This window comes from Strix aluco, chromosome 3 (genome assembly GCF_031877795.1).
Source record: "Strix aluco isolate bStrAlu1 chromosome 3, bStrAlu1.hap1, whole genome shotgun sequence".
Taxonomy (NCBI): domain Eukaryota; kingdom Metazoa; phylum Chordata; class Aves; order Strigiformes; family Strigidae; genus Strix; species Strix aluco.
In genome coordinates, this window is record NC_133933.1 from 39,558,759 (window position 1) to 39,623,321 (window position 64,563).

Here is a 64,563-nt window from a genome sequence, read left to right on the forward strand (position 1 = left end):
GCTCTGAAGTGCACCGCCTGTCACTGCCTGCCAGTGAATATTCAGGCAGTCTATCTCACATCTCAGAGCCTTTGATTCTATTTGCATACAAATGTCCTGGGAGATAAGGGGCAAAGGAGGGAGACAGAGGCAGGATTGTTTCTAGAGAGAATGGTGTGCCTTCTGCTTTCCCATGGAGAATCGGGAGCACTGCATCCCTCCCAAGCCACTGGCCTCGTTGTGCTCTGGGGATGAGCCCCACCACCAAGTCTGGGCACAGGTCACCAAGAAGGAGCTCTCAACTCAACCCTGTGAATGGCAGGGTTTATTTAGGTGTGAATTACTACTAATTGCTGGATGCACTACAGCAGAGCATAGAGGTTCCAGTTGAAATCATGCTTTGCAGACACAAACATACACATACAGAAGCTCATCCCTGCCACAGATCTTACAGTCTAAAAAGGAGCAGATGCTGATGCAAAAGGTCACAGCAGGAAAGAGACCAAGCTGAGTGCTTCAGCTATCAGGTAACACTTCTAGGGAGGGAAGAACACTGGGAGGAAGCAGGGTCTGTAAAAGAAAGCAGGTAAAGTACGCAGGAGACTTGAGCAAAGACATTCACTGGCACAAATCCCCAGCACCATACATTCTGGCAACCACCATACATTCTGGCAACCAGAAAGCATACAAAATACTCACAGAAATACAACTGGGTGATGCTGTTGTCCTTGGACACACAAGGATGAACAGATATTCAGTAAGATGAAGAAGTAACCAGTTCAAACTTCATCAGAGTAAATAATTTCCTTCACATCATCTGTAATTGGACTAAACCATCCCTAACACAAGAAGCTAGGGAAGCCAAGAATTTAGCAATCCTTACCAAAAGATTGGACACTGATGTGGATGAGAAGACAAAAAAAGTATAATAATGATAGCTAACAATGTTTTTGCAAAAGATGCGAAAATTCGTACTCCTGGTCCCAATCCCAACTTTAATGGGTAGGAACCAGAAAGTGATGTTAAGAGTGGAACAAATTATGCCACATCTGCCTACTGCAAAGTTCTTGCACCTTCCCTTGAAGCATCTGCCAAAGGCATCAGAGAAAGCATCAGAGCACCAGAGACAGGTTCCGGGACTAAATGGATTTTGGGGCTCATCCAGTTTGGTCATTTCAAGGCTCCAGTATTTCCAGGGTCAAGATGGCAATCTCTGTATTGACGTATACAAAGTCCTTGCAGACACCAGTGAAACGAAGCCATTTGAAGTAGCATTGCCAGTGTTTGTGATGGGTTGTGGATCTCATTATACTGTTCCTGTTTATCCTTAAAGCTCTAGATCCTGATGACAGATGATTAGGTGAGAAACATTTTCTACATGACAAGTTTCTAGTCCTCTTGATTGTGGGGAAAACTGAAAATTATGACACCAATGTAACATGTTTTCAACATGAGGGAAGTTTCTAGTACTCTTCACTGGGGGAAAAACTACAAAATGAGACTTGCAGGCAACTGTAAAGCTCAGAAACCAAGAGGCAAAGAGAGAAAATGCAGCATTTATTCTTTTACAAAAGCTCATGATTTTAAAGTTATCGCAAATTTTTGTGGTTCAGCTTGAAATGTCTGAAACCTTGAGGCTCAGAATACTGAATTTAAGGCAACATGAACTGCTTTAAGCTCCCTCATATCTCAGTTCTTGCTAGCTTCTCTCAGTCACAGGCTTTCTGCTCAGCAGCTCTTCAGAAGCCCTCCTCTACAGGGTCTGTCTCCCCCCAGGCTGCTGACTTTCTAGATTTCATCAGACATCCCATTCAAGTCACTGTTTTTCTTAAAGCTCCAGCTCTCAGACGCACTCAGTAAGCGGGTGAATCTTAACACTTATAAGGGAAACTTCCTCCTCTTCATAGCTGCCAGGAAAAGCTAGCAACGGAGTCTGACTGTAACCCGAAAGCCCACTATTGCAGACCTGAGAAAAACACCAGTATCTTCTTACACTGCTGAGACATTTATGATTTGAGAGATTTGGATCTTGGATTGTGTATCTGAACTCCTTCTGCTGGCAATGTTGTATCCCCACCCCTTGATTTTGAATGGGTCTCTCTTGCCTCCAGCCTGATGCTATGCTCTCCTAAATTTACACCACCACTTCCTAAAAAGGCTAAAAGGCTAAAAAGGGCTCCACAGTAGTATGGATTCTAGATGAAAAAGGAGATTGACGTTCAGGTCCTTCCCTCGAACACCAGAGCTCTGGCAGAGTTCAGTCCAGCACAGGCACTAGTGGCATATCCTTTAGTGTGGTCCTGGGCTTTGACCCAGCAAACGTGCCTGTCTCTCACCCTCCAGCTGAGCAATGTGTCCCTCTCCCTTGTCCCAAGGCACAGAATCCTCTGGTGCAAGGGAGAGAAAGCAGCTCTCCTCTTCTGCCTCCGCTCCATTCCTGGCTCCTCAGTCAGGTGAGCAGAGGTAACTAGGAGCTGGTAAAGGTCACAACCAGTTTCCCAGTGCTGTTGTAATTTGGCTCTTGTTTCTACAGCACAGCACCATGTTGAGGCTGGGCTTTCAGAGCCCCAAGGGCTTTCCAACTGAAGTTGGAAGGAGTTGGACCTGAGGGTTAGGGCGTTCACAATTTGCATGGGAAGCAAGTTAGTGCTCAAATCCAGGCTCTGACCCAGATTTAGCATATAATGTGAACATACCCACGTACTACAGTCTTGTCCTGGTGCCAATGTCTTATGGCAGCATCTTGAATGTACGCATCTCCTAACTTTGTGTAACCTGCTCAGCGAGGGGTTTCCAGTGTGTCCCTCATCCTGGTATGCAGGTGTGTGAGATTTGCGTCTGTGGCTGCTGCACACAGGCAGAGCTTTCCAGAGAAGGTGCGTTTTCCAGCTCTTTCCTGTGCCAGTATTGCCGCCACCTGGAGATGAGAGGAATGAAGGGCTCCCAGCCACTTCCCTACCTTCATCCCTCTGCTTTTTCTCAGCCACAAAGCACTCTCCTCTACTTCAGCTGGAGGGAGAGCTGGCAGCCTCCCAGCTCCTGTGATTACCATATCCCATGTGCGCAGCCTGTTGCAAGCCCTACTCTAAGAAGGACGGGGCCCTTACGCTTTTGGTAAAAACACAGCTCCTGGGCACTAAGGGAGGCTTTGGCAAAAGAAAGCAACCCCCACGCAGCACACTCTCAGTGCTGCACCTTCTGAGAGGAGGCAACTTGCCCTGGGCTTTCCTGTCCTTGTTAGTTTAGAATTTAAGTTGCAGATCTGCGCGAATGAATACAGGCTTGTGTATTCGGCAGAGCTGTGCACGTAAAGGAGAAGGGGTTTTCTGCACGTATTTTATGGCACTGTCTGGGTACGGAGATGGGAGAGAGCTTATACACTGCATGTGCACGTGCACATTTTCATGTTGTCTGCACGTGTGTGCATGCATATGTGCATTTCCATATTGTGTCTAATAGGCTCTTTGTTTCTCCAGAGAAGAAGGAAAAGGAAATCCGCATGTAATGAATCCATTTATTTTATGGAGCTCCCCTGGCGAGGGGCAGGGGAGCACGATTTATGCAAAAAAACAGGCAGCTGCTGCTGGGAGGGGGACATCAATCTGGTTTTGATTTTCATTCGTAAGTGGAGGTGGCCACACAAGCCAAGGCCTCGTAAACTCCCTGTAGAGGAGAGTGGCCCATTGGTGTGAGGCTGTCAGAGCCTATCTGGCCGTTAGTATCGAGCCGCTCTCCTCTGCATCTGACTAATTCCCGCCCTGTTGTTCTGCCTTCCTAGGATGTGTTTCCCCGTGCTGAGGCCTCCCATTAGAAGACAGAGGCAGAGCTGTACTGGGGCACAGACTGAAATCTTTGTACTGAAGGGCGAAAAGCCGTTTACAGAGCATCTGCAGTTCATGTCACAATCCAGTCTACTTTATACTATTAAAAAAACCCCAAAAGCAACATGACTTGTACGCTACAGTTCAGTTCCTCTCTGCCATTTATAAAAACACAGGGAGTGAGATGGGATGGAAAGACTCCTGGGCTGGAAGAAATGGCCTGGAAACTAGATACCACTCATCAGTCTTTTTTCCATCCCTGCCATTTTGCATAACTCAATGCATATTGTCAGGACTGTGAGAGCAAAGGGACAGTGGAGAGTTTCCCGGTGGGAAAGATGTCTTAACAGAGGCAGTGCTCTTGACAGAATTCTGTTTTATTATCTGATTCTTCATCAGATTAAGGGTCCGTGGAGTTTATTCATCAGTAGCATAAGAGAAAACTGCCCTTAGCACACTCTGACTCACACTATGACTGTCCCATATGACAAGGAAGTGACGTTTGGCTTTCTGATGATCTGCCCCCAGCTGTCTGTGCGAGGCATAGCTCATATGCAAAGAATCTAGCTCAAAATTTAACTCAGGTCTATGTTCTTCACCATCACCTCATGCATGCCCGATAGAGGTAGGCAAGTAAGTGGACAGACAGATATATCAATGTAGGAAACCAAGAATGAAAAGTGTACTCTTCTGAAAACTGTCCTCACCTGCTACCAGCAATTAATTACTGGACAAAGTTAATAAATTTTGTATTTTAGTTACTCTCTGTAACTCGGCTCCATACAGAGGACACAGATTCTCTAGTTCTCAACACAGAATGATATTTTTAGATCCCTCAGATACATGTTGTCCTTACAGAGAACAGAACAGCACTTGCCTGTTGACACTGAACTTTAAAAGATTTTTCCTTGGCAGAATTACGGCCCAGTGGTGGGTCAGTGAGAAGAATTTGGAAGAAGAGGTGTGGTTCATTTACCACTCCCTAAAATGACCAAACTACCTTGCAGGAGAAGGATTCATTTTGAGAGCTGCAAAAAGGAAGGTGGCTCATTCACAGGTAACACCTTTGTTGATTTTCCAGGTAGTCTTTAGTCTTTCCATGGCTTTCTAAGAACTTCCTTTGCCACCAGCTTGTAAGATAAGCATGTTTACACTATGCTGCCAGCAATACAGCTCCTGGCATCACATTGCTCTTGCATTACCAGACATTCTGAACCTCTTGTTCCCTAGTATCTGAAATTTAAAAAAAAAAAAAAAAAAAAAAAAAGCTGCTTTGAATGTATAAAGGCCAAGTATGCACTGATGTGAAATGCTGACTTTAAAGAAGCGGCCACAAGGAATGTTTTTTTCTGAAACCAGTGGGATCAGGGCCTCTTCCTGAAGCCAAAAGTGGTAGGTCAATTGGGCCATCAGTTTTCAGGCCAAGAGAAGGAGCTGCTTTTACAGGCCATGCTGGGAAAAGCTCCTGTAACAGAGGAGGAATGGATCAGATCACAGAGCTTGCCTAGCAGAAGCTTTCAACGATAGAGTTGGATCCATTTCACTATTTTATTTTGAAAGAGACCTAATTGCGCACTAAGTCTCGGAACTACTGGCCCTGTAGCAGAGACTAACAAAGATCAGCTGAAAGGCCTCAAATTTACAGTACCATGCCATTATCCATGCTTGCTCCTTGAGAACTCCCAGTTCAATAATTGTACTCTGTTTGAGAGACAAGACTGAGAACCAATGACCAAAACACTGTGCAAGCCAGGTGAGTAGCTAAAAGTAAACAGACCACCTTAATGCTCTCCTGTTTTACATTTTCCTTCCTTGTATATAAACATGGGTATCTTTAGTAGCATTGCAAAGGATATTGAGAATTAGAGAAATGTTAAACTGACCTACCTCTCCACCTCATGCATGTTTTCACTTCCACTTATCAAGTGCACGTTTCAAGTCATCTTATGAGCTGAACGTCTTATGAAATCTTGGTGAATGATACTGTATTTACCAAAATTTTCCAATGGTCCCTTCAGTTACAGGTTGTGCAACTCTTAATTTTAATGTGTTCACCTTCATACAGACCTACAGGGAAGAGAGGCACAACTGTGTCCCAGTTATGCTTAAGTCCCTGAGGAACTCAAAGACTAAGGCTCATCCCGCACTACAAAGCTCATCCAGCCAGAGGGCTGGTGACGTAACTGCGCTAGCAAAAACACTCATGTAGATGCATTTGAACTGATGCAGACCTATACTGTCCTCATTTTTGTCACTGGGTAAACAAGGAAATGGCCCTAGGCTGGGAAAAGAGGAGGCAGTAAACAATGTCCAGTCCAGCAGAAAGACTTCTAGACATGCAGACTATATTCCCACTAGGTGGCTCTGCCAATGTAGTGATGCTCTTGATCATTCAGTAATTACTCTTAGGTATTATTTCTCAAGCACAACCACATAGACCTCATCTAGGTACTCTGTATGTCATGAATGGCCAGCATGCAAAAGCTTATTTTTGCTATTCTCTTGGAGTTTAACTTCTGCTTCTAAAAATGTGTCATTTGATTGGTCACAAGAAAAACACATTGGAAAAATCACTTCATGACTTGCCAAGGTCATGCAGAACGTCTGTGGCAAAATAGAGAATTGAACCCAGGTGGCCTGCATCCTCAGCTAGTCAACTAAGAATATGCATCAGATGTTGCATCAGAAGCAGGACAGCCTGCAAGCACCCTGAGAAAATTTATGCCATCATCAACAATCCAGCAAACAGGAAGCAAAATAATCCTGGGAGAAAGAGCGAGCTGCCTTGACAGGTAGACACAAGGGCATGCTCACATAGGCTACTGCATGGCTAGAGATATGGCATGCCAAATATCCCACAACACAGCACTACATATGTTCATCATGCTATGATATGACACCTCCAAATAGACAGCTCTGAGGACAATGAGAGGAAATAGTTTCCTGCAGGATCTCTGAAGATCAAGAAAAGCCTTCATACAACTGGGGCAGGACTACACAGTGGAATTAGACAGCAGCTGTAAGCAGAGAAGGTTCCAGCCTGGCCTCAGGGCACCTGCAAAGGGCATAGTAAATTCTGCTACTCCTTATGCAAAGGGGATAGTAAATTCTGCTACTCCTTATGCAAAAGCTATAGGTCCAGTGCTGCCTGCTTGGAAAGGCTCTTAGCATACAATGAGGAAAGTTGAGAAAAAATTAAAGAGCCTAGTCTAGTTCAGCTGGTTGAGAACAAAGTCCCTTCTAGCAGCAAATAACTCAGCATGGCCCTGATATCTAGAAGGTGACTTCCATCGAAGAACCAGGAATTACACCTTTTCAGCCAGCTCTCTGCAGTTCCTACTGACTTGGCCTAATGAAAGTGACTCCTAATCAAGACTGGTTTAGTAAAGTTCCTACCAGATCAAAACTGACCTCAGCTGGCTTCTGTCATTTCCAAAAAACTCCTGCTGATTTGGCTGACTGTCCGAGCTCCAGGAAAATTCATGTAAGCCCTGCATTTGCAGAGGGTGAATTCTCCCTTTTTGGAACACAAAGGAGACAGGAGCAAAGTCAACAGGAACAAACAGAGTCAATTTGTCTGGATGGAAATGTTTGCCGCAAAGCCTGCTCTAGGGCTACTGACCCTGAGCAGGACACCAAGATATCCTGGGCAGAACAGCATCCTGGGCCTCAGTGACACAAGCTTCCCCAGCACCTCAGCCACTTTCTTTCTAGCTTTTTTTGACTGCTCCAGGCTGGACACCAGCACAACTTCATGCTGCAGCCACTTGCAGAGAGAACTATCCTTACAAAGAGTTATTTCATCTTGCAAGGGGACAATGTCCTGAAAAGGACACTCAGAAGCACCCTGTACTTTGGAGATGAGCCCAGCAGGATTTTCATGTGCATTCCTCATCCCTCTCAAGCCCTTGGCAGAACGGAGATTCAAAACAATTGCTTTGATTAGAGGCTTATGGCCACTTAAGCAGCTGACTTCCATGCATGGCCCACCTGGCAAGGCAGGCACACCTCCCCCAAACCCACACCGGGCCCATAACATTTACAGGCTGTGTGGGCTACTCTACTTCAGGGCCGAGGAGCCTGATGCATTCCCCTCCAGCCGCTTCGTCGGCAGCATCATGCTGACAGGTTCAAGCCGTGCAGAGAGGGTTGTTTTTATAACCAGCTCTCTTTTAACAAAACTTTCCCAAGCTTATTCCTCTACATTATAGTCAAGATCACCTGCTGCTTAGGGGGATTCAAATTCTTAAAGGAAAATTGAAAAAAAAACAGGAAAGATTGACACATAGTAGCATCCAAGAAAGAAGAAAGCACCTCAGCACTAACCAGTTACTCCAAATACTGAGCTCTGCCAACATCCCTCATTCCTGACTGGCAACTGCCCTCCTTTCTCTGATGTTCCCTGGTGTCACCACAACAAACTGCAGATGCTTCTCACACTGACCTGCAGCTCTCCTACTATCCCAGCCCTGGGACCACAATATGTTGCCCAGTAGTTGTCTTTGACCCTCGATCGATAGACCCCAATGCCACACTGACATGCTGGTCTACTCACAAGTTAATCACAACTCAGCTCTGTGATGCCATAACCCATTTCTGCTGGCACACCTTGGCCTTCACTTATGACACCCCAACTGTTCTTGTTCCAGACTCACAGTACAGCTCCTTCCATGCATGCACCTCAGTCCTGACTCACCACCTCCTTTAGCCCATACAGACAGAAACAAGCAGATGTGGAACACGAGTCGCTCTGCTGTACCAGTCCCAAGGTCTCTACAGTTCAGTATTTCACCTCTAGAAAAAGCTACCAGACAAGTCAGGGGAGGATGTAAAATCCACCTAGTAATCTGTCCACCATCTAAATTTGAACTGATACTAGTTTAAAAGCCTGATACATGATGTTTATTCTGGCTTTCAATTATGTGACTCTCCACATACTTGCCACTCACACACTGCCCAATCAAGTATATTCTCAGTAATATTGATAACACACTGAGTAGTGTTGCTCAGGTCTTCTCCTAAACTAAAAGAATTAAATTAGAGCACTTCGAGATGCCTGAGCAAGTGAGTTTTCTCCCAATCATGCATTATCTTCTGGCATTCTACAGGGAACTTAATTTGCCATGAGCTGCCTTTTCAGAAAGCTTAGCTGGGTCTCTCTGAACTTCCTCACAGTTCCTCTCTAGTCTTGACCAACCTAAATTTGGCTAGTGCTCACATACTAATATTAAAGCTCCCGCAGTGCAAATGAAAAAAACATGCTATAACAGGATTCTAAACAATGCCATTTGTTTTTTGTTTTAAAATTTTTGTGTTGGATTTCATGCTCTTGAATCCACAGCCCTGGACACCAAAGCCCCCTTCTTCCCCAAAAGGAGCTGCACAGGCAAGACAAGAAGTTTATTCACAGCGTGTTGGAGGATCAACTTCTGTGTTCCCTAGCTATTTTAGACTCTGAGGAATATTTAGTCCACAACTTCTTTGATTGAACTATCAATGAGCGCTGTGAAAGTCCATGCCTTTATGAGACAGGGATGTTCTCACCCACTAGGAACTGGACTACAAAAAAACAACTTATTTCACACATGTGCTGCCAAAGAGCTGTCAAATGGAAACAGCTTATTGTGAAATGTTTTTGTCATGAGAATGAATATTCACTCAAGAACAAAACAAAACCTATCAACCTCTCTGACTTCAAAAACAAAAAGCCCTCTGGCCAAGAGTTTCGAAGTTGTTCACCACCCTCAGTTGGCTTGAGATCCAGGATCCAACAAAGTTCAAGAGCTGCTGCCCAGTAAGGCAGGGAATGAGATCCCAAACAGGTGTGGACCAGGTGTGAAAAAGTAGAAGGTTAACACACCCCATCCATCACTGGACAGCACATCTGTAAAAACGGAAATAAATATTAACTCAAGTCAAAATCTTGTCTGGAGATGAGCAGAATTCTCCCCAGTGGCAACTAAAGAATATCATGTGGTGAGGACTGCAGCTGAGCTGATTTACTGCTAAACTGTGCTTGTATGGCTGCAGGAGGCTCTCATTCCCTCATTGTTGAATTGCTTCTTCTCAATACCAGAGACAAAGGGTCCTAGTGCTCTTCTGAATATCTCTCTGGTTCATTTTTCCAGTTGCAAAGCAAATGGTTTGAAGTTTCATTGTCTTGCCAGACTCATAAAAAGAAACTATCAAGCGCTAGCCAAATTCTGAAGAACAGCATGTTTTATGAAAACCCAATTAAACTCTGGCCATCAGTATCTCACTTTCATCTCTGCCGAGCACTCTCAGCTTTCTTGTTGCATGCCAAGCTCATTTTCCCGATTCACTCAGTGATATTACAGTTAACAGTTTTGCTTTGCTGTTTTGAGGGGGAACGAAGGCAGAGTCCTTCTTGTTTATATACTAGATCTGCAGGGTACCAGAAACAAGTATCTTTGGGGTCAGGAGGGGAGTTTATTTCCACATCTCAGATATCAAAATGGGAATCGCTTGTCATTATCACTCACACAAACAGACACTGAATGCCTTTCCCGGAAAGAACTGACAGAAATTAAATTAAAAGAGAAGAAGCACTGCACTGCAATACACTTCGGCAATTCTCATCAGTGGAATAGCTCTTTGAGCTGCACAACATGGCAGAGGCCCATGTAGACCCTACAGTCCAACATACCAGGAGAATTGGAAAGTGTCATAAAAGTACTCCCATGCCCTTCTTTCCCCAAGGGAAATTCCCTTTTTTCCTTATCTGTCTCTAAACAGATAAAGTATCCAGCCAGCTGTGACTCATATTAGGAAGCCATAAGAAATTGTGTTTTCACCTGACAGGCAAGGAGGCCAACAAACACTATTATTTTCCAGCAGCCTCCAAGTCTCTTCCAGGCCACTGATTAATGGAAGTAAAGAATTCACTAAAAAATGCAACAGATTGCAAAGCAGAAAGCACATACAGTTAGGGATGAAGAAAAAGTGATTTTAATAGACCAACAACCATCACTCCAGCCCATCTGATCTTTTTTCCAACATGCCAGTCGAGGAAGAAAGCTTGATGATGACTGAAACAAAACAAACTGAGATGTCCTACTGTCTTGTACTGTTATCACTCTTCTATTGTCTTCTGCTGACTTCTGTTTAGAAGACTGTCTAATAAGACTGTCTCCTATTGTCTACTACTCAGTGTAATTTTGCTGCTAAGTGATAAAAATACAGTGAGAAGGGCAGTCCCTGCTTTTATTTGTCATGATATTTGAGGCTTTTCATGCTGAACAATATCAGAAAATGCAAAAAAAAAAACCCAAAACTAGAGAGCAAACATGTTCCTTCCAGATTTGCAAAATGCAAAGATAAATCAGGGTTCAGATAACTGTGTTCTGCTGCTTTGACAAATCTGCTAGGACTCAGGGTGGTAGTAAGTGCAGGTGTGTACAAGAAGTGCCACGTTCTAAACTTCTAACCAACTGGAAAACAGCAACATCACAAAGAAATACCACTCTGAGAGCTACATCAACAGCACAGTTGCCGAAAGTGAGCGCTCTTCTCAGAAATACTCGGAGGAGTTAGATGACTGAAAGCCTCCAGAAATGAAGGGCTTTGAGGCGAATCCAGCTGATATATTTGTTATATGGTGCCAGCATAATTTCCCCGAATGGCTAGAGAAAAGGGGAAGCATGAAAAGGGTCAGTTGGGAATATATGTGCGTGTGGGGGAGGGGGGCAAAGAAAAGGCAAAACTAGCTGAGAACAGGCTCCATTTAAATTGCATACAGACCTCACACAAAGCACAGAGAATTGGTCAGTAGATTGAAGCCATCTGGCTGGAGGAGCCATAAGAGTAAAACCCTGCTGGAGATCTCTCCATCACGTCCCATCATGGTCCAACATCAGAGCACAGCATGGGCTTCCCCCACTCCAATCTCATGGAGCTAAATATGGGCAGAAGAGCAAGAAGACGACTGCAAAGTTCATTGTTATGACAGAGCCCCTACTCTTCTTGCAAAGTATAAACCCAGCTGGCACTCTCTCTTGCAAACTCTTTCGGTCTTGACTCTATGCCTTGTTACAAAAATTCCACTTCACTTAAAGTCTAGGTGTTTGATTCCTGGCTGGAATGGGCTGCAGAGCCTGCTCTGCACTCAGAGAGCCTCACGTAAATCTTGACCGGACTGATCAGAGGCTGAGCTTGTGGATCCTTCTGCATGCAGAGACAGGGATGTGAAGCTTACAGATGTCCACACCAAATACTCAATGAAGCAGTTTCTACAGCAACACATCAGTTTGCCAGAAGGAATGATTGGGCATCACTGGTTTTGCCTACGCTGCCCCAAGGCCTCTGGTAAACTCAGGGTTTGGTGGCAACAAGAGAGAAACTAAGTCAAGGTTATATGTGCTGCAGTCAACAGCACAAAACACGGATGCAGACAGCTGGCTTCAGGCTTTCGTGACTCCCCAGTGACAGACCACCCCAGGGCCCCCCCCATGTGAATGAACTGGAGGACTCCAGATCTCCTCCTGCTTATCCTTGCCATTTACAAGCACGTCTGCTGTTGAAGGCAAACTCAGCATTTGTTACAATGCAGACTGGAAACGTCTGAAGGCATAACATTTTTATTGTAAAAACATATAAACATATTCTAAAACATATAAAACATATCTTATTTTTATGTCCCAGATAAACCCTCTGACTTCATTTAATGGAAATTAACACTGCTTGTGTTTCAGCACACTGGTATCTGAACATTCAACAATGTGGTGGTCTTTATACCAACCAACCCTTACAAATTCAATGTTTTTCATTGTCTGTTTTTTTGAAGTCCCTCCTTCACCTGGGCTGGAAAAAAAGGCACTTAACATCTGGAAAAATTAAAGCTTTGGAAGTTTGCCGGTCTGATTGCCATGGTGTTATTACAGAGTTTTTGTTCCTTATGATTCTCCCATGCAGCCCAAATATTAATTGCCAAAGATCAAATCTCAGTGCAAATGGTTCGGTTGTTTTCTATCATTTTGACTTGCCCATATGGAACACTCCCAAAATGTCAAAAGTCATTAATGTTTTTTAAACTCTGAAAATCTCAGAACTTATCATTTCTATATCAGAAGTGATCTTCAGTGACAGTAAGGTTTCTCCCTCTAACAAATGCCATCACTGAGGTATTTCAGCTGGTGTCAGCAATGCCACAGAAAATGGGTATAAGAACAGTAGCAGTGAAAATATATAAGGAGAGGGGCAGGGGGAGAACCAGAACTGAAGTGCTCTTGAAAAAGGAAGTTGGATTAATTTTCCCACTGGATTTTTCTTGTTTACACTTAGCTTGAAATCTTGGAAGGAAACGTAATGAAATTACAACTTGGTTATTTTACTTTGAAAAATAACCATATCCACTGGGAAAATAAGAAAACCTTAAAAATATAAACAAGTTATTTTCAAGTGAGTCGCTCATTCTTCTACCAGAGTGCCATCTCTTCTTGCTCTCTTTGCAGCATTTTCTTCTTACCACCTCCAGCCACCTTTTCATCCCCCCTCACACTTCAAATTATTAATTTCTGTCGCAGTATCATTCTCCTCCACCCTCTAAAGTTTGTTTCAGAAGTTGGTTGTCACTTCTTGATGGACACCGGCATTTGGGGTAAGTTGTTGTGTGGAACAAGGCAGGCTTTTCCTGGTGATGAGCATGTGGCCACTCTCGACCAGGACACCTGATTCACACATGTGAGATGAACCCTGCAGGAGCCTCCAAGCCCTAACAGACTCATGACACTGGACAATCTTCAGACAGGTTTCTGTATCGCAGTGGTTGAGGAGGATGAACTGCATTTTTAGTGCAACGTGATTGTTTCTCTCTTCCCTTATTCAGACTTAAGAGGGGTTTTGTCAGTTTTGTTTTTTACAATCAGAAATTTAATTTGAATTATCCAGACCTTTTTTTATGTAACTATAAAATATTATTGTAATATGCTTTTTCTAAGAATGGACTACCCAACAGGATAAACCTGTGAATCTGTGTCTTTCTCGCCACAGCTGAGCATGCTCAGAACAGTTCTCAGGATCTGTAGCATTTAATATTACATAGCTAACAAGTCATTTTGAAGAGCTCATTAAATTTCCTCATTTAAAATCTTGGATCATCAATAGTTACTCTTGAACACATTTCTTCTGCTTTTGATCACCCAACATCAAATTACAAGCTATAATATAAATTCTAGACATTTCACAACCTACTTGTCACCAGATTCAGGTTTCCTAACTTTTCAAGAAGGGGGAAGGGACGCAGGCTGTTGGATCCAAAGTGAACACTGACCTGCACTGACCCCTTCTGGAAAGCACCAAAAATGTACCATTGGAAACAAACCTGTACTGGCCTGGGGGGTGCGTGTGGGAACTATGTGACCTAATAGCTTTTTCCATCTCGATTTCTATGACTTTTAATCATGTTTGGTTGGAACAGCCTCAGCCTTCATAAGCTATTTGCACGGGTAAGGCTCTGGAGCAGATATACATGTCATACATTAGCACCCAGTGGACCAGAAAAGGCCCAAAGGACCAGAAAAGTTTCTGTAGTTGGAAGCAGAAAATAGTAATGCATTATAGGAAATAAATAGCAAAGCTGACTCCATTTTTCAGACAAGAACAGAACCAAATTAGTATGAAAAGAAAAACGGAGCCTTACAGAGCATCTACAATGTCTAATCCCAAAGCAGTTCAAACAAGGGAATACCATTTCTTTGAGAACAGTCCCATAAACTCTGGAGGCCATAAACAATTAGGACATAAGTTTCTCATCTAAAATACGATACTTCCTTGCTCCTGACCAGACCCACACTTGGGAGCGCAGGTTTAATTTTAATTCAAAAGGAAAAGGACTCATTCTTCAATGGCTGGTAACATCCCATTCCGTTCCATGGAAACGTTCAGTTCTATCTAAACTGGACGACCCTTCGCAGTGCTGACAAATCACAGACCATGACTTACAGAAAGAAACTGACTTTCTTTTCTCTCTTGTGTACATGGACATGGTATTCAGGGCTGTTTTTCTTTTCCCCTGAATACAAGTGCTTGATGAAATAAACAGATTCAAAAATTATCTGCAAGAAATCAGAAATATGTCAAATTTCCAAACTTGGAAAGAGATGATGGGCTCCAACTCAAATTGGCACATGCTTTGTTTGTCTCCTTGGGACTTGATGGTCTGCATTGCACAGTTGTAGAAAATACTCAGAAGACAAAAGAAAACATCTCTGGAGAAGAGACAATTCGCTCAACCCAGAGACTGCAGATTTTTAAGAAAGCAACTCTTTTCCTTCTTTGCATTAAATTATGTGTCACTTAAATTCCTTTAGAGACAGCATTCGTTTGAAGGTGAGGTGAGCAAGCGGAGTACTTAATCTGAACTATCACCACGTTGCTGGCCTCTTTCTGTCCGACCAAAAGCCATAGTGCTGCTTAAGTAGCTGCATCAAAAGTCCTGTGACACAAAGAAACTCTTGACCAGCCCCTAACCCTCTGTCTACATATCTTTACCATGGTGAGCCAGCACTGTGCTTACCAACTGTTGGTTTCTACCCCATGAAAAAAGTCACCCCTTTAGTTTTCCCCATCACAAGAGGCAAGGAAGCCAGCAGAAGAAATGCATTTAATTTAAGCCATTGAATAAACTCTCCTGTTAGGTTGTTGCAGACAAACTCCTTCCACCAGGATAAAACTCTCTATATAAAAAGAAAAAAAACCCCACAAAACAAAAAAAACTCATAAAAATCTGACATCACTACACCACTGTGCCTAGCAATGTTCCTTCTCCTCATAAGGAAGTTACCCCTAGACTGGATGGCAGTAAATATTTTGTTTGGCTTTTGGACAAGCTAAAGATCACCCTGCTTCTACAAATCATTATATAGCATAATGCGACAAGAGAGGAAGAGATCTCTTCCGGCAAGCATTCTTACTCAATTTATTCTCTGAATAACTGGGATGGCCCTGTTTTCATTGCTTGGCATAGAGCACAAGAGTCTGGACAGAAGCCCTGCCTTCATTCCCACTTCTTTGGAAAGTCCCAGAGTTGAGTGCTTAGATCTGCCACAGAGAGAGATTTGCAAACTGGCTGCAACAAAGAAGCACATGTAACACACAAGAAGAAGGAGGTGGAAGATCAGAGACAGGAAGATCAAATTTTATTTTACATTAAATTTTACACTTATGTCACAACTCATATTTTACACCACATTTTAGCTAGAAACTCGGAAAAATGTACAGAACATCATATGAGCACTGTTGACCACTGATGGAATAGAAAGGCATGAATGTCTATCAGTGCATGTGACTTCCAAGGGATTTTTTCTCACTCCATTAATTGTGCTTCCTGGATTTTTTTAATGAGTTGAAATGACAAAGAGAAAGCAAACAAGCACTTGGGGAAACCCCATGAATGACCTTCGCTATCGAGTACAGTTCAACTCAACCTTAAGTACGCTGTTCATGAAGATACAGCATTATCATCTAAGACGAATGGTTTGTTGGTATCTAAAGTCCCAGTTATCCGACACACTTCCTCAGCTGCCACCTCTAGGCCACCTTTCACCTAAGGCAGGTAGAAGAAGCTAGGAGATGAGGCATGCTATGAAAGATGATGGGAAAAGTGATCTCTCAGCAGCCTACAAGCTGTCTGAGGCTTGCCAAAGGCAAGTGATATTAAAACAAAAATGGAAAGCATCTAAACTGGACCAACTGGTTACAACAGTCCTGGCAAAATACTGCTTCAAATCTTCACCTGCTGAATTACAAACCAGTGCAGGAACATGCACTGACCTCAGGATCCCTGGCAGATACAGATATGAAACTGGCAGATTTAAAACAGGATCCCTTCCCTGGACCCCACAGCTGGCCTGAAACACCCCCTAATGCAGGGGTCACCCTGGAGCTCATCCAGAGGACCCTCTCCACCACCTAGTTTAAGCTAAACCACCCCTTGCTCTTCCTCTCACTAAAGAGCCAGGCGGGACTCGGAAGCTGTGGCTGGAGTGTAGCTCAGCCCTCCACAACACAAAACCAGCACTACCTCTAGATTCATCTCCATCCCAAGCTAATACAAGCTCAAAAAAAAAAAAAAACCAAACCAAACCCAACAACTAAAAACCATACAACAAACAGGCAGACAAACAAACAGAAATAAGAAAAACCATCCCAGCGGGAAGATGCTGGGTAGGAGAATAACAGACTCCCGCCTCCTCCTTCCCCTCAGGTGACAGGGGCGGGGGAGAAACGCGCATCAAAATGGCGCCGGCAGAGCCCGCCTTCCCGCCGGCGGAAGCGGGAGTGACGGCAGCGCCGCGACGGCAAGATGGCGGCGCCCAGCCTGCTGCGCGGGGGGTTGAGGCGGTTGTTCACCGGGTTCTTCGGAAGCGGTTGGGCCTCGCCGCCGGTCCGAGCCCTCCGGGAGGGTGAGTCCAGGGGTGGCCCCGAGCTGCCCTGCAGCGCCCCACACCCCGCTGCCTCGCCGCGGTCGGGAGAGACGGTTGAGTTCACTGTATTTCACCTTCTCCCCTCAAAAATACTGTTTCTTCTAGTCCGAATAAATCTCAGTTTGTCCTTTTTTTTTTGTTTTGTTTTGTTTTGTTTTGTTTGCAGTCGTGGAGGTGACTGAAGGCAACACGACCACAGTAAGTTCCTGCACTCCTTTTCCTCAGTAGCTGCTCTTGCCGCTGCTTCTTTCTCCTTCAGGGTGTGTGTCCATGCCCGCCCCCCATCCTCCAAGGAAAAAAACAAAAGCAAAAGGGTCGCTTTTCTGCCTGAAAGACATCTCAGGATGTGAAGGCAAAACCAAGGTAGGAGTGTGTTGCGAGTGCAGGTAAGGAATGGAGGGTTTGGCTGCCGAAGGTTGGTATTGTGACCCTGTTGCTGGTGACGGGTGGCTCCAGTCAGCCACCTATGAGTACCAAACCCCTTGGCATACCGCTGGTAAAGTTGGAGGGCATGACTAGAGGCATTTGGGACCCAAAACACAAGAGGCAGTTCTTCAGATGGGTTCGTTTCTTAAAGTAGTGACACTTGGCATCGTCTCAAGTGTGGGCAGGCACAAAGGAGGTTTGCTCAGTGGCTTTGTCACTTCACCTTGGGCTGGCAACCTGATGTGGCATCGCAGGATTGCTCTGTACTGGTAGCATGAAATGCACATCGCTTGCCTTTGATCTGTGTTGTGTTTGTTAATGTGTGTGCCATAGTGACTGCAGTTAATACAAAACTTGCATCTGATAACACACTTGGTAAGAAAAAATTTTCAGTGAAAGAGGTATTGTCAAAGGAAGACCTTAAATACTAAAGGAAAACTGCTCCTGAAAATAAACCAGAAACTCTGAAGTAACTGATAAAAAAGAGCTTTTTCTTAGCTATGGTTTAAGACAGGAAGAAAAAGACCAAAGCAGTAGAATTAAAATTTTACTTAATTAACACCATGTGATCTGTTGCACTTTATCAAGAGAATTGTCATTGTTTAGAAGAAGCACTGACATTACTGGGAGAGGAAAGGAGATTGCATTATTCTGGTCACATTATGTATGCCAGTAGCAATCTATGTCTTAGCTGGAGACAAGTAACACAGTTATTTTGAAATGTGTAAATATGATGAGGAGAGGAGCAGGAATTATTTGGGAATAGCTAGAAGAGAGTGCCCAATGCTAACCTATATATACATAAATAATAAGGAAGGGGCAGACTTTTTTGCTTTCTAATGAAACAGACAAAACTTGGTTGTTCATGCCTTTGAAAGCCTTGAGTTTCCTTCTTGTCATGTTTAAAACCTGAATGGAGCAGGTTACTTATGTTAAATATATAATATCAAATAGAGTATGGCAGTTAGCAAGATCTCTAAGCCTGTCAACAAAAATAAATTTAAGGTGTGACAGTAGATGTGATGGAAAGTCTCTTTTTTTTTGTTTACAAGTGCCAGAGTACTAATGTTTGCCCAGAGACCTGAAGAGAAGAGCTTGCAAGCATGCCTTGAAGTTGTTTTAACCAAGGCAGGTGTGTGCACACCAACACAACACATGCAGTGGATTGCTGTACTTTGCACTCAGTCAGTTTCAAAGGGGATGTGAATTATAATCACAAAGTCCCGATGCATTAACTGAGACTTGAAGTAAAAAAGTTAGGCACTGCAGTAGCAGAGCCCTTTAGAAAAATAATTCTTCCTGGCCCTTTGTAGAAGCATAAGGAATATTTGGATATTTCTACTGATGATTGATCCTAGCATCAGTTTAGGATCTGTCAGTGCCCCTAGATGAGGCAGATCTTGTAACAAATGGCGTAAATTGACCAACCAAAGGGCCAATACATTTGTCAGCATATCCTCTGGTCACTCCATTTATCCTACCAACTCTGTGTCACTCTTTTCTGAATCCATCTATGTCTCATTGCTTTTATCAGTATCGAAGGAAATGTCTGACATGAACAAGATGAATGAATCCCAGAGAAATCTGGATTTCATCAGCATAATGAGATTGTAGAGCCCGTATATTCCCTCTTAATTCTCTAACAGAAGAATAATAGAGTGGGTTAACAATATGAAAGTAGTTGAGGAATAATGGCCAAAAACTGTACACAGAAATTTATCTCAAGAAAAAATTATTCTGACCTAGCATTCTGAATCTTAACTCATTTCCAAGATGGAATTACAGTCAAAGAATGGACTGAAGCCAGAATAGCAAGAATCAAGATCAGCTCCCCAGAAAACAACTTTACTGATGAATAGAAAATTAGATGCTGGCCTATATTTTGTATTTGTAGTTACTTTTTTTGTTTTTCTAAAACTGGCTGTTCTACTTGTTGGGGGAGGAATCTTACTTAAAAATTGACAATATTCTCTCTCTTTGAGGTACCAAGATGCTTGAACTACAAATAACATATCTGTTTCCATTTTGTCATCACTAGACAAGAAAGATGCAAATTAATGGCATAAAATAGTTCTGACAGTTCAGCTGGATGCCAGTTTCCCATGCATACTTGCAGAAAATGACATGCTTTTCTCTTCCCAGGTTTTCAGGTACAGAACCTGACAGTTCAATCTAAAACAGTCAGCTTTTTTCTTAAGAGTAACATTGCATTCCACACAGGCTTTCTTTTTAAATTCTCTGGTGCTTGCACTATTTGAGGCTGTCAGTTGGTGTTCAAAATTTGGTTTTAATCTTAATTTGGCCAGAGGAAACTTCTAAAGTATTTTGGAGAGAAAAAAATGGCTTAGTTTTATTGTCTTTTCTGTCTGTTCAGCTGCAATTTGAGATAGCTCTTGCTTCTGTTCATGTCCTAAAAAAAAGACAAACGCACATATAGACAGACTGCATATTCCTAACATATCTACATGTAGAAAACAAATTTCTCAAGCTCTTCCCACACACACCTTCTACATGTGTTTGCATGTTACTCTTGAGAAAACTTCAGTGTTAGATGTCACCATTTTGTAGTGAGATAGAAGAGATTATGAAATGATGTCGTAAAGGAATTGTTCAGGGTATTAAACTGGATAAAATATTGATGTATTTAAAAAAAAAAAAAAAAAAAACTAACACAAACCCACAGACATCTCCTAGAAGTCCTTTCTTAAATTTAACTTTTGCTCAGAATTTTCCATTAGTGATTTATAATCTAGCAAGCCCATGCATGTTTTTGTCTACAGTATACTTCTGCTATTCTGTGACATTATCATATTCCCAGAAAAAATGTGTTCTAAAGCTTTTGGCTAAAGAGCCACTACAATTTCAAGGCATGGCAGTTCAAAGGAGTGCTGCAATAAATGGAATTCAGGTGAATGAGAACTTCACACTGACTGTGAACTAGTTTATGTTTAGTAAAATATATATATAAGAATTTACCAAATGGTTCTCTATGCCCCTTGGATTTGTTCTTCTCCCCATAGTCTGTATATCCGAAGTGCTTACTATATCTATATATAAGCGAGTTGAATAATGTAGATACTGTTCCCCTTACATTCGCACAATACTGATCAACGTGTTGTGGACTTGATGAAAAGTATTCCCCAAGTCACAGGTGCAGGTAGAGGTCTAAACTATGCCTGATCATTATATCATTTGAATTGTTCCCTAGATTGAAGGGAGAATTATAGAGGATGCTGAAGCACCGACTCCTCCAAACCCCTCTGGCCAGTGTCCCATCTGTCGCTGGAACCTGAAGCATAAGTATGATTATGTGGTAAGTTTAATGAAGGAGAGTTCCCCCATCCTCATAGCTAGATAAATATTGCTTTCAGATCTACATACTGTACAACCTGCCTCTCATCTTTTGCTGGGTGTAGCAAAGATAGTTAACTCCATCTCTGCTTCTCTGGAGTGTAACAAGAGCTTCCTACATAGTAATTGTTTGCCCTGGGTGATGGTGTTCCTGGGAAAAAGAAGGATGAGCTCATATCAAATAGGAGGTTTGGACTTACACACATGGCCATCTGATCCGAGAAGGCTATATATCTCTTCCATGCCCAGCTGCTTTTCAGCATGGCACTTCCAGGAGAATCAAACTGGAATGCAACATTTAGTCAACTGATTCAGGCCTGTTCTAACTCCAGAGAGGCCAAAAGACTTGACTAGATCAATTATATGTCTTCAAGCACTACAATTTCTTATTGGGTCCACTAAGGTAATAACTGTTTTATATAACTTTTAAAACTTAGTGAATATGAAGGAGAGCATACATGTTTACATTCCTTGCAACGGAAGAAATAGGTTTGATTCAAGCTTTTTGCAGGAAATGCTAATGAGAAGTTTATTAACTAGTGAGAGGATTACTAACACTAAATGTAGAAGATGAGAGGGAAATCCTGTAATGCTTTAAAACAAAAGTACAATGGTCAAGAACACTTTAAGAAGCGTGAGATAGAAGATGCAGAATGTAAATTTACAATAGGTCATTCAAACACAGAGTTTACAGAAGGACTAAGCGTCCCCCTTGCAAGCTAGAAACCCACTATGTGGAATTAGAAAAGAAGAAAACCAGACAGGAACATGCTGTTACTAAGATAAGCTAACAGAAAACTCAGAATAAGTTAATGTCAATAGGATTAGGGTGAGAGAGATACAAATGCACCTGGAGGAAAATAAATCTTTGTGAGAACAAAGGTCTATTAATGAGAGGAAAAGGGGACTGAAAGCCATCTTGCCTGCAGAATGACTAAGCTGCTCACGTGCAGTCCTAGCGCACACACAAAAGAAAAATTATGTTTTAATATCTAGGTAGTAATGGCAATCTTGCAAATGTAAAACAACAGGAAAAAAAATGGTACAGAAATAACTTAAGCGTTGAATTAGGTACAAACCAGTAGGCCTGGATTGCATGTAGCCCCAAGATCTTAAGGGAGTTAGCTAACAAATATATTACTTCACTTGCAATGAAGCTTTACAAAAAACCTAAGGAATCACCAAATGGTTTGAAAATAGCAAGTAAAACACTAAGTAGTTGAGAGAGGAAGGAGAATGATGCTGATGATTACCACTTGGTAATTCAAATGTTGCAAATTCCAAGTAAAATAGCATCAACTAGGAGTAAAAACAAATAACCTGTTGGATATGACTGATTATGATTCATGAATTATGAAGAACATGAGTACAGCAATAGTGCCAGACAAAATACTTGCAATTATTGCAGGCAGGTGAAACAACAGATGTGAGATGTAAATGAAATACCAGTTTAAATATTTTCCAAAGCCGGTCTTGCAGAAATTAAGTTGTTTAGGATCTGAGTGTTGTCAGTGATTCTGACTCAGGCTGAATGCAATATTAAAACAGTGAAATAAGTTGAAGGCAGGGGAGTATTTAGTGTTCTCTGGTCTGGTTTCTCAACAATCTGGGAAAGCTAAAAATACAGTGAATTTGCAGATGATAATAAATTGGGAGAAATGGCAAACACCATTAAGGTATGGTAAGTACTACAAAACCAGATCACATCTGTTTTGTGTGGCCCATGTTTGAATGCAGTGATTTCTTGCAACTCTTTTCTTCATGGTTGCTGAATTGTGTTGTGATCAAAACAGACTAATCACACTGGAAAATACTTTCTTACAGTTAATATAGTTTTATGTGATGTTTAAATGCGAGGAGTCAACAGCATCATTAAACTGGGTAGTTCTACAGATTTCCAGAAAGCATGCCATGAGTTACAGATTAACAACTCCAGAGAAACTATAAACCGCTGCTCAGGGATGAAATGAGCCATGGGAGCAGATTAAATCTTGGAAATTAATATATAGACTCACTCTCTACTGCTGTCTGTGGTAGAAGACTCTGTTGCACATAGAAATAACAGGGCCATCGAGAACCAAAGAAGCAGTTTTAGACAGTGTGATGCTGTAGAGCCTGAGTTCCAGGATTAGAAGTAGACTGTTGGTCCCAACAGACAATGTAAAGCATGAATCTTAGGTGTGTTTGCAGAGTGAACTAAGGTTACGAGTTTTCTTCCACACTTCAGTTTGATTCTTAGATCCTGATTTCTACTGTTCAGTATGGAGGCAAGAGAAAACCAAATGTGAGGAGAGATCCTACAGCAAGAGTCGTAAGAATCATTGCTGAGATCGTTCCTAAGAAATTGTGGTCCTGAGAGACAAACTAGGAACATGTCCATCCTGACTGTCATGTAGCTTTTGAATGCATATGCATCTGGTGTATATATATCCAGTATTCCTGCTGTAGAGCAGAGGAGAACCTGGACCAAAAATTCAGAGGGCAGTATGAACTGGTATTTCGGAATTGCAGAAGTTTCTTACCTCAGTATTTAAAAGCATTCTTCTGTTGGGCTGATGAGAACTAGAAGAAATTTCAGTTCTGGAGTAGACCACCTCTTCTGCTTGAATAAGTCCCTTATATGTTTGAATACTTTGTAGCAGTCATGGATTTTCAGGCTTTTAAATGTTAAGGTGAATAAAATCTCCATTTTCTGCACAAAAGCGCACTCTGCTTTTTTTTTTTTTTCCCTGCAGCAGTGATGAGCAGCAGAATCTGGAAATGCTTACATCATAAAGTGCAGGCATTTAACTGTGTGGGTAATTAAACAGTGGCACAATTTACTCACTGGTGGTTAATTGTCCTAAAAGTCTGTAAATTGAGAACAGCTATTTTTGTTAAAGATATAGCCTAGTTCATACAGCATAACCTATAACCTATGCTTGGTAAGAGATCAGAATAGATGGATCACAGTGGTTCCTTTGAGATTGATAAGCTGAGATCAGTCAGTTGCACAGAAGGGAAAGTGTGAGCTTTTTTGCTTGGGACGCTTGTAATTGGACTGAATGAGGCACTGTGAAAAGGGAAGTGTTGAATTAGCCCCTGAGGGAGCTGAGTAATATGACCTCATAGGACTTTCCTTTTGTCATGTGCAACTAGCACAGTCTAAAGTAGCGGCATAATGAGTTACTTAAGCTGTCAGGGAACTGGGGGACCAATGTCTCCAAAGTTATTAATCAACTGAACAGGCATTGTGAGCACTAGCAGGTCATGATTCCAACCTGCCTCAGCTGTGTTGTGGAGGGCTGCAGTTGTCTTTGCCAGTTCAGTCCTTAGTCTATGCTAAGGCTCAGGATAACAGAGCCGAAGGTATAAATTCCCACAGTCTGTGGTCTGCGTGTGTCTGTCCATTGAAACAGAGACCTCAGTTGAGTTTTTTCGCATCCATTGGAGATAAAAAATTATTTTGGTCATTGTCAGGATGCAACTGGATTGAAACCTGTAATCCTGTTACGAAATGCCTGGAGAATGGTGTACAGCTCTCAGGAGTAAGGGAGGAAGGAAAAACCAGACTCTTGTATAACTAGAAATAATGACTGGCAGATTTGTATGATACAGCCCAGTAGTTATTCGGCTACACAGACACAACTCTTCTTGTGGTAAATGAACATTTTAATGAATCGCATGTAAGCAGTCAAGGATCCTGCTTTTCAAAGTGTCTGCAAATATTAAAATGCAGAGAAGTGTCTGCACTTTGGTTGCCATCCATTCACAAGAATGTGCTGTACATAGTGTTTCGTTTAGCAAGTTTGTCCAGCCCTTTTAGAGGTGAAGGCTAAACTTGTTTTTCATTTTCCCCCTTATCCACTTCAAACATCATTAGTCTGAGTAGGCAGTAAATATGTCATCTTGCTTTGGCAGCAATTAGGGGAAACCAAACTGCAAACTTTGCCTATTAGCCCTAGATTAATTCAATCCAAGTTGTTTTCATCAAATGCTGCAGATTACAGGGGTGGGAATCTGGGTCCAGCCTCGTGGGAGCTGTCCAGTGATTAACTCAAATCTGTGGTTACAGGCTTGGCTGTCCACTAGCACAAAATATGAATTTCATGGAACATGACGGCACCGTGAGAACTTGCCAGACATATTTTTTTTCTTTGACCGCTCCACATACTTGTTCGCTTCCCTCCACAGCTGCCCCATAAAGTTGGCTGTACCTGTGTGCTTTCTCCCTGTGGTAAGATGTATCTGTGCAAGTACTCTGGGAGAGGCACCTGACCTGTTAACTGTGGGGATCTTCAGAAATGGACAAACCCTCTGTCAGGTGTGCAGCATTTTAAGCCAAATGGCGTGAGTGCAGTTTGGAGCTGCAGCTGGGGCATAGATGATTTCAGTTAAGAAATGACTGCCACACAAGGGTGTTGGTCAGTTGGTGATACTGTTGGTCAGAGATGATAACAGAGAACGGATTTTCCTGATTTTTTTTTTCCACAGGGAGAAAAAGAGAGACTATCTCCCTTTGCTTCCCACCTCCCCCCTTTGCATGGAAACACTTGATAACAACCCGGTGACTCCATGAGGCGTGGTGGTAATACGAGAAATCACTTGGACCACACACACCCTTCACAAGAGCCTGTGGCCTACTTAGGCTTTCATGACTGCAAAGACTGGAACAGCCTCAAACTTGCCATCAGATCCCTTTTTCCTCTTCCCCACAGAGTAATGCAGCAGACTAGTAGAAAAGTCTAGAAAGTTTTTCTCTTTCTAGGCACTTGGAGCTGAACAGTCCTTTTTCACTTAGGGAAGTGATATGTTTGTGCTAAATGGCAAATAGAGCTGTTGGCGATTTGGAGAACTGGATGGCTAAAGAAGAGGAAAAAAGGGAACGGAGTCTTGCTCTGGTTTCCTGAATCCAATCCAGTGCATTTCAGGAGTGGCTGAAAGTCAGTGCCCTTGGAGTGTTTGGTTGGCCTCTGTCCAGTTTCCACCAACGCAGCTGGCACCAACCGGTCCCTTGGTTACTGTTCTCATTGGCAAGGCCATGTGTTAGCTGGGCTGAGGACACATTGCTTCCGTTTTAACCATAGATGGCCTCTCAGGAGCTTGCTGCTAGTTGCTCAGCTGTGCCTTTCTTGTTCTTTGGATACAACATCACTCTCTATGGTGGTTGGTAAGTCATTTTGTATCAGTGAGAAGTTGTCTAACCTGCCGTGTTTTCAAAGGAGCTGGATCTGAAAATCAGCCTGATCACATTCATTGTAGACAAGCGGAGGTAGAAAGGAAGCCAGATAAGGGAAGAGGAAAATTGTGTGTCATGATGGTATTAGTGAGAGTGGGATTGACAAAAACAAACCAGAAAAACCCAAACCAGACAAAAAAACTCTAAATTTTGACTGCAACACTTGCATGACAGCATCTGTCAGAATCAGTCATTACAGAAAGGTGTACTGAATTCCAGCAGGCCCCTTCAGAGCTGAGCTGGTCTTGTGCAATGGGGATGGATGTATAATTCCTAGATATCTGAGTTTTCTGAATACTCATTTTATATCCACTTGTGATTGTTTGCCTTTGTAAGGGCAGTAAATGAATGCTCCAGGGAGCTGTTTGTAAAAGAGCAAAGATAGTGGGGTGGGAGCAGGTCTGCGAATCTGAGCAACAGGCAGAGTCAGGGTCACCCAACGTGAAAAGCAACAAGTACTCTTTGTTCTTGCCTCTTGCCCTAGACAGCGGGGGGTGTAAAGTGCTGACGTACCTGGTTTGAATTCTTGTTCTGTCAGGGTGCTTGCTGGCAGATCCCATCCAGCCTGCAGGCAGCCTCCGCATGGTCCAGCTACCTCAACTATGAACATGTTTACAACAGCGGTGGAGAAGTAAACTATCAACCAGCAATGTCTGTCAACAGATGGGGAAAAAACAAGCACATAATCTCCAGAGGCCCTTTGGGCCAACTTATGCTGACGTCAGCATGTCAAGGGGACCTGCCTGTATTGGCCTGAGGGGTACAATTGCATTGGTGCTGCGTGTGGAAATGGAGAACACGTATCTAAATACTGGGCTGTTGCACTATGTACAGTTAATAGGACACTCGTGCAACAGCTGTTCCTGCTGTGTTTAAAAGTTTGTCATCCCAGCCCTGTGATACTCTCTGATCCTAGAGATCCCTTTAATTTTGTTTTTATTAAGAGTGCTTTACATTTCTAGAGCTCTTAATTGGAAAGGTCAACATCAGTGTAATCTAAATGATTCTTGAATCGCAAACAAACCCTCAGCATGCTCCGAGTGCTCCTTGCATCCAGTGTGGCTGTAACAGCCCCACCTAATGCACGCACAGTCCTAGGACTGAAGACAGGAATTCATCCTATTAGGTCTTTCTCATCAGCACACATTATTTTCTTACAAAAAGCTTCTTCGTGCAAGATCTTGGACCGTTTCCCTGCTCTCCACCCCTCCAGAGAGACATGAGGGAAGTTCCACCATGGGAAACTGGGTAAAAGTTTGAGGAGTAGATAGCAGAGAACAATCCTGCTCTGAGGGAACAAGGAGGGGACCAGAGGTGATCTAACATATCTGTGACCTTTAGGATAGCAGCTGTGATGGCATTTCCAGTTGTGTAAACACTATCCATCTGTAGGTCTTGTGTAACTGTGCCTGAGTACCTAGGACACATTATCTTAGCTAGAATCTTGGAGCAAGCGACAGTGAAGTAGGAGGAATTGCAGCTGACATCATGTGTTTACACTAGTGAAGTCAGGGGAAGACTCAGACCATCTGAGTGACCTTACTGAGCTAAGCTGGCAAGTGGAGTGACAGCAAGCAAAAGCCACTTGTTGTCAGGCTGCAGCCAAAATGCGTAGGAAGGAATCATTGTTTTGTTTTGCTTTGAGTTCTGTACACAGCGCAAGGGTCAGCACAACACCTAAGAATCACAGCAGTTAAAGTAGCTGTAGCACTGGTGGTTTTGCTCTTCTCTTGCTCCGTCAGGATGTCTTGCTGCTGAGTCAGTTTATCCGTTCTGATGGAGGGATGCTGCCACGAAGGATCACAGGCCTCTGTGAGGAAGAGCACAAGAAGATTGCTGTCTGTGTGCAGATGGCTCACCGTGCAGGTACCTAGCCGCCTCCTGAGACAACCCCTTACTGTGGGGTACCCATAGAACGCCTTGAGAAGGATCTCCCACCCAATTAGTATAGCTCAGTGAGATGTCATTGTCCAGTCACCTAGCAAACTCATTTATGGTCCAAGTGCTGGGACAGGATGATGGAACAGAGACCACTTGTTGTGTTTTCTATGTGTCTTGGCTCCTGCCTTGGCAGCAGACATTTATCTCTGTAGATGAGTCTACCATTGCAGAAAGATCTGGGAAAGTGGCTCAATCTCTAGTAATTAAAGATTAAATACCAGCTTCTGAAATTACTTGATTTAGTGTAAGCTTGACCTACCCTGTTAATAACCTGCACCTGTCTACTATCTGCCATGTGAAGACTTTTTTGCTTTACCCTGGCAGCGGGACCCAGGTTGACACAGTCAGAGTATTGTGCTGATCTTTATGCCTGGTACCTGAGTTGTATTCAAGTTAAATGGGTGAGAATTTTAATGGGCAGATTTTCATCCTGGAGATGAAATCTGATTGGACACTAGTGCTCAATGTCCTCTCAAAAAGCCTCTTTAATGAACCCAAGTGGCTGTGACTTTATTGTATTTCCTCTCTATACCCAGTAGAACCTCCTAGCTTCTCTTTGGCAGGGGTGCAGGTTCAGCAATGACTAAAGATAAAATACCCTTTCTACTGTACTTGTGTTTTTGCTGTGCTGTCCCATTGGGGACCTGGGCTGCCTGACCTGCGAGGTGCAATGTAACTTCTGGATGCTATAGAGGCAAGGAAGCCCTGCAAAATATTCTCACGCATTTCTTTTTCTGTTTCAGGTTTGTTGCCAAACCACAGGCCTCCACTGCCTGAAGGGCATATTCCCAAGAAACCCAAGCTCAACAGGTGAATAGTCTTGTCTTTCCACATCTCTTTTTTTCAGGAATGGATTGGGAGAGGAAAAGCAGTTCCTTATAACTGGGTAGAACATGCCTCAGGCAACAGAGCTCAGAGTACTCATAGCATTTCAGAGAATGAAGGTCTGTCACAGTATTCTCTTGTCTTTTAAGGACAAACCACATCTCATTCAAACCATTTATCCACACAGGATTAAAACTGCCACACCTGTTAGTCTGCCCTCCCTTCCTCAGCTGCACTCGCCTCCTCATCACTAACACTCAGTAGGGCAGTTACAGGAGGCTGCCACAGAGATGGAGTCACAGCATCACAGAGTAGTTGAGGTTGGAAGGGGCCTCTGGAAATCATTTAGTGCAAACACCCTGCTTGGGCAGGTTACCCAGGACTATGTCCAGTTTTGAGTATCTCCAAGGATGGACCTTCCACAGTTTCTCAGGCAGCATGTTCCAGAGAACAGCACTCATAGTGAGACAGTGTTTTCTTACGTTCAGACAGAATTTCTTGTGTTTTAAGTTGTGTCCATTGCCTCTTGTCTTGTCACTGGGCACCACTGGGAAGAACCTGGCTCTGTCTTTACACCCTCCCTTCAGGTATTTATTGGTAAGACCCCCATGAGCCTTCTTTTCTCCAGGCTGAGCATTCCCTTCTCTCTGAGCCCGTTGGTGCCCGGCCCCAGCAGCAGGAGGATGCCCAGGAGGGGTACCAGGAGTGAGTGGGGGGCTGAGCAGCTAGCAGGGGCCCATCACAAGCCTGTTCCCCTCTGCCCCATCCCCATTGCCCCCAGTCAGTGATTTGCCCTCTGACTGCCCTTCCTATGCAACAGGGTCTCTTCCCCCTCCCCGGCCTGAATGGCCCCTGGCCTTTGGTGGGCTAAGGGAAAGCCTGCGGCCCTTCTGTGCTGGGCACTCAGAGGTGCTAATCCCCTGTTTATGACCTCACACTCTGTTTCCATGGGGATGTCAGAGCGGTTTATGAACCTCGCATTAGCAAGCCATGGGGTTACCAGAGGCCATGGGGCTGTTGCTGGGAGAGCTTAGGCTGCAGGGCTGGGGATGGCTGGAGACTCCTGCATTTCAGGTCTGACTCTGCAGTGAAGATTTGAAGCAAGTTCTTGGAAATGTCCCTTGGATGCTGGCAGGCTGTGTACTGGGTATCAGTGGGGATCAAATTAGAGGGCTCCACATTTGATGCAGCCCTGTAGCTGTCAGATATTTCAACCCTGAAAAGTTCTTCTTTCCTGTGTCTTACCAAGTCTTTGGGATTCTTTAGTAGCTGTGTCTATGTAGCAGCTGCGGGGTGGAGCATGTTATCTAGTTAGCATTCACATAGCAACCCTGTATAGCAGGTTGAGACAGGAAATGGTAAATCCTGTATCTTGCTGGAGTCACACCAGTACTCCAGATGTAATGGCCTGACTCTTATAAATTGTTCCATAGACTTTTAGAGAGAACAAAGAACGGATACCTCTGGATACATTCTACATGCAAGTAGGTGTGCTACACCTCTAAAATTAAGAGATTTAAAGTAGAGATTAGTATCCAAGCCCTCCCTATTGCATTGCTAGTCCCTCCCTACACCACCCTTGTTTTTCTCTTCCCAGCAAAGGAACGTAGCAAGCAGGGTGGAAGCAGAGTTCAGAAGGAGAGCAGAGCTGTTGCTGACGAGATGGAACAGCATTGAAATAGGCAGGCTTTAGGGTCTGGGTGGAGACAAGAGAAGGAGATAAAGAAATCAGATTGAAAGTTTTGATGGTGGGGCTGGAACTAAACAAATGAATCCCAGAGCCAGGATAGAGTGCAGGGGTACTTCGGGTGTGCTCTCCTGGTGCCTTGGAATACTGTCTTGCCTGCCTGCTAGAAGGGAAAAGCTCTGCATCTTGGAGCCTTGCGAAATCTTGGCTGTTGTCGTTCTTTGAGAGTTTTGACTGTGCACACCTGCACCTGCACTTCTCACATTGCTCTCTGGAACAATAGCTGGCGCCACATAAGGCAGGAGATATGATTGCTTTCTTCCTCTAGCCTGAAGGGAGGACTGAATGGTACCCACATGCTAAAGACATTCAACCAGTACTTATTTTGGGAATGAAGCCAGAGCTCTTATCAAAAGTTTCCCACATAAATGACTTGTCCAAGCTTACCTTGTCTTTGCTGCTGTACTTGTTTCTAAAGCTGTCTGTAAGTCCGTAGTAGGGAAGCACTCAACCTGTGGTGCTGCCACATGCAAGTGAGCTGGCAGGGGAGGACAGGGGCAGAATCAGGCCGGGACTTTTGAGACGAACAAGCTGCCTTGTTCAATGCCATGAGAACATGACCAGGTCATCCTCTAATCCTGCCTTGTGTAATATCAGGGCTGCACGTCTAAATTAGCCTGTTCCTTCACTGTATTTGTGTCTGCTGGGTTTTTAAGTGCCAGTTCAAGAAAAGATCAACAGGATCTACAGAGAACCTATTATAGCAGGCAGTACATTGCACAGTTCAGTCACGTATTTTCCAAACCCTTGAGCTTCAGTTCTTCTTGAGATCGCTGTATTGGCTGCTCTAGTCACCTTTACCTCTCTGCTTAGATGAGAGATAATAATGCCTTTTTGCACTGCTGCTGTAGCCCTGATGCCAATGGCGAGAAACGGAGGTGCCTCATAATATGCTTGGGCCCCTTGTTAAAGCTCTTTCAAGACAGAAACACAAGTAATGTACATTCCTTAACATCAGTTTAACCAGCCCCTGTGCTCTCTGGCTCTGCCTGCCATGATGGCTTTTTCCTTGTTCCACCAGTGGGTCTACTGTGAGTGTGGTGTTGAAATATGCTCTTCCGCACACCATTCCCTCCAAAATAACCCTTACCAGCCACTCTTCAGGAGCAGACTGAAGTGCCCATGTTGTAGATGCTAGAGCTATTGAATTGTCACCAGCTGCCTGAGGAGCCTTTAACCTGATCTGTGAAGGAATCAGGGATCCTGGCACAACAGCACCGATGCTTGCAAAGGTGAAAGAGGTGTCACTTTCTTGGCTCTGCAGGAGTCTGGTCCTCCTTGGTCAAAAGAAAGTCATGCAGCAACAAGCCAGCAAACAGAGATGGAGACAAACCTGTATCAGGGCTGCAAACTGAGAGGGATAGTTCTCACAGGTGGCTAGTAGTATATGGTATACTGTGAATTTAGTCCATTCCCAGTCGCATGGCCTCTGTTCCTGCTGTCTCTCCCCCTTGCTCTTCTGCACTTGCTCTCTTATCATCAGGATCTTATCATCTAACATCAGGTTTCATTGCACATGGAAGGCAGCTTTGCATACAGAAGACAGTTCCTGCTATACTGTTCTAAACTGGGAAGGTGTGAGGTGAAAAGAATAGACAGAGCACTGTAAAGATACATAGTGTGTCTCAAGACTGTCACAATAAGCTTTGCCCTGCTGAAGGACAGCATTTCTCTCGGTTTTATCTGTACTTTTGAGTGTTCACCCCTTCTGCCCTGAAATTCCTCTCATTGCCCCCCTGTAAGCAATCTGTTGTCTAACTTCCCTCTGAATTGAGAAATTATTCACTTTTTTAAAGTAGGGACTTCTGAGAAGTCACTGTCTACTCCAGACATTACCCCACATATTTCTATGAGAATTCCTACCATCTGTGGACAGAAAATCTTACACTGAGCTGAAGAATGTTTTGCTGATGGTAGAGCTCTTGACATTAGACTACACCATCAGCTGGTAGACTGACAGGACCAAGATGAAAGCCTAAGATAACCTTAGGGAGTGATTCCACTCACACCACCTGAGATTGAGGGAGATTCATTTTGGGGAGTGTAACTTGAAGCAGGAGTCAGAGCCCAGCACCTCTACCATAATACAGACCTCAGCATTCACTTACTGCATGTAGACTCAGAGGAGCAACTCCTGCCTGGCTGAAGTCTGGCAGATTACTTCATTTGGATAAGTAATCCCTTTCATTTCTCTCCAGTCTTGCAAAGTTCTGGTTGATGCTCCCTTTGGCCAGGCTTCTTCCAAGGTTGTGTCAGTATTTTTGAGAGCAGCTTCATCTGCTGCCAAAAGAGGGACGAACCAGCCTGATGAAAAACTACTTTGTCTTTGCTCTTTGCCCCTGAGACAGTGCACAGGCCAGCTGCATGGGAGGAACCCTATGGCTCCTGGGCAGAGGTGCTAAGGAAGCATATAAAGAAGGGCTGAGGAATTGTGTTAAAATATACTTTTGGGAGCAGAAGAAAAGCTGCTCCTGAGCTTTTCCTTGGCTGCAGTTGTGGCTATCTTGGCCAGAATGTTTGGGCCCTGTCACGGTCACCCTGTTTAAAGTGAGCCTACTTCAAATCCAAAGTGTCTGGCATGCAGGGGCTAGCACCTAGCTAAGATTAAAATGTAACATGCCACTGTACGGAACTATCAGCAAACTGTCTTAATGAGGGTCAGGGGTGCTGCCCTGCCATTGGCCTAGTGATCTGAAGTGTGGATTTATCATCCAGAACCCCTCTGCCTGCTCTGCCCCTCCATAAGGTGCTCTTCTGGTGCTTATTCAAGGATGTTTTCCAAACAGCAGAATCTCTGCTCTATTTTCTGAAGTGGTTTTATTGTCTCCATTGTACAAATTTTGGACATTCCCTCCTACATGTCCCAGACTTCTCTGCAGAGGTAAGAATTTCCCTGCTTTGCACTGGGTCACTTGGCAGCTGGCCTTTCCTTACCCACCCTCTCCTGATCCTGTTTCTACCTCTGGAATGCAAGAGGAAGAGCAGAATGCTTTGGGAAGTAGTGGCCTGCAGATCCTGCCTTGTTCTTGATCATCCAGCTGTCTAGCACAAGGGGTCACCCATCCAGGATGTAATGTAACGTAGAGGACAAGATTGGGAACTGCAGAAAATGGTATAACATGAAAGTGAAATGCCAGTTTGAGCCAAGCTGTGTGGTCCTGGGGGTGGTAGGAGATGTATGGGAACACCCTGTGGTCCGAATTCAACTGGGGAGTGCTCCACAGCTCTCTCTTTTACCCCCTGCAGGTGGGACAGCATCCAGGTGAGACTAACCAGGATATTTCTCATTTCTTGGACTTCATTTCTTTGCCTTTTCTCTTTCTATCTGATTTGGTTTTGACAGTGATAGCTCATGAATGTTACCAGTTAACTGCTTTACTATCTATGAGTGCTTTTGAAGAAATATGGCCATGGGAGTACCCACATCATCCATAAACTCTTGAGTCTACTGTCCTCCCCCTCTCTTTCATATCATTTGTCTGCAGAACTTGAACATGGAAAACCAATGAAGTTTACCCCCATCAATGAAGAATTACTCCCTGCAGTTCATTTTCTCATGTTTGGCCCAGTCTGGGGTTTTCAGTGTTTCCAAGGAATGACTCCACAAGCCAATTTGTCTTGCAGCCAAGGATTGTTCCCTCATCCTCAGCCTGAATTCTCCCTTTCATAACTTCCTGCTGTTATTTCTGTATCCATTTGTGCCCAGCCTGGCATGTTCCAGTTAAGTGCTGAAGCAACAAAATATTTTCACTAGCTCATGAAGCTGAGGATGTTCTCAGGAACTTCACCAGCACAGTACAGAGTGACACACTGTTCTCCTATTCTTGAGTCATGTGTGTGCAGGCCGCCACACACCACAACCATCGGGGAAATGGTCAAGCACAGCTGCAGGTCAAACTTCTGTCCTTGCTTTCAGGAATGGAAACCTGAATAGTTCAGCAGTCTTCTTTCCAGCATGAAGGTTGTCGCATGGATAATGTGGACTAACACTCTATCCAGAACAGTCACGGACTTCAAGCCAGCCAGCATCTAGATGCTCTCTTAATGTGAATGTAGCACTCATTTTCTTCTGACAAGTCCAAAATATTGGTTAAAGCACAACACTGTGAAGTTGTTCTCTTTCCAGAAGGGCTAAGGGATGTCACAGGTTCCCTGTGTCTGGGCTCTGTCAGCAAGAGGTGCTGTAGATTATGGAGTACTTGATTTTGAGTGTTCAGCTGCCACTCCATTTTCAGCTTCCTACTGGAAGAACAGAACTTGGCACAGATAATATCCAAGTCAATCCCTCCTCCATCACCTGAACTGAAGGAGTTGCTGTGTGTTAGGAAAGAGTCAGGTTCCCTATGAACTCCTCATGAATTACAAAGTTCTCAGGCTCTGTGGACACCTCTCATCCCTGGGAGCAGAATCCGGTTTCACTGCTATCAGCGTTTCACTCCAGCAGCATGTGGTTTCTTTCATCTGCATGGAAACTGTGCTGTTCATAGCACGTGAATTCAAAAGCAAAGAGCCAGAGCGGCTGCAGGTGAGCAAAGCCAAGAGGTGTCATGGGAAGGGATGTGGCAGGGAGGAGACAGGCTTGCCAGCACTTTGATCGAGTGCTTCCTGCAGTCTGTAGCCCTCTGCCTTCTGCGCTTAATCCAAACAAAAGCCATATTGAAAAAGTTCGGTGAGGGTTCAGAAGTTCAGCCTTGAACTGCACCAGCATGGCCTGTGTTTGGGCTGTGTGCAGGACTGCAGTTGCCCCATGGGTAGGTCATTTCCCTCACCTGGCACATGGAAGCCCTGTGCTAACTCCCAGGTGTTAAGTGGCAGCCTCTGAGTGGGAAGCCATTGGGGTCCTCCTGCCCACTGAATAAAATCCATGGAAATGGACTTCCACGTGCCACAGAGATTTTAGGCAACTGCAACGACTGCAGGTGACTAACCACAGTTGTTTCCATCCTGTTTATTTCTTGCCTTTTCCCATCAGGGAAATCCCACCAGGATTCCCATCACACTTTATCCAGGCTACTCATTTGTGCAGCTAGAGTCTAGGGATTCTGGTTGTTGCCCAGGATCCTACAGTACTCAAGGGGGCAAGCAGAGCCTCGAGGTGAGTTGCTGGTCCCCAAGACTGGCAGTTCTGTCCCCCTTTGTCCAGAGTGAGAGCTCTGCATGCTGAGTTAACAGGTTAGGAGACTGTTGGACCAGCTGCATTTGGCATCCACATGGAGGCTCTGTCCTGACAACCCTCAGCTGGTTGAGAAAATTGAAGAGAAAGTCTGCCAGTGTGTGTTTGTAGGTTATTTTAAAAACTCCCCAAGACAAACCATGTGGTTGGATACAATGGAAAGTTGGGTGACTTAGCTAGAAAAGGGGGTACACTACCTTATATGGACAGCAGAGTTTGCAGAAAAGGCCCGTGTGCTGGGGTTTGAAGCTCTCATGTGAGTTTTGTGGATTGTTTTTACTCTCAGAAAAAAAAAAATCTGTGAAACAGTAGGAACTGGGGTTAGTCAAAGAGGAAAAGGAACTTTGTAGACTGACTGCTCCCAGGCATCAGGCTTTTGCCACTGCTGAATCAAGGTAAAAAAAAAAAAAAAAAAAAAAAAAAAGAGGCAGCAAACAAAATAGGACAAGTTTGAGTTTGGGACAAAGCAAGTATTAAAAGCACTAAAAGCAAATGTGCTCCAGGAAGGGAAAGCGTCCAAATGTGTGTTTCAGCTAACAATGAAAAGCCCCAGCCTGCAGTCTCCAAAGGAAGCCAAAAGCCTGGACCAGAGGGCTGGATTAGACCTGCTCAAAAGAGAAATAACAAAAGCTTTAAAATCAGGCCATTACTAAATCCTCCTTCCTATGCAGAATTGGGGTGTGCACTTCCAGCCCCCACACAGAAACAGAGGGATTTCTTAAAAAGCCACTGTCTGTCTAAACCTGCACACAGCATTGATGTGTATCTCACATTCACACATTCACTTCTCTCCCAGTGAGATCATTTATTATCACGGGAGCACTTTCCCGTAAGCGTGTGGACACGTGACCAGAACTGCACTTGGCACACTGATGCATTAAAACAATTTGGGATTTTTTTCCTCCTTCACTGTAAGTGCAGTCTCATGATACCAAAACTTGCACTACAGACCTCCCCCTGCAGCAAGGGAAATATGAAAAGAAGGACCTACCCCCACGTGCCCGTCCAGTACCCCTGCAGCTTCTCCCAAAGGAGATGCCTTTCCGTGGTTTGTTGCCAGATTCCAAACTGGGGACCTGCATTTGGTCTCTCTGAACTCCCTTTGCACGTGAAATTAGAGACAGGAGAGTCTCTCCTGCTTCCTGTCCTGATGTTGTTATATAAGGGATTCCACTAATGCACTAGCATAACATTAAAGGTCAAAAGGGACTAATTTAGTGAATGCATAGGAGAACAAGTGCCTGATCTTGCTCTATGCTGTCTCCCAGATCCCTCCTGCTGTTGCTTCTAGGTGTTCTAAGTATCATAAACTCCTCAAAGCAAAAGCAAAGCATTTTGGAAGTGGCTTCATTTCAGTGGCAGGAACCTCCAAATGTGATTCATTTTTCAATTTGTTCTGTTCGGGATTGCTGAGGAAGAAAAGTGCTAGGAAAATGAGCTGCTGTTATATAGTCTGTAGCTGCCTGGCATAGCGAGCTTGCTTTGTAGTTCTCAGGAATGTGCCAAATGCCTTCAGACAAATGCATTACATGGTCTCTGTCCAAAGTTCTTAATATCTCAAATTTGCACGATGCAAATAAAAGGTAACAAAGCTGTTTGAGGAGAGGATGACTGATTGAGGTTACGTTAAGACCATGGGATTACTCAACAGAGGCATGCAAACATCGCTGGACAAAGTTTATCAGTCTGTTCCAAATTCTAATTTGTTCGAGCATTGTTTGTGCAGATTATGCTAGGGTCTTACTTTGGATCTTTATTGTCTGAAAAGACTCCTCTTTCTCTGAGGACCTCTATTCCCTTCTCTACTGGTAGCAAAAGATTTAAAGCCTAACAAAACTCCAGGCCACCCAGCCACAGGGTAAGACTTCCAGTAACTGATTCTGGATCTGAAATCCCCCGCCTGTTTGCAAAGCCAAGTCTAAAACTTCAAATGGTAAAAAGCAGAGGATATTTGCCAGACATTGCTCTTCACAGAGATTTGTAGTTGTGATGATAATTCCATTCTAGTACCTCTTATATTGTAGGTTCTGACTTCCTGCACCAGCAAGCTGCAGTAGTATTGTACAGAGAACGCTAAAGCAAATGTGGACATATGAAAATAAAAGACTAGGCCAGAAACCCATCTTATGCAGAAGAAATAACCAATTATCCGCCGACAGTAAACAAATCCCTTTTTAGAGACTTTATTTCTCACAGAGTTTAGCTTTTGTAATTAGTTTACCTTATTGAGGCCAGATGTTGAAATAACACCTCCCATAGAGTCCAGATGCATTCGGTCTTGGACTTAGTTGCAATGAAAGGATTTGGCACTCCAGTTTAGCTGCAGGTGGACAACTTGCCAGCGGCCTGGAGGCTACACCTGATTTGTTTTGTGAGACTGGAAGTCAAGCAGGTGCCAGTGGGTTCAGTACAGAGGTGCAGCTTAGAAGTTCCAAAACAAACAAAAATTCCTTTCCAGTGGTCCCTTCTGGATTGAAGGAGCTCTGCTCACGGTTATTCCTTTTATAAAGAGGCGTGTGGGGAGGCAAAGGCTACAGTGCCTGCTCTTGCCTCAGTCAGAACCTCTTCTCAGTGATCGGTCTCAAACTGAAATGTGTTTGTGTTGTTTTGACAGGTATCTGACCCGCTGGTCTGTCAGATCTGCAAAGCCCATCTGGAAGAGGGGCCCTAAGTGGTGCAGAATACCCATGCCGGTCGGACACCCTTTGCTGAAGGATAATGTCAAATATACCCACAAGCCTCTCTATTTAAACCACTAGGGGCCAGAACTGGCACAGTCAGTAAGCACAGCTGTTTTCCACTGTTCTGCTTTTTTTGCAAGTTTGTCAGTATCTCCAATTTTCTTATTCCAAAACTGTCATTAGTACTCTATATTGTCTCCAGTGCATAAGCTGCGATCTGCTCCTCAGGAGAATACAAGATTCAGCAAAGCAAAGTTGAATGTGCAGAATAATTTGGAGAAAGCAGGGGGCAAAGACTTGTACCTCAAAGCCAGAAAGGATCTGAAGGCTTTTGTTTCATTATGGTCCACGACTGGGTTTGGAAAACAATGTTTCCTTCTTTTTCCAGCAATGAATGGTGATTCCCCATTAACATGTGTTTCAACTCAGATTTGCTTCATTTGGGCTTTTGTACCTGAGACACTGATGAAGAAAAAGTCTCCTGCAGCACTATGTTTCCTTGGCAGTAACAGAAATTGTTAATGAATTTTTTTATAATCAGTAATTTGCAGCAGAACACCTGTGGCAGTGGCAGATGGGCATGTGTGTGTCTTACGTGTCCCCTGAAGGATTCCTGGCTTGTGCTTCACTCCTGGATCTAGCAAATACAGAATGTTGACATCCTTGATGACTTGGCCTGTTTTTTTCCCCTTGCAAATGGATTTGCCATCCGTCTTCTGTGTCAGTGATATGGCTGCTTTGAGGGATAGATTGGGACTGATAGATGTGCATAATTTTCCATCCTGTAACTAAAAGGTGGCACCATTTCTCTCCCTGTACAGTACATGTACACACCTTCTACCTACTGGCCACTACTACTTGAGAAGTGCTACTTACAGGGCTGGTATAAAAGGCTCATTAAATTTATCAGGGTCATTATTGCTTTGGCTCCATTTCTTTGATATTTATCTGGGGGCTACAAATCAACAGAGCTTTTTTTATGGACTACTATGCCACTTAACCTTGTACTGCTTTCATCAGAATCATCTGCTAATAGTATCGGCATGTATAGGAACAAAGGATAAGGATAAACCTGTATTACCCAGGAAATCAAATCAGATTATAATGGTTCTTTTTAGCCTTACTTTGTGAAATTGAAGCCCTGCATTCAGCCCCTTGAGCTAGCCAAGATCTTTTTGCTTTGGGAGACATAGCCAAGACTTCATTAACTATACTGAGATAAAATCTCTGGCTGACCGTCTCTATTTTATGAAGCTTTGAAACCAACAGCCCTTCAGAAAGGAAAATATTTTTCTTTCTTTTCCTACATACAGGAGTTACTATGTCTTCTAGCCCAGGTAGCTCCGTTCAGTGAGCTTTACTAATAGAGAAGTCACTGGATTAAACCATTACCTTGAGATGAACCTCGACTAACACATTTTGTGAAAGACCAGGTGATGCCTGCAGTTAATTTTTTTCCATAGTTTAGTGCCATGAACTGGAAAGACCCCTCTAATTTTGACATCTGAAGAACAAAATATTCTCCTCTCTTCAATATGCCTTTCTAGAGTTCAGGGTTTAGTACAGATCCCTTACAGTATGCATCAGCTTTCTACTCTGAGTCCAACTCTATTTTTGTTTGTCATTCATGGGTGACAGCAGGCATTCATTTGTGTTGTCTCCAAATTAGTTTTTGTGTAAGCATGGTGCCTTTGTAATCAGACAGATGGCTGAGGTTTGATTTCTGACCTAGGGCTTTGCCCATCATGGAAGAAAATGCCATTTGTTACTATCTAAAGGATCTGCAGTGACACGTTACAGGGAATTCAATCTGGAGGGAGGATTGCACACAGTGAAGGCCTAGGAAGAGAATCCAGGCCAGAGTCCAGGCACAAAAGAAGCCTACTCAAAGTGCAGAGGTTTCACACATTTATTAGAACAAGCAGTAAACAGAAATCTAAGTATAAAATCTAAATGTTCTCGAGTCTTCGTCCCAGACAGGAAAGTCACATCATGAAAGGCAGATCTAAGTTCTTCTCGCCAGAGCCAAAGTAGATGTAGCCATATTGCTTGGTCATTGGGACGTGGTAGAAGGTCAGTCCCAGCCACAGCAGGCTTCGCAGCACCACCACAGTGCCTCCCTTCTCTAGCTGGACAGTCCAGGAGCCTGTGCGAGAACATGCTCATGAGTCATGGGAAAGGAGGAAGAGGCACCATTCCTGGAGCAAGTGGTCCCTAAACTGAGAGGAGGACTACACTAGGTTCTGCCTGACCAGTTAACAGTGCACAAAGCTGTGTTTGGAGTTTGTGATGCCTGAAAAGAGGGAAGTCGGGGAGACCAGAAACCTTGATGTCCTTTTTTCTTTTGTCAGTTCGGCATTACAGGCTTCCCTTGTTTCCAGATGTCTCTCTCTGGGTTCACACAGTAGCATATTCCCATGGCTATGATGGTAATGTCATATGCGTCACAGGAAGGGACCCCTGGCGCTCCAGACTTGTATACTTGATCCCTAGGAGAGGCTACAGCTATTCTTGGCTGCTTCTGAGTGGGCAGCAGTTACTCTTAACAAGCTCTGCCACCTACTTGGTCTAGCTAATAGCTATAGAGAGCCAAGACTAGCTATAGCAGTCATGCATAGGTATGAAATCTCTTCTTAAAATAAACTTGTAGCATTAGTAGTGGGAAGAGGAAGAAGGCGCTTTCCTGCCCCAGGGAAGACTGGTTTCCCTGGTGCGGTGACTGGGAAAGAAGAAGAAGAGAAAGAGAAAAGCGGAGTATTTCATATCTTGGAGAAATTTACAGAATTCTCTTCAGTCTTTTTTGGCTCCTCCCTTGAAGAGGATGTGCATGGTAGGGGCAAAGGGATTAGTTTCTGCTTTGCTTTGGCCCTGCAGAGGAGGTTCAGAGACAGTGTGAAAATGCAATTTCTTGTGGATGCAAGGAGCTCTAAGCCACTGAGTATTTGTTTTGCATCTGACATGACAGCCTGGGAACAATGCCGGAGGGGAGGGAGCTGGAGCATCAGCTTGGATTCAATGCTGGACAGCAAGGAGCTGCCAGGAGAAGAAAATACCAGCTTCAGCACCAAATCAGTAATGCCTAGAGGCTACAATGTAGGGAAGAAAGTTCCTGCTGAATCTCCATCTCAAAACAAAAGCAGCAGGCCCAAATAAAAAAAAAAAAAATGCAATTGGAGCTGTCAGGCTACTACTGGCCTGGAGTCAAGCAGTCAGCCTATCTGCACCCAAAGCCAAAATCTGCCAATTCCAGAGTAAGCAGAAAGTCTGTAATGTGTAGGGCCAGTTAGATGGTATTCATCCTTGTAGATAATTTTAGGCTCATCAATTTATGCTGTGACTCATGCTTACTCATGTCATGGTTAGACTGGGGAAGGGCTTCTGTGATTGCTGTCAGCTGCCAGTCCTCCCCCTCCCACTAACTTCTGACTCTTGGCCAATTTTAGTCACATCTGACAAAGGGCTGAAGGGCTTTAACACCACAAGTTCCTACAACAGCTCTCCACAGGACGTGGCCCAAGGGTTGACTGCAGCTCCTGAAGCTATTTGGTCTGCCAGCAGCTGCAAGGAAGCACAGGCTGTTTGGCTTGCCTGGCAGCCAAGAGGCAGCAGCTAGCTGGGCAATCAGTGTTTGTGTAGCTTTGGGCTCTTGCACGCTCACTCACAGTACATGTAGTCTCTTACGCAGTTCATAGCAAACAACAGTAGTCAAGGGCTTGAGGGAGGAGGGAAGTTAAGAGGAAATGTATATATGGTGGCTGCAGAATCAGAAAGAAACAACACCACAATTCAAAGCTCTGTAAAGCCAGGTCTCGTAAGTTGTGCTGCTCACTTGTTACCTATCTTTTCTCTTTGTACTTCTGTACTTTTCAAAGGTTTCTTGGACACCACTGTTTCCCCTGTCTCCTTCAGTAGCAAGTTCCAGGGGTTTGTTATACCATAATATGCACAAGGTAAGTCCTGTGTCATCTTTGATCTGTTACCTTTCGAAGTACCCTCTTCCGTTATGTGCAAACATGGAACCAAATGAACAGCAAGAACGCCTACCTTCCATGACAGCCACTGAACTTTCTGACAAACTGACTCTGGCTGCAGGACAGAAGTACAAAAGAGACGTTCACAGTCTTTAAAGACTTGGGAGATTTCTGAACTTCCTTCTAACTCACTCAGCTCCATGTTGCCACTAAAGACAAACAGCTGGAACCGCAGTAAAGCAAAGCACTACTTAATATAGGGCAGGATCAGTACAGGTGTGTACCATCTTTTCAGCTTCCTTGCACTGTGACATTCTTTGCATAGGTCCTAGTTAAAACACGAACTAGTGCCTTCACAAGCAGTGGTTTCACATACAACGCAATCCCAATCTCCCACACAGTCTCACCAGTGCCACTTGTATGGACACAAACTGGACTGGATCTTTGTCATACCTGGAGCAAACCCACGTATTATGGTTCAGCCACTGGGATTACAAATTCTGACTGACCGGGTTTCCAACAAAATCTGCGTGTTCTTAAGAAACTTCACTACTTGGATAGCATGGAAACCTAGATGAAGAACACTTCATTACAAAGCAGATCATCCGGTGGCTGAAGCACTACAGCCATCTGCTGTCAAAGGACAAGCTTTCAAACAGTTTCCCGAACTTCACAAATTTTCAGCATTTGCTAGTGGCAGTAGCTAGACTATGCATAGGGGTGTTCAGCAACAAGTGGCAAGCAAATAGGTCTGAATGTAACTGTGACAACTTTTTCCATTTCTCCTTTGAACACTGAGCTGACTTTGCTTTCAATGCAGGGTTCTTACAGCTTGAACTTGCAGAAATGATCTGAAAGCCCTTCCTCCAAATACTGGTGGTTCTTACTGCAGCTTTACACGTTGGTTTGCAGGGGGGACTGCAAGCTTTTGGAAGAGTTTCTCTGACAAAAAGATAATGGAATGAGGAATTCTCATTGTCTTTGATTTAGGACCAGTCCTCTGAGAAGCAAGTCTGTCAAGAATAGGACTGTGCCTTGCCTTGCTGGGTGGTGAAAGCCTTTAGGGATTATCTAGTTTGCTAACACCTCCCAACATACTGGAAGCATCCAGCAGCCTGGGTACATGTAATAGCTTGTGTATGTATGTTCATGGACACAGATGAACCCTCTGCCCCAGACTATTTACAAAGAACAAAAAGAAATGCTTGGAGCATGACAAGTGGGAAAAGTGAGAGGGAAAATAGGGATACTAATGCTCTCACGAACTATATCTGGATTCAGACTTCTTTTTGTCGGACAAAATCGCAGAGAAGGTAGATTAAATCAAGTTCAATTTGATTAAATTCCCATATCTATGCTCTGGGGCAATACAGTACATGGATCCATGATCTCCTCAGAACATTTACCCAGTGTCACACAGGCTTATCAATCTCTGTGGAGTATTCATCAGCAGTTAACTGCTGATCAAAGGAACTTCCCATGCACCTTCACACCTGGCAGAAATGGACAGATATAATTGAAGACAGCTCCATTCACTTTTATGCTAGATCTGTCAAGGCTGTGATGTGCAGCTGCTTCATTTCCCTACCATCTGTCCAAGCTGTGAACTCTCAAAGGGTTCAAATTTGTCATTTCATAAGTGTGAGACCTTTGGGGAATATTAAGTTGTTACACTTTCCAGCTCTTCTCTGATCCTTGATTCTGCATCTAGTTCTATGCAAATACGGACAATAAAGTTTTGTTGGTGCTGCATAAGTCTTCCTGTGAAATGAGGACCTGGACAAAACAAGCAGGTTACTTAAGGGCAATTGCAACTGGACCAAAGCAACACAGGTTGAGGACAGGAAAAAATTATAAGAAACTGCCTGAAACCATAAGGTCATTTTCATTCAGATCCTGTTTTTGGCCAGAACGATGATTAGTCATAGAGCTGCTCTTTATTCTGCAGAGCCAAACAGCAGCAGCAGTGCCACCTTCCACCTTTGACTAAACAGATCACTGACAACATTTTTCTAACCCAGCTATCAAAGGTGATTTATTCAGTATACTTTTCCAGACTGGACTTTTGCAACACACAAAACCCATTCAGAAACTGCAATTGATACACTATGCTGGTGTCTGCCTTCTAAGAAGATATCACATTAAAGTTCTGGAACCTATCTGCTTATTTAAGTCCTTTTCTTCAAAGGAAAAAATTAAAGCCCATTATCTCAGTACTTATTTTTTTCCATACCTCACCAAGTTAGCAGTATTTGAGGAAATAGTCCAGAAAACAAAATTAATATTTGACCTCATGAGACATGAAGAAAGTTGTTCTCCTTGAAAGATCCAAGACAATTGTATTCCCTTCCATCACAGCTCAAATCTCACAGTCTTCAAACAAGATGTTTTTTTTCAGGCCCACCTGTCTTGTAGGAGTTTGAAATAATGATGTCATAAATCACTCTAAAAGTACTTCAATCAGTAGCTAATGAACAGTATTAAATAATAGCTTAAAATGAATATGCCTTCTTTCTTCCTTCAAGAGAATGCCTTAGAAATGCATTTAATAATACAGTATAAAAAGGGATGAGGAGAATCATGAAAATTAAATGCTGCTTTTACCCTTGGGTTTTTTTTAAAAACTTTCCTGCTATTACAAATGGTTCTTGGAGTAAAATCATTGCATAGGTAGGTGTAGATCTGTATTACTATAAAAATGCAGAAGCAGGATACTGGGTTAAAATCCTTTCTAACATTGGCTCAGAATATCCCATGGCAGTCCCTGTGACAGACAACATGTCTCTTACTGGGAGTCTGGGAAGCTCAGAGCATCAATCTGTAAGGCACACCAAGACTCCTAGATAGAACTTGTCAGGAAAAAAAATTTTAAGTTATTATTATTTGCATTGGAGGGAATACAACTAGAACTAGGAGACAGCAAGGAAAAGCTGACTTTCCTAGAGTTAAATACTTATTTTATCTTGCATCTATGTGTGAGCTGTAGCCTGTATTGTCCCTAAATCAGACAGCAGATCTACTTCACTCATCATGCAAAGCTCACTGAGGTACAGGGAACAGGAGGTCATTGCTCTCACCCTAGAGATTTCTCACAGTAACTGCTCTGGTGAGGTTTCCATTCTTCAAAATACATTTTTTTTTTAAAGATCAAGTTAATTCTTAAGCTGCACCCAGCAACCTAAGGAGGCCAAGCACTGTCTGTGCTGAAACTATTGCCTGTTGCTGCTCCAGAAGGGAAGGGAGGGAGCTGCTGTGTGGGAGGAAAGAGCATGGGAAAAATATCCGCTGGATGAAGATCTGGAGCTTCCTATTCCCCCTTTGGATCAGGCTGCAGCCTCCACCCCTCCAAACACAGGCAGGAATTCTGAGGAGTTCCTTACATCTTTCCCAAACAAGAAAGTGTTTTGAAGATCCTGATGCTCACCCAGTGTTAAACCACTGCCTTTTTTTTATGGCCCTTCAACAGCTGCCAGGACACCAGGGCTGAATTTCAAAAGTCAACCTCCTTCTCAGCTTCTTCCTTTCCAGTTGCCAATAGAAATCCCTGTCTCATCCCCCATGTCTGTCTCCGCTACAGGCTCAATCTTGTAATTCACAGAGGCAATAGGATGCATGAGACGTTAGCTTTTAAACAAAAGTCTTTTAAGAGGGTTGTTTGCAGAAGAACTTTCCTGCCATAACTGGTCCACTTTCAGTATGACCTCTCATAACATTGCTGCTTTGGAGGTGATTCAGCAGTGCCTCGTTTCAGTGCAAGCTTGAGACGAAACAGCTTTAAGAGCTAGACAGCCCGATAGAGAGGCTCCATGTCGCAAAAGCTCACAGAGGGTCATAAAAGTGACATTCTCAATTCCTCTTCAAATGAGGAAATGTCTCAAGGGAAAAGCAGCTACAGCATGGCTGCACTTACCATTAACACAATATGCTGCCACAAGAGCAGGTTATAACGCATCTTGCTGCAGTCAGTCCTGAGTGAGAGTGAAGTAGAGAGTTATAGGACAAATATTAACACCCAGAGAGGGGCAGCATAACCGCTTCCCTTTGCAAAAGCAGCCGCTGCTTGGCTGTGTGACCCCAAGCACTTAGCTCTGACAATGCTACTGCACCCGTGGGATTTAGCTTCCATTTCCCTCCAACAGAAAATCCTACACTGGGAAGAGATTCCTGCTTCTAATTTGCTGTCTGTAGGGAACAAAGACAAATGGCAAAGCAGAGCAGCTGTAAGGAAAGGTCACTGTGCTCTGGCTCTCAACAAATTTCACCACACGGACATTTCACGCACAGCCTACCAGCCATAAGGACACATCCAAACACTCTTATGTGGGGCTCAAACTCCTTCATGCCACTTACTGGCTTCAAACTAAATCTCTTTCATTTGCTTGACACACCACCTGCACCCCATATGTTAACACTGCTGTCAATATTTCCAATTCCCCATATAACTATTTAATAATAATTAAATAAAAACACAGACTGGTTGCAGGTTCAGTACTATTTTAAAAAGCCTCCAGAGCCAGGAAAGCACAGCTTACAAACAGTCAGATGCTGCCAAGCAGCTCTTGCGTGGTCCTAATGCCTGCCACGTCTTTGACACACAAATACAACCATGCCCAAACCTCAGAGTAAAATGATCTTACTTCAGAGGCTTTTTCTCTCCATTATCCTCTCTCACTGAGGACACCTCTGCAGCACAAATGATTAAGATGGGCCCGGGCCTTCCATTTACACACAAAATACCTGCTTCCCACTGACAAGGAAGACTCAGGGATTGCAGTGTTGTCGCAGATGCACAGTATTCAGGTGCCTCCAAGTACTGGGTGAAATTCAGGCCATACTTAGACATCTGACAACAGTGCCGCTTAATCCAGTCAAAGCAGACTCTGCCCTCAAACCCTCATTCCCTCCCTCATCATTCTTCCATCATAGAGACCACAAAAGTGTTTATTTAATTTACTGCTCAGTGAACCAGGTCAGGGAAATGATCTGGCTGAAAAATAGTCTAGCCAAAAATAAAGTTATTTTTCCAGCTGGAATCTGGCTGCACAGCCAGCAATGCCAACACAAAAGAAGGGACAATACACAGACATAAATGAGCAGTAGAGGACGGGAAGGACTGAAAAAGCTAGCACAGAACTAATACACATCAAATTAGTCTCCCTTATAGCCCAGTTAGTTTGCCCTTTAGTCCTAAATCCACCTGATAATTAGAATAGAGCTAGAATCCTTTAGAATAGTTTTAACCTTTTGTTGTTACGAAAAAATATGCAGACTTTGCACAGAAAGCATCCAGAACAAAGATTTGGAATGGGGTTGCACACTAGAGGAAAGAGCAGGACAATATGCAATCAAAACTTATAAGGAGTAGGGAAAACTGATTAAAATCCCTGCTATTTGGATTATGACAACTACAATACAGATCATTGTATCTTGGGTCTTCTGCAGTAAATTTAGAAATCTCTGAGTGGCAAAGCACCCTTCTTCCAAGCACAAGTTTACGCTGGATCTCGTCACACTCCATATTTCTTGTTCAGCTGGTCGCTGTGGAAACGTTTTTGGAGCGTGCCAGGAGTCACGTAGCATCTACCTGGGGAGCCCCTGCATTAATCCGTCACCTTCGTGGGCTTCTGTGAGCCCATTGGTTGGTAGGAAGAAAAAGAAGGAGTCTCTCGCCCCTCCCTGCTCTGAATGAAAGACGCTTCCTCTAAATCTTGCTACAGGATTTCAGGCTCAATTCAGCTTCTTTGGGGCTTTTGTCACCAAACAAATGTGATGTCTTTGAAAGAAAGATTAACAGTTTGATGAAAGGATGCAATGGACAGCTTTGTTCTAGCCTGCTTCCCCCTAGAGTTTTCGGTCACTGTCACTTTCTTACCCACGGGAGAATATCTGTCTGACTCTCAGAGGAGATTATGGCCACCTTGTAAGATTTTGCCTCTCCTGATAACAAAGCACTGGCCACTTTGAGGAGGTGATAATGATGAACAGGGGCTAGATTAGGGGCAAAGAACCTCACATTGATCTCTGAATTCTGAGAGAACACAAAGCAGTTGATGCTGGGATTCAAAACCCACCAAATGCTTAGAGCACATCCAATTCACACTCCTGCAGGAGGGGCAAGGCTACAAACCCTGTCAATCCCCCAGTTGTATTTCTTACCTCATCATCAAGTTAGCAGGACTAGTTAAAGGGGCTTAGGACAAGGAACAGATGGCATGGATTATAAACTGTTGATGTTTTCATACTAAACCAGATATGAATTCTGGCCCAAATTACCTGAAGAGTTTACCACTTTCTGAGAAGACTGTCACACTGAGCATATCCATGCAGCACCGTGTAGTTGTGTTGATATTCAAGCTAGTTCTGAACACTAAAGATGGCTAAGCATCTTCCAATGCCTGGGATAGCCTAGCTATCTCTGCACAGCACAACTGCTATACAAATATACCCATAGATCAACCATCCCTCATCCTTTTCCCTCTACACACAGCCACACAACCCTTCAGTATGCAGAATTTCAAACCATATTATATTTGTTTACAGTAAAACAAGACAATGCCTGTTGACTCCCTCCCTGCAAAAGTTCTGTGGCCAAAGGGGCACCAAACAGCAAATGAAAGCTATACGCAGGGCTGGCACCAATGGCAGCTGCTGCACAGGCAGGAACTGCCACTTCTCATGTGGAGTCCCTTCAGAGATAGATCACTCCCAGCAAAAGCTGACCTCGTTCAGATTTCAGTGACACACAGACTGCCCTAGGCTTTCCCCTGCAAGTAATTTTTCATCATTCCCTAGAGAAAGGGTTAGGCCAAGGCTGACTGATAAAACTACAACTTCTGGTTCTAAGAGGCTTTACCAGCATTTCCCATCAGTTCAGCAAGGAGTTCTTCTTTCCATGTCCAGTGAACAAGGAGCTAAAATGGAGACAGGGTGGGTGATGATTTCTTTTACTAAGGAGGAAGAAACTTTAAATACAATCTCTGGAAAGTTGCTACGAAGACTCCGCTTCTGTCCTCATTCTTTCACTGCAGCAGTCAGAAGGGCAAAGACTCCACCACAGCTCTCAGCTGATGGGCAGCCCTGCTCCAGTATAAACTCATCCAAAGCCTCTGACTAAACAAGACCCCTGACGTGATACAGACCTAGGACCCTAAAGCAGTGAATGCACTGCTTTATTACCCATAGACACAAAGCCCAAGGAAAACAGACTCCTTTCCAGAAATCAAGGCAGACCATGGACAGCCAGTCAAAAGCTATAATACTAGCTAGCTCTGGAGTCCTCCCGCTCTGCTGCCACGTGAGAGGTTTCAGTCTGATCTTGAACTCCTGAGCTGGCTGCGCCCCAGCTTGTAGGAGGGACAACATCCTGTATTGCTCCCAGGCAACTCTCTTGGGTCACTGCAGGAGTGGCCTTAATAGCCTCTAAAGGCTCCCCAGTCCACACATCACTAGCAAAATGAAGAGTGTCTACTTTTGAAAGATGTAGGAGACATGCTTATGTATTTGTGTATGTCCACTGCATGCCTGCAATCACTAAGGGTGCTTAGAAAGCTACTGAAAAGCCCAGTGACCATTCCAGAAATTGCCTAAGCCTGGAAGGGAAAGAGTACCTTCTCCATACCTACAGTTCAGGAGGTCAGTATACCACACACAGGCTGGAAACTCAGGCCATACCTTCTCCTCAATTTGATGCTGCTCCTGGTGCTTTTCCTTCTCATTTTACTTTTCTGGTGTTTCCTTTTCTGTGCTCAGCACTGACAATGCTGGCACCATAGTGCGCCCTGCTGGAAGGTAGCAGCTACGGCCATCCTGGAATTAATTCTAGGGATAGCTGACTTCAGTTTTAACAGAGAAATTCAGGTACCAATGCTTTAACTAATAACCCACTGAGCCAGCTATTCGGTTCGACTCCCACATCTGAAAGCTGACTGTTCTGATGCACACTAATCTGTATCACCCCTTCTGTACCACTACGTTATGAAGCTTGTTTGTCAAAATCACTTGTATAAGTGTCAGGTAACTCCATGGGATACTGCAGCTCAGTTTCACATGCTCACCAAGCCTAAGGATCACCACTCCCAACCAGGAATAGCTGTGAGCCACGCTAGGTATTTCAATCTACATTTGGGCTACCTCTTTTTATCCTTGCTAACGTGAAGCACTGCCCTCTCATTCATTATGGATCTTTTAGTTTGGATTTCAGTGAGACAGCTTAAAAAGCCTTGTCCCCGTGTGGCTCTTGGCAGGCTAAGAAGTGCTCTTGCTCTCAGCTTTCACAGGGCTGGGGAGGTGCTGCTTATTGTTAAGCAATGAAAGGGGAGGGCTCAGGTCACATCTGTGAAATGTTAGCGGAGAAGGGAGGCTGGGTGAAAGTAGGTGGCCAGCACAGCACAGCACTTTGCTGGATTTTGCAAGGCCACTGGGGAGATAGGCAGCCATTTGTCTTAGAGCCCTGATAACCAGCCGACTTGCTCTCTGCTGGCGAGCTGGGGGTTGTAAATACCTCTGCAGACACAGACTCTTCAAATGGCTGGAGACGAGGCTGATAGGGGATTAATCGCCTGGAGGGGGGGAGTCGAAAGGGAGTTAATTAGCTGTGTTAATGCATGGAGATAAAGCAGGTTCGTGTCTCCTGGCCTTCTTCCTTAAAGCACCTGGGCTTTTGGGGCAGCCAAGATGGGGCTACCAAAACGGCCCTTGAGAGTGGCCAGAGGAAACCATCTCCCACTTAGAAATGCAACCTCTCCATCTTCAAGGGCCCATTAAGCACCAGCTTTTGCTAAACCAATAAAGAGCGTGCTAATGAAGCTCAGAGGACAGGAGGTTAGTGTTCTAAACCAGGCTACTGTTCAGCAAGTTTACAGAAAGGCCAGTGCCCAAAGTATTCAGCCAAGGAAATAGCCACAAATCCCTTTGTCTGTAATGCTGTATAAGGAATGCTCCAAAACCACTGCACTTCCAGGCGAAGAAATAGAGCTACAGACTGAGTGGCTGTCACTTTCTTCACAGTCAAAATAGCAAAGGAGCTGAAATGATCTTGTCTAGGCCCTTTTCCTCCTCCTCTGCTGAATCTTGAAACAGCAAGTAGGCAAGCCTCACTATGATCCCCCTACCACTGTATACCCATTTAGAATAATGCTATAAAATCTGTCCCAGCATTACAGAATCAGTCAGCAATTACATCTGAGAGGTCTCAGCTCCCCAGTTTACAATGGACAGCAACAAGTCAGGAATCTCCTCAGTCCTCTTTTGAGCCCTCATGCATCATAGTTCAGGAAGCAAAGCCAGCTGTACTGAGAGTCCTGCACTCAGTCACTGTCTCAGAAACCCATTGTCACCTTTGTGTTATTGTCACTGACAATGAAGAAGCCCAAGCTAAACATCACCCTCCACAGCCATTGTCAAGTTTACAGCCAGGCATACCAGGAAATCATCTGTTCTAGATTCCTACATACCACTGCCCATTAAACGGAACTCAGTGACTCATGTCTGGGACTAGCAACTTATATTTGCATTTGGCTAAAACACAATTCCCAGGAAGACATCCAGCATGACACTAAGATACCAAGAGATGCAAACTCATCCATTGCACTTGCTAGCCAGTAATCATTTCACTGTTAAAATTTATACCTAATTTTTCATTTTAGTTTTTCTGGCTATAATTTTCAGATGCTGGTTCCTGCTATGCCGTTCTCTGCTATACTAAATAGATCTTCAGTACCGAATACTTAAACTCCATGGAGTATTTACACAGTGTAATACAGTCATTGTCATGTTCTTTTCTGTAAGATAAACAGATTGAACTGTTTATGTCTCTCACCAGTCCTTGAATCAGTTTGTGGCTCTTTTCTGCAACTCTCCAGTTTTGCAATGTGCAGTAATCCAGTTCTGATTCCACTAACAGTATATGCAAAAGTAAAGTCACCTCCCTGTTCCTATTTGCTACTCCCCTGTTTATACATCTACAGCTCATATTAGCCTTTTAAGTCTCAGGATCAGACTGGGAGCTGATGTTCAGTGGGTTGTGTCTGGATTTCCTTTCAGAGCCACAGCTTCCAGAGTACAAGTCTGGCTTCCAGTTCCTGCTCTTAGATACATGATTTTGCAGGTAGCTACATCAAATGTACTTTCTTTAAGTAAGCCCAGTTTATCAGATCTCTGTAACTGTCTTTCCCTTGTCATTATTTGTCTCTCCACCAATCCTTCACTTTTAGATCATTTATAAATAAGTTGAAGAACATCAGTACTGGCACTGGTCCCAGCTGAAGCCCCTTCTGACCCCGTCCAGAAATACACCCTTTCAGTGACTTCTGAATCACAACTACTAATCAAGATAAGTTTAGGGAAATATTTCTGCAATGCTGGGATTTATTAAAGGTTAGCATCGTAAGTATGCCACAAGTCTCCTGAGATGATTTCAGATGTAACTTATCTGGCTCTGCCATTTTCATTTTTTGATGAACAGAAAAGGTTGCCTAACTCTACCCTCTCTTACCAAATAGTCTGAATAGTGTCTGAAACACTATTTTATTGTCTTCATTTGATTGACTTCATATTCCTTTCCAACCAGAAAAAAAAAAAAAAGAGCATTTCTGCCCTTCTTATCAGCCTTTTTACTGTCACCATTTAGTACCATTACTATGCTGCCTTTTCCTCTCAATATACTTGAAAAAATCCTCCTTACAGCTGTCATGGATTATTCCAGGTTATCCTGACTTCCTTTGTCATTTTCTACTCATTATCAACTCCAATTTGTATCAATCATTAATTGTGACCAACTTTCTGCATTTCCTTGTATATTGCCTTTTTTTTTTTTTAATTCTAACTCCTACTTTTATTCCATCAGTGAACTGTGGTAGGCTTTCAGCCAAAGCAGCCATTTCTTGACTGGGATTCATGACTTTTGAATAAACTCTTCTCACAGAAATCCTATTTCCACTCATATCTTTTCCTAGCAACATTTTTTCTTTCCCTTTGCCTCTGACATATCTCCCCTCCTGCATCAGTTTTTAACAGTGCCCTGTTGGTGTCCCTTATCTCCATATCAAAGTGATCTGAGTCAGTAATCTGTAACAAACCTTCAGAGTCAAGTTATTGCTTTTCTGAACTGTAGTTTGAAAGCACCAAAGAACCAAATTCTCCATCCCCTGTTTTGCTTCCTCCCAAGCTTTCCATTCTACACTGGTACCTTAGGCTTTCTCCCATCCCCTTCCTTTATCCTTGCAGAATGTAGCATTGCCTGACTGTGGTCAAAGTAAAATCATCCTTCCCCCTCCATTTTCACTTTCCCCATCATGCCAAAGTGACTATTATTTCATATCTACACACCATTAGGTCAACAAGTGAAAATGCTGTAGGCATGCTAGGAATTATTGCTATTTGCTTTCCCATTCCATTATCTACAAGAACATGTAAAACTGCCACAACTCTAGTTCCTGAAATGCTAACACCCAGGGTGCCAAACTCCATGCAGCAGAAAGGACCATGCTGGCGGTCTGCCAGCAGCTGAAAGGCTACATCTAATTGTGCATAAAGTTGAGCAGATTGTCTGCTTAGACTAGAGCAAACAAGCTTATCTTTAATGCAGACATATGGCCAGCAAAACCTACAGATCCCAGCATGCAATGTTCTGGCCAGCTGGCCATTTGGATCAGAATGAAGCATTACATGATCTGATACTGCAGTGACAGAAGATCAGTATCTCAACACCCCATGTTCAAAAATCATGAGTCAGGCCACTCAAATTCATGAGTTTGGATCTGACAGCTGGAGATTTTAAAGGGAATAAACCCACTGAATTTGCTTTTGAGACAGGGTTCACATTCTCCCACTTTTCTCTACAATCATATAAAAAATGCATTTTTTAAAAAAAAAAAAAGCTAAGTGACACAGTCACTTATCTCTGGGAGCTGAGACACCAAGAAAAAATAGACTCACAGTATGATTAGGGGAGGAGCAGCAGCACATTCTGAACTCTTAAAGTGCACAAATAACCTTATAGATAGACAGAATCTGGAACCTGCAATCACCGCAGATATCACTGGTAAAGATCAGGGTGGCAGACAGTTTTGTTACAAAACTCCAGGTTTTCCAATCTTGCACTAAACTCTCTGTTTTTACCATTGTTTCTTTTATTCAACCCAGTTCTAACTTCCTTTCTTCCCACCTCTCAGCTGTCATATAAAATGTTCTCTCTGCCTCCAACTTTCCATTCTGTAAGACACCTCTGCTCGCCTATAATGACACACCATACATTTTATGACAGTTACCCCCTTGACAGCCGTCACAGATGCTCAGTCTCCAATTAATAAAGAAAACTATTCCAACAGAGTTGTTACTTTTAGACAGGTTAAAATCAGCCCTTAATCTCTCAGTCCTGTTCTTTAGGTCTTTTAAGATGCTAGGGGAATTCTAGCCAATGCAGGCTGGGAGCATCACTCAGATGTTGCTCACCCCCAGTACACTTTTTGTGTATTCGTTGAGGGCAGAGACAATTCTGGCTTCAGTCACAATTCTAGATGCAATGGATTTGGGAATTCCTACTTCTGCTCTGACAATAGCTGTTCAAGAGAGGACCTAGCCAGGAAGGGCAAGAAAAACTTCAGGTCAAAATGAGGGGATTTGCCAGAGCTATGAACATGTCAGGAAACAGAAAAAGCACTGTCTGCTCTAGGTCAGGACTGACATGCACTGGCAGAGCTGAAGTAATCTAAGAACCAGAGTTTGAGTGCCTTGCAAGCAGGAGTGAGCGACTTTGGCAGAGCCATGCTGATAAAATCAGCAGAAAGCCTGTGTCTGCCCTCTGTTGGGTTTTTTTTCCCCCCCACATTCTCACAAGCAACCAGTACTTTAGACAACCTGAATGCTTGTTAAAGGGAAGTGAGTTGATCTTTCTTTAATGTCAGAGCTCCTATCTGCATGTGATAGAGTGCAGTTAGAGAGGCTACATGCCTTGCTGATCCTGTAACCATTCCTGTCTTCCTTTGCCTGACAAGCTCATTCCATCAATCCCCAGGTTCAGTCCAAAAAAGAACAGGACAATACAGCCAGAGTTGCACAGGCACCATGATAAATCTTCTCCTCTTCCATTAAGAAGCACTCAGCTGCACTTGAGCTCAGGTAGTATTCAAGAGGCAACTTTTTTTGAGGGGACTGAGATCTGCACTAACAGCAACAACCTTCCAGGAAGGGGGCAAAGGTTTACACTTACACAGACCTCGGGTTGCCCCAGGAAGACAAAACGTGGCAGTGGCACAGCTGAGGCCCACTTCCTATCTGCCACTGTGTTAAATACAGCTACAAGTCAAATTTGATTTAAAGACTTCAACAAAACCGCCATCTTCATGGCTAACACACAGCATGACCTGCAAGTTGCCTGGTCCCTTGCACTAGATGCGAAACACTGCAGAATGATATCTGTAATCTTTCAAAGGTGCCATTCTCCATCACAGCTGGTGATGAAGGTGGCTAAAGCCAGCTCTGTGATGCAAACTAGCCTTCAGGCTCTTAGTCCTTGGTGCCTGTTTTCTAGTGCAAACATAGAAAGCACTGCAAATTCATCCCCTGCTGCAGTGGCTCTGTGGTTTCAGGCCTCACAAAATTAAAAAGCCTCCCTACAACAAACCCTAGAAAAAAAAGAGGGGAAAAAAATGTAAACAGTAGCAACATCTGAACTACTGTACAAATCTGCAGCTAGTATTTTCTTAGTAGGAACTAACCCCCCTTGCAATACTCCTTTTTGAGTCAAAAGGGCCACCTCGATGAGCCAATGTATGTAAAAATATGCAGTCTCTTCGGACTACACCTCTGGAAAATGACTGCAGCAAGGACACTGCTAGTAAGTTGAACAATGGTTTAGATTTTAGCACTGTTTATGCTCTGAACAGTCAAAAATGTTCAGAATTCAGGTGGAAGCTCACTAGGTTCATTCTCAGTTCTTTTTTGCCAAAGAAAAGATTGGGCTATATATATGACAAAGTCTGAAAAGCTATTTACAGCACTGGCAATTCCCTGTCCTTCCAGCCAATTCCATCTGGCACAGGTCACCTACTATCCTATCCTGCTACTCCAGACACAAACCTAAGTTCTGATTGTGTCCCAAGAATCCTTCTAGAGAACAGGATGTGAAAACACTTAGCCCGATTCAAAAGATGCAGCAAATCAGCAAAAAAGCAGTTAGAAACAAACAAGAAGTCATTCCCATCTCTTTAGAGGAATACTCTGCCAGAGGAATCCCTGGAAGAGGCTTTAAATATATTTAACAGTTGTCCAGCAGAACAGTAGAGATGTGAACTGAACATACATTCCAGTATGCAGATCTTCCTTTCTCCTTCCACAGTGTGTAATCCCACTAGAGTACAGATTATTCCACACTACAGCATTTCTAACACAGTTTATCAAAGGAATGTTTGAATTCAGCCTCTCAGAGATACCAGTTTAGTGTTAATGAGACCCCATTTAGATAAAGAAGAGCATTACTGGGTGGGACAAGAGGTGTGAAATACTTCAAACCACATAAATTCCCCCTATCACTGGTGGAATTATCTCTCCCCATAGGGACACCAGCTGTCACAGGCTTTACAGAACTCTGGAGGGAATATGGCATTCAGGCAAAGGGTGCTGCTGGTGTGGTCAGACCTGTTGTGAGGATGTGACAGCCCTGGTACACTTATATCTTACCATTGTAAACATTTAGAATTGCTTAAAAAAGGAATTAAGTACACTATTTAGTAAAGGATAAAGCTCCTTTACAGATTTGCAGGAGCTTCTCCCAAGGATACCAGCTCTACAGTAACACACACCTTGTTGCCTTGGCATTTCCCAGACTACTCGGGTTGCCTTCCCTTTCATTGCATCTGTTGATTCTGCTACCTTTACCTTGTGGGATATCATGCTCCAGAGAGTCTAGAAAGTCAGTGGATGGGTCCAGGTCAGCCTTTTCCAGCAGGGTTTTATTCTTCAGGTTAACAGGCTCAGTAAAATGGAAATAGGAACTTAACTTTTTTGCCTCTGTCAAAGAAAGACCTGCAAACAGCCATTGGTGACCATTAATACAGTGAGCTAACATTCATTATACCATCAAATATCACATTGTTTTTCTAACACCCACAGGATAGGACAGAATCACAACCTTTCTCTAGTGGACTCCACAGAAGACCAAAGACTTGCCAGAAATGTGTGGCAGCACCCCCCAGTGCTGTGCATTGCAGATCATGCTAACTACAGTCCCAGATAAGCAACGGGCACTGAGTTGAGACCAACTCTCTGTGCCCGTTTAGTTACATCCTACATCTAGATGGAGAATTCACTGCAGCTATAATTGCTAAACGCTGACATAAACTATACACAGGCAAATGAAACTACAGGTTTAATGACTCAGAGCCATTACTGACTCTCCTCCCACCTTCCAGAGTTGAATCATGCACCTGAACATTAGTAGCACTGGATTCTCTCCTCCCTGTTCATCATACCCAAGGAAAAATTAAACCTGAAATCAAAACATCAACTAGAGAAAGTCATCTAAATTTACAGTCTTTATGATCAAAGTACAGTTGATCCTGATAATGAGAATTTACCTTCAAAGTTTCTGTTTTCATGCACAGACCCAAGAGGAGTCTTCACAAATGCCCCCCGGGGGATGATACCAACTGCTCTGTCTATCTGTTCTATCGTAGCTACGAGGCGGGCCTCCTCCTTGATCATGGGCTTTAAAGAAAAATAGGCAAATTTTAGAGGCAGGGCTTTCCTTGTTGTCATTGCTGAAAATAAACTCGAGGTGACAGTACAAACCACAATGGACTCATCAGCTTGGAGCCCAATGGCACTAAGAGGAAGACCACAGATCTGACATTCTTCTCATAAGATATGACAGAAAATGTGGCTAGGAACAGCCAGTCTAGACTCACCAGAGAGCTAACTATTCCCTCCCTTCATCCATCCTATCCTCCCTCTCAATTAAGCTACTTATGACTTGTCTATTCATTTATAAAGAATGGTGCCTGCAGCTCCTATTAAAGCTTCAGAAACTGCAGTGAGGATCTGTATCAGTTGTGCATAATAAAACATAAGGGAGATAAAATATTTCTGAGTCATGTGTAACTCCAGGAGTAACTGAAGTAAGAGTTCAATCAAGAAGCTGTTGCTACACAATGACAGCAAAGAGGAAATCGTATATATTCTGCCTGAGCGCAGGCTCAGCCTGCTTGTTACAAAGGAGGAGGAAGATCCACCACCTGTCCAGTGTGAGGGGTACAACTGTAACAAAAAGAGTTCGAAAGTGTTTTGCTGTATTTACCTCCTTACCATCTTCAATCAATCTTTCAGCATCTTCTGCATTTATCTCAGTGTACTCATACTCAAAAGAAGGATCTCCCTGGAAGCGGCCCTTCAGCTGCTCAGCCTGCGCAACCATCTCCTTGGTCGCTGGCGGCAGGAGGCTCCATTCCACACAGTTAAAGCTGCCAGCGACAAGCAGGACACAGGCCCGACCCCGCTGAAGAACAGGGCTCCACGCAGCCTTGCCAGGCCCCTCAGGGCACGGCGAGGCTCCCTCCAGGAGAGCTGGGCAGCCTCCCCCCGGCTCCCCAGTCCCCACTCTCACACACACACCCCCCCCCGCCCCCAAACCGCCTCCTGAGGCCGTTTAGGCCTCCCCGGTCCCACCTCCCCAGGGAGGTGCCCGTGCCCCGCACGGAGCGGTGGTGAGGCCCGGCCCGGCCTCCGCACCTGTAGAGGCGGCTGCGGGGCGCGGCGCGGTCGGGGCCCAACCCCTCGGCGATGTAGTAGGCGCCGCGCACGCCCTGGATGCAGCCCCAGAACCAGACCCGCTCGAAGCGGTAGTCGCGCTGGAGGAGCAGCAGCGAGGACCCCAGCACTGCCCGCTTCTCCGGGCTCAGCCCCACGCCGCCGCCTGCCACCAGCTCTAGCGCGGCGAGCAGCGACGCCGCCTCCATGGCGGCTCCGCGTCGCCGTTGCCAGGCAACGGTTGCTCGGGCGGGCTAGGGTCAAAGGTGATGGCGCGCTTCCGCTGGAGGGAACGGCCCAAACGTCAATCAAAGTCAGCGCCCTGGCAACGGCTGGGGGGGGGGGGGGGGGGGGGGGAGAAACGGCGCCGCCATGGCAACGGCGGGTCCCGCCTCTCCGCTGTCATGGAAACGGCGCCGGGAGACGCAGGCGGACAATGGCGGCAGACTCGCCGCCGCCGCCGGCCCCGTTGTGCGAACGGTGCTGGGCTGCCAGCCGGGGAGGGCGGCCGGCTCAGGCTGAGGGCCAGCCGGGCAGGCCCCGCGGACGAGACGGGACGGGAGCCGCCGCGGCGGGCGCCTCACGGGGGCCTCAGTAGCTCGGCGCCTCAGCAGACCCGGGGCGAGGCACCTCCCGTGCGGTTCAATAGCCGCCTCGGCCCAGGCCTCCCCTCCGCGGGGAGCCGAGGAGAGCAGGGCACCTCCGCGGGGAGGCTGTGCCGTCGTCTGTGGGTCAGCCGGGGGCTTCCTGTACAGCAAGGAAGGAGAAAGCAGGGCTCTGGAGAGCCTGCAGGCATCTGCCTGTGCAGGCAGATCTGGCAGCGCCAGTCGCCTGTAAAGCTACCCCCGTCCCGACACCCAGAGACACTGACAAGCAGCAGCCCATTAAGAATGCAGTTAGGGATGGCTGACCTGCATAGGTGTTCCTCCTTTCAGGAGGCCTAAATCCAAAGGTAAGTCCAAAAAGCAGGAGGGTCTACAACTGTGTTGCACCTTAGCTGGGATAAGGGCTCCGTGTTCCTCATTTCTTACGTGAACAGGAGTAAAAAAACCCTTCTGGATCTCACTACTTACAGTATCATTTTACAGATCTTATCTAGCTCATGTACATCTACAAATAAATGGCTTATTTATAAATTACAGCATTTGGATCACTCTTTGGGGGCTCATTGTGCTCAATCACATACAGACAGACATCCACGAAACAGCTCCTGCCCTAAAAATCTTGCAGTCTGGCTTAATACAAAATGCAATGAATAAGTAATGAGACTGTGCAGCTGCTCAGACAAATAGAATTTCAGTTTGATGTCTTCAGGAACTTTAAGCTTTTATATGTGTGCATTATATAAATATATGTGTATGCACTTACCTTTAAATCCATTGTCACGTCATAAATTTCTGGATTTCTTTTTCATCCATTTCCTGTTCACTTCTAAGGAAAACACTGATCCTGGGACTGCTGCCTGTAACAGTCGTCACCTGCTTGTCTGTCAAGTGAGATGTTTAATGAGCTGTACAGCACACAATCTGACCCATTAGTTTTACTTACACCACACAAAAAGCAGCTCAGGTTCCTGAACGTTAACCACCTCTCTTTGACATGAATCAGGCAGAACATGCAGGAGTGACCACAAACTTTTTGTCCATGCTGCCACCTAACACTGTGCCATAGTCTGATTTTCTCTATGGGAATAGGAATTTTCAGGCTTTGTAAACTCATTTAATCACTGATGTCTCTAGAACCATGTGTTAATATTTTATGTTTTGGCTGTTATCTGGCCAGTAAACAGTAGAACTGCAAGGCAAACTTATTTCATATGAGTTAGAGAGGCAACCTGAGACCATAATGAATTTCTGCCACTGTCAACCACAGCTGGATTCAAACCAGATGCTAACAGCTGAGAGGCTCTTTAGCTTGTTATGGAACTTCTAAGCCACCCAGTCTCCAGTCTTTGCCTGTCCTGCTGAAGATTATCAAAAAGAAAATCTATAGCTTAAGGAAATTCTTCCTGGTTCAGTAAAGTCTGGTGGGTAACTGTACTCTGCCTTGCTTTGTCTTGACCCCAATTACTAAACACTGATAAGGATCGGGAAGTAAGTGGTTGTATTATTTAACAAACAAAAGGTCAAAAGCGCTGCTATTCAGCAAGGTCAAAGGTTACCATCACTGTTATTAAACAGTTTGAAAGCAGTTTCTCCCATCCCTTGCCATCCCAGGCTCAACCAAGGAGTTGCTCAGGAGTTGGGCAGCCAGGAGGGAAGAGAGGCACCAGGCATATTTCAGCCGACCGCTGGGTAGGTGGTTTTTCTTAGAGACCCGCTTCAGCGAGGGAAGATGTTGTGCTTCCACTAATGCGCAGCAGCTCCCATCAGAAGACTGAGCTCTCCTGCCTTTGCACAGAACATGCACATAGCTGCGTGCCAAACAGCTTCAGCTCCTCCCAGCTCCACCCCATTATTGCTGGCATCCTTCTGGGTGAGAAATCAAACTCGGGTTCCCTTCCACTTGTCTTGGGCAAGGTACTGAAGCTCACAGAACTATGTGCAGCATCAGAGTGAAATATCTCGAAATACGTGCAAGTTACTGCTGAGTACACAGTGGCTCCTGTATGCTTGCGCAGCCTTAGAAAACACTTGAAAATACTTTTAGTGATGTAGTAGGAAGTGAGCTCATCTTCCTTCATGTTTTTTAGCATACCTTATCTCAAGAGAAAGAAAAATAGCTATTAATCCATGTCACTATTTCTGCTGGTACAGATTAAGAAGGCTGCACTCAAAGTACTCTTGCAGGACAACTTACTGCACTGTCCTGGGCATCCGTTTGACTGACACTGGTCACAAGTTACACTGCGCTCCATCATTCAGGTCACTTCTTCATGTGATGGGGACAGTCTGCAGTTGGTTCTGATGCATCAAGAAATAGGTAGGGGTTATTCCTCCCAGGTGTGTTGGATATAAAGTCTGATTTTCCTCCCAATTATCTCAAAAGTTCAGACTGTCTCCGGCTTCAGAAACATTGTGGCTTTGAATCATTTTCCTGCATGTAAGTCATTACTGTATAAGGCAAATAGAATAGTAAAAACTAGTAAACAAGAAAGGAAAATACAGAGTTTTTCTCAATAAGGAAGGCAGATAGATGGCTGCTTGACAGAAGGGGAGGAGATTGTGGATGAGAAACCTTTGAACAAACTTCAAGAACTGCAAAGCGAAGCCTTGAGCAATGCTGAGCATAAAGTAAGGAACTGGAGCCAAGTTAACAGTTTAACTGCAACAAAAGGGAGCAGGGATGTCCTTATCTGGTATAATACTGGCACTTTCCTCTGTCTTGGAGATTGTACTAAACATGGCAAAACTCTGGGAATACTTTGACTGCAGACTGTTCAAAGAAAAAGGATGTGGGTGTTTTGGCTTGGCCAGGACCAGTGCCGTTTTCTCCATTAGGGAGACCTGAGCTCGCTGCGCGCAGTCACTGGGAGACTCAGAGAGGAAGGGGTGAAGGTGTAATGTGTGCAGTGGGCTGGGCTCCTCCACATCTGGAATCCCTGCAGTAGCAGTCCCAGTAACAGGTCAGCAAGGAATCAGGCTAGTAGGTCAGGGTGAGAACAGCTGCACTGAGATAAAGAGGAAATCTGTGGAATGACTGACGAGCCTTCCCTGGAGATTCTTTTTGGCATAATCCTGGGCAGGCAATATGCCCAAAAAAGTGGTTAACCTGCTCTACTCAGGAAAAGACAGGCACAAGAGCCAAAGAGCTTTGTCATTTTGTGACATGAAGTTTTCTATGTCTTTAAGGTTTATTTAATGGTTTTCATCACTCCCCTAATAGAATCTGTCTTCCTGACTGCTCTTGGCACAGGGGACAGGTAAAGAGTTTACTGGGGTAAGAAGTACCAATGTGCTGATTATATCATCTTGCCTGGGCATCACATGAGTAGCTGTGATTCTTCCAGCTGACAACTGAACACACATGTTTTTCTTTGTATTTTTAAGGTATCCAGAGGGGTAAGATGCAGCCCTCTAGCCTTGCACCCACCATGCTGCTAGTCAGACTGCCGACAGTCTGAGTACGAGGATGCTGGTGAGGAACCCTTGCAAAGACAAAACAACACAATGAGAAGCTTCTATGTAAGTGTAGTCCTGACTGTGGTTAGGCTTCAGGAGGATTTAATGCATTGGTACAGGTATTATCCACATTTCAGGCTGCTCATCATCCTAGTGTCTTGGAACTGGGAGTTAATATAACTAATACAGGTTTTTCTAGACATCCTGAGCATGGATAGACACTGCATGAAAGATTGCTGAATTGTTTTGGTGATACCCTGGAAGCAGGTTGCTGACAATGATCCCTGGTCTTCACAAGTTAAATTTTTAGGACACTGATCTTGTCTCTACAAGCTGCACCAAAATAGTGGAAGAGCATGTCTTAGTAGCAGGGATCTGAATGATTTCAGCTTTTCAGAGCCATGACCAAGACTACATATCACAGAGAGGAATGGATCAGCAGCCATCAGTAAGAACAGTCTTGGTGTAACAAGGTTTAATCAACTTGTCCTTGTAAGAAAGCCTAACAAGTCTGCAGCTGACAGGTGGCTCCAGGCAGAACCTCTCTAAACTGTTTAAGTACAAGGGCAACAAAAACCTGAGTGATGTGTGAGAAAAGCATGTGGCAAGCTGACCATGGGATGAGCGTTTCTGGCCTACTGCCTGAGAGCCCAGAGCAGAAATGAGGAAGTAGATCCAGGGGAGCTCTGGGATCAGAAGGCGGATCTCATTAACTAAAGATGACATTTTCAGAAAACATTCTTCTTCTAGTAAGCTTTGCTTTTACCTAGGCAGAGCTTATTCCCATTGGAGACATCTGCGTCTCTCCCTTTGCCAGATAATCAGAGACCACTGGCCTTTTCTCATGTCACTTTCTGTAGTGATTGCTATTTCCAACACCTTTTTTTTCCCTCAGAAAAATACTTCCAAATCTGAAATTTCTGCTCAGTCTCAGGCACCTGCTTAAAACTATTAACCTTTAAAAATGTGTAGGAGCCAGAAACCAACTCAAGTGGAGTGGGTGGCTTCAGATGACTGTCTGTGCCCTCCAAGCATCAAACACCCAGAGAGGTGTTTGCATCCTTGTCTCTGGGGCACTGACTTGTCAGCAGAGCTCAGCCACCCCCTCAGCAAGATTTTTGCCTTTGTGTGGATTCACTCTTCCCACCTGCTGATGAATTACTTTGTTTGAACAACCCAGCTGTGCC

General features: G+C 44.2%; 2 protein-coding genes across 2 annotated transcripts; one reads left to right on the plus strand and one right to left on the minus strand.

Moving 5' to 3' along the window:
• The first annotated feature begins 17,085 nt into the window (after positions 1-17,085).
• Positions 17,086-39,271, plus strand: MRPS18A (mitochondrial ribosomal protein S18A). The gene is made up of 6 exons (XM_074818191.1): positions 17,086-17,221; positions 17,409-17,440; positions 20,877-20,981; positions 27,980-28,103; positions 28,922-28,988; positions 38,538-39,271. Exons 1-6 carry the CDS (start codon positions 17,122-17,124, stop codon positions 38,680-38,682), a joined length of 573 nt encoding a protein of 190 aa, XP_074674292.1. The 5' UTR covers positions 17,086-17,121; the 3' UTR covers positions 38,683-39,271.
• A 1,224-nt stretch (positions 39,272-40,495) lies between these two features.
• On the minus strand, positions 40,496-59,524 carry RSPH9 (radial spoke head component 9). The gene is made up of 5 exons (XM_074818190.1): positions 59,298-59,524; positions 58,867-59,029; positions 58,148-58,277; positions 57,450-57,596; positions 40,496-40,750 (listed from the first exon to the last, which is right to left on the minus strand). Exons 1-5 carry the CDS (start codon positions 59,522-59,524, stop codon positions 40,590-40,592), a joined length of 828 nt encoding a protein of 275 aa, XP_074674291.1. The 3' UTR covers positions 40,496-40,589.
• Positions 59,525-64,563: the final 5,039 nt, after the last annotated feature.

Coding starts and splice junctions, on each gene's coding strand:
- MRPS18A (XM_074818191.1), top strand. CDS start 17,122: ATGGCGGCGCCCAGCCTGCTGCGCGGGGGGTTGAGGCGGTTGTTCACC. Junction 17,441..20,876: donor CTGAAGGCAACACGACCACA/GTAAGTTCCTGC, acceptor ATTGTTCCCTAG/ATTGAAGGGAGAATTATAGA. Junction 28,989..38,537: donor AAGAAACCCAAGCTCAACAG/GTGAATAGTCTT, acceptor TTGTTTTGACAG/GTATCTGACCCGCTGGTCTG.
- RSPH9 (XM_074818190.1), bottom strand. CDS start 59,524: ATGGAGGCGGCGTCGCTGCTCGCCGCGCTAGAGCTGGTGGCAGGCGGC. Junction 57,597..58,147: donor TGAAAACAGAAACTTTGAAG/GTAAATTCTCAT, acceptor GGCTGTTTGCAG/GTCTTTCTTTGACAGAGGCA. Junction 40,751..57,449: donor GGAGCATGATATCCCACAAG/GTAAAGGTAGCA, acceptor GTTCTCGCACAG/GCTCCTGGACTGTCCAGCTA.